General features: G+C 47.5%; 1 protein-coding gene across 1 annotated transcript; it reads right to left on the reverse strand.

Annotated features, from left to right (window-relative positions):
- Positions 1-20,066: 20,066 nt before the first annotated feature.
- LOC139014964 (cyclin-Y-like protein 1) lies at positions 20,067-60,071 on the reverse strand. Its single transcript, XM_070422028.1, has 8 exons — positions 60,060-60,071; positions 37,336-37,433; positions 34,366-34,401; positions 31,751-31,802; positions 28,948-29,067; positions 24,477-24,643; positions 21,322-21,487; positions 20,067-20,177 (listed from the first exon to the last, which is right to left on the reverse strand). Exons 1-8 carry the CDS (start codon positions 60,069-60,071, stop codon positions 20,067-20,069), a joined length of 762 nt encoding a protein of 253 aa, XP_070278129.1.
- Positions 60,072-60,948: the final 877 nt, after the last annotated feature.

Consider the following 60,948-nt stretch of genomic DNA (forward strand, 5'->3'; position numbering starts at 1 on the left):
CATTCCAATCAAGATCACGACCACAGGCCCAAGCAAGTCGGCCCATTTGTCCCGGGGTGCCACCGTGCCTGTGGTCCATCTTTCACATCACGATCATGGGCCACAGGCAGGGCGGCTCCAGGGACCCAGGGTTCTGCCTGACCTTCAGCTCAGCTTTCTGATCAAGATCATGATCAGGGGCCACAGGAAAGAAGGCTGATGGGTCCTGGGGTGCCACCGTACCTGTGGTCCTGCTTTCAGATCAAGATCAAGATCACCATCATGGCTGCAGGCCAGGCACCTCCTGGGTCCCAGGATGCCACCTTGCCTGTGGTCCGGCTTTCATATCACCATCATGGGCCACAGGCAAGGCGGCTGCCGGGACCCGGGGTGCCACCTTGCCTGTGGTCCTGTTTCCTATCTCAATCACGGGACGAATGCAAGGCGGCTCCTGGAACCCAGGGTGTTACCTTGCCTGAAGCCTTACATTCTGATCATGATCACAATCACTGGCCGCAGGCAAGGCGGCACCTTTGTCCCGGGGTGCCACCTTGCCTGTGGTCCTGCTTTCTGATCTCAGTCATGGGACACAGGCAGGGTGGCACCCTTATGCCAGGAGCTGACTTGCCTGCGGTCCTCCTTTCTGATCTTGATCTTAATCAAAAGCCACAGGCAAGGTGGCTCCTTGGTCTTTGGGGCACCCCTTGTCTGCGACCCAGCTTTCAAATCACTATCAGGGGCTGCAGGCAAGGCAGCTCCTGGGTCCCGGGGTTCCGCCTTGCCTCTGGTCATGCATTCCAATCTCAATCACTGGCTGGGGCACAGCGGCTCCTGGGTCCTGGGGTCCCCCCTTGGCAGATACCCGGCTTCTAAATCACAATCATGTGCCACAGGCAAGGCGGCTCCTGGGACCCGAGGTGCCCCCATGACTAAGGCCAGGCTTTCAGATCACGATCATGATCATGGGCCAGAGGCAAGGCAGCTCCTGGGTCTCGGTGTGGTGCAGTGCCTGAGGACGGCCCTCTGAGCATGATCACGATGACGGGGTCCCTTGTGTCCCTGGGTGCCCCCTAGCCTGTGGTCCTGCTTTTAAATCACGATCATGATCTCGATCACAGCTGCAGGCACAGCAGGTCCTGGGTCCCGGGGTACCGCCTTGTCTGTGGTCCGGCTTTCAAGTAACGATCAAGGGCCACAGGCAAGGCAGCTCCTGGTACCCCAGGTGCCAGCTTGCCTGTGTACCGGCTTTCCTATCTCAAACACGGGACGCAGATAAGGTGGCTCCTGGGAACCAGGGTTCTGCATGACCTTCAGCTCAGCTTTCTGATCATGATCATGATCATGGGCCACAGGCAAGTTGGCTGATGGGTCCTGGGGTGCCGAGATGCCTGTGGTCCTACTTTCAGATCATGATCATGATCACGATCATGGCAGAAGGCAAGGCACCTCCTGGGTGCCGGGTTGCCACCTTGCCTGTGGTCCGTCATTCAAATCACCATCATGGGCCACAGGCTAGAGGGCTCTCGGGACCCGGGGTTCCACCTTGCCTCCTCTCCTGCTTTCCTATCTGAATCATGGGCCGCAGTTAAGACGGCACCTTTGTCCCGGGGTGCCACCTACCCTATGGTCCAGCTTTCAAATAACGATCATAGGCCATAGGCAAGGCGGCTCCTGGAATCCGGATTGCCACCTTGCCGGTGGTCCGGCTTTCCGATCTCAATCACAGGCCACAGGCAGGGTGGTACCCTCGTGCCCAGGAGGTGACTTGCCTGTGGTCCTCCTTTCTGATCTCAATCTTAATCACAATCCACAGGCAAGGTGGCTCTTTGGTCTGGGGGCACACCTTGTCTGCAACCTGGCTTTCAAATTACTATCATGAGCTGCAGGCAAGGCATTACCTGGGTCCCGGGTTTCCGCCTTGCCTGTGCTCATGCATTCCAATCTCAATCACTGGCTACAGGCACAGCGGCTCCTTGGTCATGGCGTGCCGCCTTGCCTGAAGCCTTGCTTCTAAATCACAACCATGGGCCGCAGGCAAGGCGGCTCCTGGGACCCGGCGTGCCCCATGCCTGAGGCCAGGTTTTCAGATCACGGTCATGATAATGGGCTGGAGGCAAGGCGGCTCCTGGGTCCGGGTGTTGCGCAGTGCCTGAGGCCGGCCCTCTGAGCATGATCACGATGACGGGCTCCCTTGTGTCCCTGGGTGCCCCCTTGCCTGTGGTACTGCTTTTAAATCACGATCATGATCTCGAAAATGGCTGCAGGCAGGGCAGATCCTGGGTCCCGGGGTGCTGCCTTGCCTGTGGTCCGGCTTTGAAATAACCAACATGGGCCACAGACAAGGCGTCTCCTGGGACCCAGGGTGCCAGCATCCAGGCTTTCCGATTGCAATCATCATGTTGGGCCACAGGCAATCCTGCTCCTGTGGCCCTAGGTGCCACCTTGCCTGTGGTCCAGCTTTCCCATCTCAATCACTTGATTCAGGCAAGGAGGCTCCTTTGACCAGGGTATTGCCTTGCTGCGGCCTTAGATTCCAATACAGATCACGACCACAGGCCCAAGCAACGCGGCCCCTTTGTCCGGGGGTGCCACCTTGCCTGTGGTCCGGCTTTCAATCATCATCATGGGCCACAGGCAAGGTGGCTCCTGGGACCCAGGGTTCTGCCTGACCTTCAGCTCAGCTTTCTGATCATGATCATGATCAGGGGCCACAGGCAAGAAGGCTGATGGGTCCTGGGGTGCCGCCGTACCTGTGGTCCTGCTTTCAGATCAAGATCAAGATCACCATCATGGCTGCAGGCCAGGCACCTCCTGAGTCCCAGGATGCCACCTTGCCTGTGGTCCGGCTTTCATAACACCATCATGGGCCACAGGCAAGGCGGCTCCCGGGAACCGGGGTGCCACCTTGCCTGTGGTCCGGTTTTCCTATCTCAATCACAGGACGAATGCAAGGTGGCTCCTGGGACCCAGGATTTTACCTTGCCTGAGGCCTTACTTTCTGATCACGATCACAATCACTGGCCACAGGCAAGGCGGCACCTAGGTCCCAGGGTGCCACCTTGCCTGTGGTCCTGCTTTCTGATCTCAGTCATGGGCCACAGGCAGGGTGGCACCCTTGTGCCCAGGTGCTGACTTGCCTGCGGTCCTCCTTTCTGATCTCGATCTTAATCAAAAGCCACAGGCAAGGTGGCTCCTTGGTCTTTGGGGCACCCCTTGTCTGCGACCTGGCTTTCAAATCACTATCAGGGGCTGCAGGCAAGGCAGCTCCTGGGTCCCGGGGTTCCGCCTTGCCTGTGGTCATGCATTCCAATCTCAATCACTGGCTGGGGGCACAGCGGCTCCTGGGTCCTGGGGTGCCCCCTTGGCAGAAAACCGGCTTCTAAATCACAATCATGTGTCACAGGCGAGGCGGCTCCTGGGACACGGGGTGCCCCCATGCCTGAGCCCAGGCTTTCAGATCACGATCATGATCATGGGGCCGAGGCAAGGCAGCTCCTGGGTCTCCTTGTGGCGCAGTGCCTGAGGCCGGCCCTCTGAGCATGACCATGTTCACGGGCTCCATTGTGTCCCTGGGCGCTGCTTTGCCTGTGGTCCTGCTTTTAAATCACGACCATGATCTCAATCACGGCTGCAGGCACAGCATGTCCTGGGTCCCGGGGTGCCGCCTTGTCTGTGGTCCGGATTTCAAATATCCATCAAGGGCCACAGGAAAGGCGGCTCCTGAGACCCCGGTGGTCCGGCTTTCCTATCTCAAGCACAGGACACAGGCAAGGTGTCTCCTGTAACCCAGGGTGCTGCCTTGCCTGAGGCCTTACTTTCCAATCAGGATCACCATCACAGGCCACAGGCAAGGCGGCCCCTTTGTCCTGGTGTGCCACCTTGCCTGTGGTCCAGCTTTCAAATCACGATCATGGGCCACAGGCAGGGCGGCTCCAGGGACACAGGGTACTGCCTGACCTTCAGCTCAGCTTTCTGATCAAGATCATGATCAGGGGCCACAGGCAAGAAGGCTGATGGGTCCTGGGGTGCTGCCGTACCTGTGGTCCTGCTTTCAGATCAAAATCAAGATCACCATCATGGCTGCAGGCCAGGCACCTCCTGGGTCCCAGGATGCCACCTTGCCTGTGGTCCGGCTTTCATATCACCATCATGGGCCACAGGCAAGGCGGCTCCCAGGACCTGGGTTGCCACCTTGCCTGTGGTCCTGCTTTCCTATCTCAATCACGGGACGAATGCAAGGCGGCTCCTGGGACCCAGGGTGTTACCTTGCCTGAAGCCTTACATTCTGATCATGATCACAATCACTGGCCGCAGGCAAGGCGTCACCTTTGTCCCGGGGTGCCACCTTGCCTGTGGTCCTGCTTTCTGATCTCAGTCATGGGCCACAGGCAGGGTGGCACCCTTATGCCCAGGAGCTGACTTGCCTGTGGTCCTCCTTTCTGATCTTGATCTTAATCAAAAGCCACAGGCAAGGTGGCTCCTTGGTCTTTGGGGCACCCCTTGTCTGCGACCCAGCTTTCAAATCACTACCAGGGGCTGCAGGCAAGGCAGCTCCTGGGTCCCAGGGTTCCGTCTTGCCTCTGGTCATGCATTCCAATCTCAATCACTGGCTGGGGGCACAGCGGCTCCTGGGTACTGGGGTGCCCCCTTGGCAGATACCCGGCTTCTAAATCAAAATCATGTGCCAAAGGCAAGGCGGCTCCTGGGACCTGGGGTGCCCCCATGCCTGAGGCCAGGCTTTCAGATCACGATCATGATCATGGGCCAGAAGCAAGGCAGCTCCTGGGTCTCGGTGTGGCGCAGTGCCTGAGGACGGCCCTCTGAGCATGATCACGATCACGGGGTCCCTTGTGTCCCTGGGTGCCCCCTAGCCTGTGGTCCTGCTTTTAAATCAGGATCATGATCTCAATCACGGCTGCAGGCACAGCAGCTCCTGGATCCCAGGGTGCCGCCTTGTCTGTGGTCCGGCTTTCAAGTAACGATCAAGGGCCACAGGCAAGGCGGCTCCTGGTACCCCGGGTGCCACCTTGCCTGTGGTCCGGCTTTCCTATCTCTAACACTGGACGGAAGTAAGGCGGCTCCTGGGAACCAGGGTGTGGCCTTGCCTGATGCCTTACTTTCCAATCAAGATCAGGATCACAGGCCCAAGGCAAGGCGGCCCCTTTGTCCCGGGGTGCCACCTTGCCTGTGGTCCAGCTTTCAAATCATGATCATGGGCCGCCCGCAAGGCGGCTCCTGGGACCCAGTGTTCTGCCTGACCTTCAGCTCAGCTTTCTGATCATGATCATGATCAGGGGCCACAGGCAAGAAGGCTGATGGGTCCGGGGGTGCCGCCGCACCTGTGTTCCTGCTTTCAGATCAAGATCAAGATCACCATCATGGCTGCAGGCCAGGCACCTCGTGGGTCCCAAGATGCCACCTTGCCTGTGGTCTGGCTTTCATATCACCATCATGGGCCACAGGCAAGGCGGCACTTTTGTCCCGGGGTGCCACCTTGCCTGTGGTCCTGCTTTCCTATCTCAATCATGGGACGAATGCAAGGCGGCTCCTGGCACCCAGGGTGTTACCTTGCCTGAAGCCTTACATTCTGATCATGATCACAATCACTGGCCGCAGGCAAGGCGGCACCTTTGTCCTGGGGTGCCACATTGCCTGTGGTCCTGCTTTCTGATCTCAGTCATGGGCCACAGGCAGGGTGGCACCCTTATGCCCAGGAGCTGACTTGCCTGTGGTCCTTCTTTCTGATCTTGATCTTAATCAAAAGCCACAGGAAACGTGGCTCCTTGGTCTTTGGGGCAACCCTGTCTGTGATCCGGCTTTCAAATCACTGTCAGGGGCTGCAGGCAAGGCAGCTCCTGGGGCCCGGGTTCCGACTTGCCTGTGGTCATGCATTCCAATCTCAATCACTGGCTGGGGGCACAGCGGCTCCTGGGTCCTGGGGTGCCCCCATGCCTGAGGTCAGGCTTTCAGATCACGGTCATGATCATGGGCCAGAGGCAAGGCAGCTCCTGGGTTTCGGTGTGGCGCAGTGCCTGAGGACGGCCCTCTGAGCATGATCACGATCACGGGCTCCCTTGTGTCCCTGGGTTCCCTCTAGACTGTGGTCCTGCTTTTAAATCACGATCATGATCTCGATCACAGCTGCAGGCACAGCAGCTCCTGGGTCCCGGGATGCCGCCTTGTCTGTGGTCCGGCTTTCAAGTAACGATCAAGGGCCACAGACAAGGCGGCTCCTGGTACCCCGGGTGCCACCTTCCTGTGGTCTGGCTTTCCTATCTCAAACACGGGACGCAGGCAAGGCGGCTCCTGGGTACCAGGGTGTTGCCTTGCCTGAGGCCTTACTTTCCAATCAAGATCACGATCACAGGCCACAGGCAAGGCGGACCCTTTGTCCCGGGGTGATACCTTGCCTGTGGTCGGCTTTCAAATCATGATCATGGGCCGCAGGCAAGGCGGCTCCTGGCACGCAGGGTTCTGCCTGATCTTCAGCTCAGCTTTCTGATCATGATCATGATCATGCGCCACAGGCAAGTTGGCTGATGGGTCCTGGGGTGCCGCCATGCCTGTGGTCCTACTTTCAGATCATGATCAAGATCACAATCATGGCAGCAGGCAAGGCACCTCCTGGGTGCCGGGTTGCCACCTTGCCTGTGGTCCATCATTCAAATCACCATCATGGGCCACAGGCTAGAGGGCTCTCGGGACACGGGGTTCCACCTTGCCTCCTGTCCTGCTTTCCTATCTCAATCATGGGCCGCAGTTAAGGCGGCTCCTTTGTCCCGGGGTGCCACCTACCCTATGGTCCGGCTCTCAAATCACGATCATGGGCCATAGGCAAGGCGGCTCCTGGAACCCGGATTGCCACCTTGCCGGTGGTCCGGCTTTTTGATCTCAATCACAGGCCACAGGCAGGGTGGCACCCTAGTGCCCAGGAGCTGACTTGCCTGTGGTCCTCCTTTCTGATCTCGATCTTAATCACAATCCACAGGCAAGGTGGCTCTTTGGTCTGGTGGCACCCCTTGTCTGCAACCTGGCTTTCAAATCACTATCATGAGCTGCAGGCAAGGCATTTCGTGGGTCCCGGGTTTCGCCTTGCTTGTGCTCATGCATTCCAATCTCAATCACTGGCTGCAGGCACAGCGGCTCCTTGGTCGTGGCGTGCCCCCTTGCCTGAAGCCCGGCTTCTAAATCACAATCATGGGCCACAGGCGAGGCAGCTCTTGGGGCCCCGGGTGCCCCCATGCCTGAGGCCAGGCTTTCAGATCACGATCATGATAAAGGGCTAGAAGCAAGGCAGCTCCTGGGTCCGGGTGTTGCGCAGTGCCTGAGGCCGGCCCTCTGAGCATGATCACGATCACGGGCTCCCTTGTGTCCCTGGGTGCCCCCTTGCCTGTGGTACTGCTTTTAAATCACGATCATGATCTCGAAAATGGCTGCAGGCACTGCAGATCCTGGGTCCCGGGGTGCCGCCTTGTCGGTGGTCCGGCTTTGGAATAACCATCAAGGGCCACAGGCAAGGAGTCTCCTGGGACCCAGGGTGCCTGCATCCCGGCTTTCCTTTTGCAATCATCATCTTGGGCCACAGGCAAGCCAGCTCCTGTGGCCCTAGGTGTCACCTTGCCTGTGGTCCAGCTTTCCCATCTCAATCAATTGATCCAAGCAAGGAGGCTCCTTTGACCAGGGTATAGACTTGCTGCGGCCTTAGATTCCAATACGGATCACGACCACAGGCCCAAGCAAGGCGGCCCCTTTGTCCGGGGGTGCCACCTTGCCTGTGGTCCGGCTTTCAAATCACAATCCTGGGCCACAGGCAAGGTGGCTCCTGGGACCCAGGGTTCTGCGTGACCTTCAGCTCAGCTTTCTGATCATGATCATGATCAGGGGCCACAGGCAAGAGGGCTGATGGGTCCTGGGATGCCGCCGTACCTGTGGTCCTTCTTTCAGATCAAGATCAAGATCACCATCATGGCTGCAGGCCAGGCACCTCCTGGGTCCCAGGATGCCACCTTGCCTGTGGTCCGGCTTTCATATTACCATCATGGGCCACAGGCAAGGCGGCTCCCGGTACCCGGCGTGCCACCTTGCCTGTGGTCCGGTTTTCCTATCTCAATCACGGGGCGAATGCAAGGCGGCTCCTGGGACCCAGGATGTTACCTTGCCTGAGGCCTTACTTTCTGATCATGATCACAATCACTGGCCGCAGGCAAGGCGGCACCTTTGTCCCGGGGTGCCACCTTGCCTGTGGTCCTGCTTTCTGATTTCAGTCATGGGCCACAGGCAGGGTGGCACCCTTGTGCCCAGGAGCTGACTTGCCTGCGATCCTCCTTTCTGATCTCGATCTTAATCAAAAGCCACAGGCAAGGTGGCTCCTTGGTCTTTGGGGCACCCCTTGTCTGCAACCTGGCTTTCAAATCGCTATCAGGGGCTACAGGCAAGGCAGCTCCTGGGTCCCGGGGTTCCAACTTGCCTGTGGTCATGCATTCCAATCTCAATCACGGGCTGGGGGCACAGCGGCTCTTGACTCCTGGGGTGCCCCCTTGGCAGAAACCCGGCTTCTAAATCACAATCATGTGTCACAGTCAAGGCGGCTCCTGGGACCCAGGGTGCCCCCATGCCTGAGGCCAGGCTTTTAGATCACGATCATGATCATGGGCCAGAGGCAAGGCAGCTCCTGGGTCTCGGTGTGGGGCAGTGCCTGCGGACGGCCCTCTGAGCATGATCACGATCACGGGGTCCTTTTTGTCCCTGGGTGCCCCCTAGCCTGTGGTCCTGCTTTTAAATCAGGATCATGATCTCGATCACAGCTGCAGGCACAGCAGATCCTGGGTCCCGGGGTACCGCCTTGTCTGTTGTCCGGCTTTCAAGTAACGATCAAGGGCCACAGGCAAGGCAGCTCCTGGTACCCCGGGTGCCAGCTTGCCTGTGTACCGGCTTTCCTATCTCAAACACGGGACGCAGACAAGGCGGCTCCTGGGAACTAGGGTGTTGCCTTGCCTGAGGCCTTACTTTCCAATCAAGATCACGATCACAGGCCACAGGCAAGGGGGCCCCTTTGTCCGGGGGTGCCACCTTGCCTGTGGTCCGGCTTTCAAATCATGATCATGGGCCGCAGGCAAGGCGGCTCCTGGGACCCAGCGTTCTGCCTGACCTTCTGCTCAGCTTTCTGATCATGATCATGATCATGGGCCACAGGCAAGTTGGCTGATGGGTCCTGGGGTGCCGCCATGCCTATGGTCCTACTTTCAGATCATGAACAAGATCACGATCATGGCAGCAGGCAAGGCACCTCCTGGGTGCCAGGTTGTCACCTTGCCTGTGGTCCGTCATTCAAATCACCATCATGGGCCACAGGCTAGAGGGCTCTCAGGACCCAGGGTTCCACCTTGCCTCCTGTCCTGCTTTCCTATCTCAATCATGGGCCGCAGTTAAGGCGGCACCTTTGTCCCGGGGTGCCACCTACCCTATGGTCCGGCTTTCAAATCACGATAGGCAAGGCGGCTCCTGGAACCCGGATTGCCACCTTGCCGGTGGTCCGGCTTTCTGATCTCAATCACAGGCCACAGGCATGGTGGCACCCTAGTGCCCAGGAGCTGACTTGCCTGTGGTCCTCCTTTCTGATCTCGATCTTAATCACAATCCACAGGCAAGGTGACTCTTTGGTCTGCGGGCACCAATTGTCTGCAACCTGGCTTTCAAATCACTATCATGAGCTGCAGGCAAGGCATTTCCTGGGTCCCGGGGATGCGCCTTGCCTGTGCTCATGCTTTCCAATCTCAATCACTGGCTGCAGGCACAGCGGCTCCTTGGTCGTGGCATGCCCCCTTGCCTGAAGCCCGGCTTCTAAATTACAATCATGGGCCAAAGGCAAGACAGCTCCTGGGACCCGGAGTGCCCATGCCTGAGGCCAGGCAATCAGATCATGGTCATGATACTGGGCTAGAGGCAAGGCGGCTCCTGGGTCCGGGTGTTGCGCAGTGCCTGAGGCCGGCCCTCTGAGCATGATCACGATCACGGGCTCCCTTGTGTCCCTGGGTGCCCCCTTGCCTGTGGTACTGCTTTTAAATCACGATCATGATCTCGAAAATGGCTGCAGGCACGGCAGATCCTGGCTCCCGGGGTGCCGCCTTGTCTGTGGTCCGGCTTTGAAATAACCATCAAGGGCCACAGGCAAGGCGTCTCCTGGGACCCAGGGTGCCTGCATCCCGGCTTTCCAATTGCAATCATCATCTTGGGCCACAGGCAAACCTGCTCCTGTGGCCCTAGGTGCCACCTTGCCTGTGGTCCAGCTTTCCCATCTCAATCAATTGATCCAAGCAAGTAGGCTCCTTTGACCAGGGTATTGACTTGCTGCGGCCTTAGATTCCAATACGGATCACGACCACAGGCCCAAGCAAGGCGGCCCCATTGTCCGGGGGTGCCACCTAGCCTGTGGTCCGGCTTTCAAATCACGATCATGGGCCACAGGCAAGGTGGCTCCTGGGACCCAGGGTTCTGCCTGACCTTCAGCTCAGCTTTCTGATCAAGATCATGATCAGGAGCCACAGGCAAGAAGGCTGATGGGTCCTGGGGTGCCGCCGTACCTGTGGTCCTGCTTTCAGATCAAGATCAAGATCACCATCATGGCTGCAGGCCAGGCACCTCCTGGGTCCCAGGATGCGACCTTGCCTGTGGTCCGGCTTTCATATTACCATCATGGGCCACAGGCAAGGCGGCTGCCGGGACCCGGGGTGCCACCTTGCCTGTGGTCCGGTTTTCCTATCTCAATCACGGGGCGAATGCAAGGCGGCTCCTGGGACCCAGGATGTTACCTTGCCTGAGGCCTTACTTTCTGATCATGATCACAATCACTGGCCGCAGGTAAGGCTGCACCTTTGTCCCAGGGTGCCACCTTGCCTGTGGTCCTGCTTTCTGATCTCAGTCATGGGCCACAGGCAGGGTGGCACCCTTGTGCCCAGGAGCTGACTTGCCTGCGGTCCTCCTTTCTGATCTCGATCTTAATCAAAAGCCACAGGCAAGGTGGCTCCTTGGTCTTTGGGGCACCCCTTGTCTGCGACCTGGCCTTCAAATCACTATCAGGAGTTGCAGGCAAGGCAGCTCCTGGGTCCCAGGGTTCCGCCTTGCCTGTGGTCATGCATTCCAATCTCAATCACGTGCTGGGGACACAGGGGATCCTGGCTCCTGGGGTGCCCCCTTGGCAGAAACCCGGCTTCTAAATCACAATCATGTGCCACAGGCAAGGCGGCTCCTGGGACCCGGGGTGCCCCCATGCCTGAGGCCAGGCTTTCAGATCACGATCATGATCATGGGCCAGAGGCAAGGCAGCTCCTGGGTCTCGGTGTGGTGCAGTGCCTGAGGACGGCCCGCCGAGCATGATCACGATCACGGGGTCCCTTGTGTCCCTGGGTGCCCCTTAGCCTGTGGTCCTGCTTTTAAATCACGATCATGATCTCGATCACAGCTGCAGGCACAGCAGCTCCTGGGTCCCGGGGTGCCGCCTTGTCTGTGGTCCGGCTTTCAAGTAACGATCAAGGGCCACAGGCAAGGCAGCTCCTGGTACCCCGGGTGCCAGCGTTCCTATCTCAAACAGGGGCCGCAGACAAGGCGGCTCCTGGGAACCAGGGTGTTGCCATGCCTGAGGCCTTACTTTCCAATCAAGATCAGGATCACAGGCCACAGGCAAAGCGGCCCCTTTGTCCCGGGGTGACACCTTGCCTGTGGTCCGGCTTTCAAATCATGATCATGGGCCACAGGCAAGGCGGCTCCTGGGACCCAGGGTTCTGCATGACCTTCTGCTCAGCTTTCTGATCATGATCATGATCATGGGCCACAGGTAAGTTGGCTGATGGTCCCTGGGGTGGCGCCATGCCTGTGGTCCTACTTTCAGATCATGATCATGATCACGATCATGGCAGCAGGCAAGGCACCTCCTGGGTGCCGGGTTGCCACCTTGCCTATGGTCCGTCATTCAAATCACTATCATGGACCACAGGCTAGAGGGCTCTCGGGACACGGGGTGCCACCTTGCCTCCTGTCCTGCTTTCCTATCTCAATCACGGTCCGCAGTTAAGGCGGCACCTTTGTCCCGGGGTGCCACCTACCCTATGGTCCGGCTTTCAAATCACGATCATGGGCCACAGGCAAGGCAGCTCCCGGGACCCGGGGTGCCACCTTGCCTGTGGTCCGGTTTTCCTATCTCAATCACGGGACAAATGCAAGGCGGCTCCTGAGACCCAGGGTGTTACCTTTCCTGAGGCCTTACTTTCTGATCATGATCACAATCACTGGCCGCAGACAAGCCGCACCTTTGTCCCGGGGTGCCACCTTGCCTGTGGTCCTGCTTTCTGATCTCAGTCATGGGCCACAGGCAGGGTGGCACCCTTATGCCCAGGGGCTGACTTGCCTGCGGTCCTCCTTTCTGATCTTGATCTTAATCAAAAGCCTCAGGCTAGGTGGCTCCTTGGTCTTTGGGGCACCCCTTGTCTGCGACCCTGCTATCAAATCACTATCAGGGGCTACAGGCAAGGCAGCTCCTGGGTCCCGGGGTTCCGCCTTGCCTGTGGTCATGCATTCCAATCTCAATCACTGGCTGCAGGCACAGCGGCTCCTTGGTCGTGGCGTGCCCCCTTGCCTGAAGCCCGGCTTCTAAATCACAATCATGGGCCACAGGCAAGGCGGCTCCTGGGACCCGGGGTGCCCCATGCCTGAGACCAGGCTTTCAGATCTCGGTCATGATAATGGGCTAGAGGCAAGGCGGCTCCTGGGTCCGGGTGTTGGGCAGTGCCTGAGGCCGGCCCTCTGAGCATGATCACGATCACTGGCTCCCTTGTGTCCCTGGGTGCCCTCTTGCCTGTGGTACTGCTTTTAAATCACGATCATGATCTCGAAAATGGCTGCAGGCACGGCAGATCATGGGTTCCGGGGTGCCGCCTTGTCTGTGGTCCGGCTTTGAAATAACCATCAAGGGCCACATGCAAGGAGGCTCCTGGGACTCAGGGTGCCTGCATCCCCGCTTTCCGATTGCAATCATCATCTTGGGCCGCAGGCAAGGCGGCTCCTGGGACCCAGGTTTCTGCCTGACATTCAGCTCAGCTTTCTGATCATGATCATGATCAGGGGCCACAGGAAAGAAGGCTGATGGGTCCTGGGGTGCCGCAGTGCCTGTGGTCCTGCTTTCAGATCAAGATCAAGATCACCATCATGGCTGCAGGCCAGGCACCTCCTGGGTCCCAGGATGTCACCTTGCCTGTGGTCCGGCTTTCAAATCACCATCAATGGGCCACAGGCAAGGCGGCTTCTGGGACCCAGGGTGCCACCTTGCCTGTGGTCCGGCTTTCCTATCTCAATCATGGGACGAATGCAAGGTGGCTCCTGGGACCCAGGGTGTTACCTTGCCTGAAGCCTTACATTCTGATCATGATCACAATCACTGGCCGCAGGCAAGGTGGCACCTTTGTCCCGGGGTGCCACCTTGCCTGTGGTCCTGCTTTCTGATCTCAGTCATGGGCCACAGGCACAGTGGCACCCTTCTGCCCAGGGGCTGACTTGCCTCCGGTCCTCCTTTCTGATCTTTATCTTAATCAAAATCCACAGGCAAGGTGGCTCCTTGGTCTTTGAGGCACCCCTTGTCTGCGACCCGGCTTACAAATCACTATCAGGGGCTGCAGGCAAGGCAGCTCCTGGGTCCCGGGGTTCCGCCTTGCCTGTGGTCATGCATTCCAATCTCAATCTCGGGCTGCAGGCACAGCGGCTCCTGGGTCCTGGGGTGCCCCCTTGGCAGAAGCCCAGCTTCTAAATCACAATCATGGGCCACAGGCAAGGCGGCTCCTGGGACCCGGGGTGCCCCATGCCTGAAGCCAGGCTTTCAGATCACGATCATGATCATGGGCCAGAGGCAAGGCAGCTCCTTGGTCTCGGTGTGGCGCAGTGCCTGAGGCCGGCCCTCTGAGCATGATCACGATCAAGGGCTCCCTTGTGTCCCTGGGTGCCCCCTAGCCTGTTGTCCTCCTTTTAAATCACGATCATGATCTCGATCACGGCTGTAGGCACAGCCTCTCCTGGGTCCCGGGGTGCTGCCTTGTCTATGGTCTGGCTTTCAAATCAGGATCATGGGCCACAGGCAAGGCGGCTCCTGGGACCCAGGGTGCTGCCTTGCCTGATGCCTTACTTTCCAATCAAGATCAGGATCAAAGGCCGCAGGCAATGCAGCCCATTTGTCCCGGGGTGACACCTTGCCTGTGGTCTGGCTTTCAAATCATGATCATGGGCCACAGGCATGGCGTTCCTGGGACCCAGGATTCTGCCTTACCTTCGGTTCTGCTTTCTGATCATGATCATGATCACGGGCCACAGGCAAGGTGACTGATGTGTCCTGGGGTGCCGCTGTGCCTGTGGTCCTGCTTTCAGATGTAGCTCAAGATCATGATCATGGCTGCAGGGAAAGCGGCTTGTAAGTCTCGAGGTGCTGCGTTGCCTGTGGCCTGTCTTTCTAATCATGATCTCAGTCCTCAGGCAAGGCGGCTTCTTGGTCCCAGTGTGCCACTTTGGCTGTGGTCTGGCTTTCTGATCTCAATCACAGGCAGCTCTGGGACACATGGTGCTGCCTTACCTGTGGCCTTAATTTCCAATTAATATCACGATCATGGCTGCAAGTAAGGCACCTCCTTAGTCCCGGGTTTCCGCCTTGCCTTTGGCCCGGCTTTCAAATCACCATCATGGGCAATAGGCAAGGCGGCTCCTGGGACCCGGGATGCCACCTTGCCTATGGTCTTGCTTTCCTATCTCAATGATCGGAAGCAGGCAAGGGGGCTTCTGGGACCCAGGGTGTTGCCTTGCCTGAGGCCTTACTTTCTGATCAAGATCACAATCACAGGCCGCAGGCAAGTCGGCCCCTTTCCCTGGGTTGCCACCTTGCCTGTGGTCCCGCTTTCTGATCTCAATCACCTGATGCAGGCAAGGGGGCTCTGAGGACCCAGGGTAATTCCTTGCCTGGGGCAATACTTTCCAATCATGATCACAATAATGATCACAGGCCACCGGCAAGGCGGATCCAGGGTTCAATGGTTCCGCCTCGCTTGTGGTCCTGCTTTCAGATCAAAATCATGATCTGTATCACTGTTGCAGGCAAGGCAGTTTCTGGGTTCCCGGAGTGCTGCCTTGCCTGCAGTTATGCTTTTGGTTCATGATCACAATCACAATCATGATCGAGGTCACGATCAATATCTCAGGCCTCAGGCAATGTGGCTTCTAGGTCCTGGGTTGCTGACTAGCTTGTGGCCCTGCTTTCCAATCATGATCATAATCACAGGCCACAGGCACGATGGCTGATGGGTCCTTGGGTGCCACCTTGCCTGTGGTTCTGCTTTCAGATCACAATCAGTATCAGGATCACAATCATGATCACGGCTGCAGGCAGGCAGCTCCTTGGTCCCTGGGTGCCACCTTGCCTGTGGTCCTGCTTTCAGATTTCAATCACGGGCCACAGGCAGGGTGGCACCCTCATGCCCAGGAGCTGCCTTGCCTGAGGTCCCCCTTTCCAATCTTGATCTTAATCACAAGCCACAGGCAAGGTGGCTCTTTGGTCTGCAGGGCACCCCTTGTCTGCGACCTGGCTTTCAAATCACTATCAGGAGCTGCAGGCAAGGCAGCTCCTGGGTCCCTGGTTCCGCCTTGCCTGTGGTCGTGCATTCCAATCTCAATCACAGGCCGCAGGCATAGCGGCTCCTGGGTCGGGGGGTGCCCCCTTGCCTGAAGCCCGGCTTCTAAATCACAATCATGGGCCACAGGCAAGCCGGCTACTGCGTCCCAGGGTGCCACCTTGCCTGTGGTCCGGCTTTTCCATCCTAATTACGGGATGCAGGCAAAGCGGCTCCTGGGACCCTAGTGCCACATTGCCTGAGACCGGGCTTTCTGATCACGATCATGATCATGGGCCACAGGCACGGCGGCTCCTCGGACCCAGGGTGCTTCCTTGCCTGCGGCCTTTATTTCTGATCAGGATCAGGATAAATATCACGATCATGATCACGATCACAATCACGGGCCGCAGGCAAGTTGGCTTCTGGGTCCTGGGGTGCTGCCTTATCTGTGGTCCTTCTTTCAGATCACGATCACCATAACCATCACAATCACGCTACGCATGCAAGGCAGCCTCTGGGTCCGGGGTGCTACCTTGCCTATGGTCTGGCTTTCTGATCTCAATCATGGAATGCAGGCAAGGCGGGCCCTGGGACCCAGGGTGCTGCCTTGCCTGCGGCCTTGCTTTCCAATCACGGTCACGATCATGGGCTGCAGGCAAGGTGGCTTCTGCATCCTGGGTTGCTGCCTAACCTGCGTCCCAGCTTTCCAATCATGATCATGATGACCGGCCACAGGCAAGTTGGCTGATGGGTCCTGGGTTGCCCCCTTGCCTGTGGTCCTTTTTTCAGATCACGATCATGGCTGCAGACAAAGCAGCTCCTGGGTCCCGGGGTGCAGCTTGGCCTGTGGTCCGGCTTTCAAATCATGATCATGGGCCGCAGGCACAGTGGCTCCAGGGACCAGGGGTGCCCCCTTGCCTGCAGCCGCGCTTTCCAATTACAATCATGATCATGGGCTACAGGCAAGGCGGCTCCTGTGTCCTGGGTTTCTGCCTTGCCTGTATCCTTCCTTTCAGATCACGATTATGATCATGATCACGGGCTGCAGGCAAGGTGGCTTCTAGGTCTTGGGGTGCCGCCTTGCACTCAACCCAGCTTTATCTCATGATCATGGGCCGGCTTGTTTCCTGGGGTGCTGCCTTGCCTGCGGTCCAGCTTTCCAATCTCTATCTCGGGCCGCAGGCTCAGCAGCTCCTTGGTGCCCAGAGGCCGCCTTGCCTGCGGACCTTCTTTCCGATCTCAGTCATGATCACAAGCCACAGGCAAGGTGGCTCCTGGATCTCCGGGGGACCCCTTGCCTGCGGCCTGGCTTTCCAAAATTGATCACAGGACGCAGGGAAGGAGGATTATGGGTCCCGAGCCGCCGCTTTGCCGGAGGCCTAGCCTTTCTATCATGATCACAATCATGAGCCAAAGGCAAGGCGGCTCCTGGGTCCCGGGATGCCCCCTGGCCTGTGGTCCGGCTTTCAAATAACGATCATGGGCCACAGACTAGGCGGTTCCGGGGAGCTGGGGTGCCACCTTGCCTGAGACCGGGCTTTCTAATCACGATCATGATCATAGGCCACAGGCAACGTGGCTCCTGAGTCCCGGTGTGCTGCTGTGCCTTCGGCTGGCCCTCTGATCATGATCGTGATCACCGGGCCTCCTTGAGTCCTTTAGTGCTGCCTTGCCTGCAGTTCTGGCTTTTAAATCTCGATAATGGGCTACAGGCAAGACGGCTACTGGGTCCAGGTGTGCCACCTTGCCTGTGGTCCTGCTTTCCGATCTCAATCACAAACCACAGGCAAGGTGGCTCCTGGGTCTCCTGGGGACCCCTTGCCTGCGGCCCGGTTTTCACATCACGATCACCGTTCAGATTTAATGAGCCTCATGGGTCCCGGCAGTCGCCTTGCCTGAGACCTGGTTTTCCAATAACGATCACGATCATGATCACGAACATGAGCTGCATGCAAGGAAGGTCCTGGGTCCTGGTGTGCCACCTTACCTGTGGCCCGGCTTTCAAATCACAATCACGGGCCGCAGGCAAGGCAGCTCCTGGGTTCCGGGGTAACGCCTTGCTTGTGGTCCACCATCCTGATCTCAATCTCGGGCCAGAGGCACAGTGGCTCCTGGGTCCTGGTGTGCAGCCGTGCCTGAGGCCTGGCTTTCTGATCACGATCATGATCATGTGCCACAGGCAAGGAGGCTCTTGTGTCCCAGGGTGCCACCGTGCCTGTGGCCGGCCTTCTGATCATGATCTAGATCACGGGCCGCCTTGAGTCCTGGAGTGCTGCCTTGCCTGTGGTCCTGCTTTCAGATCGCGATCAGGATCAAGATCACGGCTGCAGGCAAGGCAGCTCCTCCGTCCTGGGATGCCACATTGCACTCGGCCCGGCTTTTAAATCATGATCACATGTTGACATGTAAGATAAATTCTCATATTTTCAGTTAACAAAACTTTTCAAATGTATACCACGAAATAAAAAATTTAAAATCTCATTTTATTCATGTTCACTTTAAAAATGAGGCAAAGTAAACTGAAAAAGTACGAAACTATATTTTTCAAATGGGAATTCAGTGTAGTATGCCCACCTAAATTAGTTACTGAAGTAGCAAACTTAATGTATTATGAAGCCTTTTAATCTATCACTGTGAAACTTACATAAATGTACACAGTAAGTATACAGTATATACTAAGACACTAATAAAAAAAGTTACAATAAAAGATCTTACTATTTCCTTACTTTTTCATATAGAGACTGGCTTTAAGCACCTAATCTTTACAAAAAATTTTAATTACTTCAACTATTCCTGCCAACATTCTGATAACTTTAATGAAATATTAAATATGCCTACATGCAACCCAGTAAAACCTGGAAAATATTTAAACTCAATCTTAATGACCCTTTTGACTCACATCCTAGCCTAGTGAATATTTTTTACTAACTTCTTTCAACTGTATTATCAACTCTAAACATGTTAAAATTTTTGAAAGGTTATGCTTGAAAAGACTCAAGAAGAAACATCATGGAAGTGTTCCAATTTTTAAAATTCTTCCTTGCTAATGTGTTTTTTGAATTCGCCATTGTAACTGCAGAGTTAGGAGAGAAAATGCTGACATCACAGACACATTTTAACTCAAAAAGGCAATAGTGCAACACAGACAGTCCTCTAGGGAAAGCAAGATGTAGATCACAAACAATGAAATTTTATTTTCTAGATACTGGTTGTCTAATTTCTTTAAAACCAATTTCTAGACATGATAGCTAATGGCATGCATTATAGGTAGAGTAAGTCACTTACTCAATGTAAGCCCTTGGAAATACCTGCTAGCAAGGCGGTCCTGGAAAGTAATGCAGAACAGCCACCCTTTGTATCCAGCGTCTGTACCACCAGAAATCGACACTTCACTAGTTCATTGTGGCAGTTTTAAGGCCAGTTACACAAGAATTTTCAAAGGCTAAAGAGCACAGAATATATGATTTTTATAATGAGCATAGTTGTTATTTAATTTCTTTGAAAGAGAAATCTTCACCCAGGCTAGATGGCTCAGTGGATTGGAGTGTCTTCCCAGGCACCAAAGGGTCCAGGATTCAGTGACCAGTCAGGGCACATACCCAGGTGCCAGGTTTGATCCCCAGTCTCAGACACTGGATGGGAGGCAACTGGTAGATATTTCTCACATATCCATGTTTCTCTCCCTTTCCCTTTCCTTCTCCCTTCCTTTCCCTCTGACATCAATTAAAAAGAAAGAGAAATCTTCAAAGTCAGAAAAACTAAAATGAAATCTCATAATTAAAATTATTTTTAAGTAATTCATATATGGTAACGATGTCCAAAAGGTTCTGGAGGAAAGGAAACAGCACATAATATATATATTAAAAAAGTAGCCATTTTGCTATAGGAAGCAATATAAATATTTAAGGAATTTTCTACTGTAAAATAATCCATTTTCCACATTATTAAAGTAAACATTAAAGCATTTGAAACTATACTAGTATACAGAAATAGGTACTTTAAACTTACTAAGTGAGAAGACCAAAGCTGAAAAGAAAATGTCAAGTGGCAGGTTAACTAGAAATTGTTAAAAGTTTAAGAGAGACATTTCCTTTGTATCCAAAAATGAAAACAAAATTAAACAAATGTAATATCATCTAGTAATAAAAATAATCAAAGGGAAATGAAAAATACTAAGGATCATAATGAAGCATAGGCTAAAAAAGATCCTCATCAGGTTAAAACCTTTCACTTATTTTTAAGAGGAAATACTAAACTTGCCAGAATAGGGAATATTATACTTCAACAGTCCTTGTTTTGGTAGGTGAGATACTCATTATGTCAACCCACCCCTCCCCGCCACCCCCGTCTCCCTTAAAAGAAAAGAACTTATCTGGGATTGGAGCAGAAGCAGTGATTCTTCTCCAGTCCTTGCAGATGAGGCGCTCATCATGTCACAGCCCTCATTCCTCCTTAAGATAAGATGGCATGGGCACGCTGCACATCACTAAGGTTAGCACAGCTGCCAGATTTTTTTATGGCCACCCTGCACAGGTTTTTGTTTTCACAATATCTGGAAATGGCCTAGGGGGAGACATGAGATAGAACACAGGCACATTCAAAATAAAGGAGCTGCAGCCTTCACAGAGAAAGCATCACTGATAGCCACACATTCCCACTTCTTTATATGGATTATAATTATTGCCTCTTCGGAGACCTGGCGTATACACTGCATGGTCCTTGGGATCCTATATTATGTTCATCCATGAAGTTAAGTAGTTTAGGGACTCTGATTAGATTGACAGAGCAAAGGGGAACTCAGAATTTTTTAAAGTTTGGGTTTTTTCAAGATGTCAAAGGTGTGACAGTCTGTCTCACAACAGTATCATCTGTTGTCTGTACACTTGGTTCCTTAAATATAATAAATATACAGTTGGGAAAAGTCATTGTTTACTCAGCTGTTTACATTCTATCCAATCTTCATTAGCTAGCATTTACTCTAAGCAAATTTTAATGAGGCAGGCATGTGCTGTATTTTACTGAAAGCTCGAAAGGGCTAGTGACTGATGCACCATCAAGGTACTATTTCACTTGCACATTAAGGCAGACGCACTCTAAAGGACTATTAAGTACCACAAAAACTGTCCATTTTTGTTGTAATTTTGTTGTATACTCCCCAGAATTCATAAGCCATAAATATTACTTTGTCGCACATACTTTACAAATGCCATTAAAAACCCATATACTTTCTACACCCAGTGCTTGAAGTACATATTCTACAATCTAAGTATCACTCTCTCAGGTTACTTCTGTCTAACAAACTGAAGGTACTGAACTGTGATCTATACAGAAAAGACATGAATTTGCAAACTGAGTTAAGAGTGATAAGTAGAATATGGTTGTAGAAATGATTAATGATACAATTGTAGTAAATTATTCATGTATGGTTATAAAATAGAATACAGTTTCAAAAAAACCCATCAAAGTTTAAAATGGATTTAAATTTTTCTGAATCGTGGTCACAGAAAAGGTAATTTTTATAATGTAGGATTCTTATATACACCATAAACATACTGCTAATATGATGTGAGAGAGTTAATAAGTCTTATTCAATGTGTTAGTTTAAAACAGCTTTTCATTTTCCTAGTCTCTACGTAATATGATTTATGCACAGATACTGGTTTTTGAGTCTGACAGAAAACCCCACTTTGTGATTCCACAGCCTTACCTCTAGGTTCAGTGCTCTTTCTTTTCGAAGAGGAGTCAATGCAATAGGCAACAATCCATGGTCACTTGCTAAGGACCGAAGGTCAAAATAGTATTGGGCATAGACACTGGTAGAAACATACAGACGAAACCGCAGTAGACATATGTATTGCCTTTCCAACTCATTTCTGGGGAAGAAGGAAAACACAAAACCACCACAGGGCAATTTTAGTCAACATGGTTCTCTTCAATATTGTCATTCTAAGCTACTAGGTTGGCTCTGAGTTTAGTTTTGAATTAAATAAAGGCTACCCAGCTGGGCTAATACACTAATGTTCAAACAGGCAAACAAGGCTCAACAATTTGTGGTCCCCTTTGAGTTTGGGACAAGGGGAAGGACTTTGAGTTTGGGACAAAGGGAAGGAGGTTATGTCTCTTGTGCACAACAGCTGTTGACTAGGGACTCAATTATCAGAGTTCCATTAGTGCAGCTGTAGGTTTATTCTTCTTGCTCACTCTCAGGGCTCCACTCTAGTGCTCAGATGTAAGGAATGATGTATGCTGTTTCTTAGCCCTGAAGAACTTGCAGACATTTTACCAGGCTGATAGCAGGAAGGGGATTAGTAAAATAAAGATGTGCCAACAAAAGGACTGGGCACATCACCACAGCAACAAATGGATCCATTCAGAACCACCACTCTTATCTTTGAGGGGAAAACTCTTGGAAAATTATCAGACACCAAAAAACAAACTGAGGAAGAGACAAATCAATGGAAGCATGTACAATGCTCATGGACAGGAAGCATTAACACCTTTAAAATGTCCATACCACCTCAAATAATCTCTTTCAACCAAATTCCTATCAAGATGCCAATGCCATCTTTTACAGAAGTAGAACAACTAATCCAGAGTTTTATACGGTCCCACAAAAGACCCTGGACAATTCGTCACAGCAGTTGAGAGAAAAACAAAAGAGGCTGGAGGTATCACACTACCTGATATCAAACTCCACTACAGGGTTAGAGTCATCAAAACAGCATGGTACTAGCATGAAAACAAACATAGATCAATGAAACAAAATTGAAAGCCCAGAAATAACCCCACACCTATATGTTTAATTACTATTTGACAAAAGAGGAGACTTCATTCAACGGTATGAAGACAGTCTATTCAATAAATGATGTTGGGTAAATTGAACAGATACATTCAAACATTGAAGCTAGACCACTTCTTACACCATATACAAGAATAAACTCAAAATGGATTGTTAACCTAAATGTAAGTGTCAAAACCATAAAACTCCTAGAAGAAAACATAGGCACTAAAATCTGGAATATTTCTCTTAGTGCTTTGCTGATAGATTACCCTGAGCAAGCGAAATAAAAGAAAAAATAAAGGATTGGGACTATATCAAACTAATAGTTTTAGTATAGCAAAAGAAAACATCAACAAAATAAAAAGACAACCCACTGATGGGAAAACATATGTGACATTGATATATCTAATAGGGGGTTTAATATTCAAAATTTATAAAAAACATATATAACGCAACACCTTATAAAAAACATATACAGCTCAATACCAAAAATACGAACAATCTAATTAAAAAATGGACAGAGGACCTGAAAAGACACTTATCCAAAGAGAGCATACAGATGGTTGATAGATAGGAAAAGATGCTTAACATCACTGATCATCAGTGATATGCAAATTAAAACCACAATGAGATATCCTCACACCTGTCAGAATGGCTATCATCAACAAACAGCAAGTGCTGACAAGGATGTGGTGGCAAGGTATATTGGTGCAGACACTGTGGGAAATAGTATGGAAGTTCCTCAAAAATTAAAAATTGAACTGCCTATGACTCAGTGATTCTACCCCTGGTATATATCTGAAGAAAACCAGGGCACTAATTGAGAGGATATATGCACCCTATATTCACTGCAGTATTATTCATAATCCTTAAGCTGTAGAAGCAACTCAAGTGCCCATTAACTGATGAGTGGATAAAAAAGCAGTGGAATATCATGACTCATCCATAAAAAAGAATGAATTCCTGCCATTTGTGAGAGAATAGTTGGACCTAGAGGGTATAATGTTAGTGAAATAAATCAGTCAGAGAAATACAAATAACATATGATTTCACTCAAAAGCAATATAAATGAACAAACAAAACAGAAGCAGACTCAGAGGTAAAGGGAACATTTTGATGGTTGCCAGAGGAGAAGAGGTTTGGGGGCGCTGGGTGAAGAAGGTGAAGAAATTGAGAAGTACAGACTGGCAATTACAATGCAGTTATGGGGATATAAATTACACCATGGGAAAGAGAGTCAATAATACTGCAATAACTATGCATGGTGTCAGGTCAGTACTAAAAATACTGTGGAAAACACTTCGCAAAGCACATGATTTTCTAACCATTATGCTGTACACCTGAGACTAATATGAAATAACGAGAAGCCCGGTGCACAGATTTGTGTTCTTACACAACCCAGGACCCCTCGGGGGATGTCAGAGAGCCAGTTTCGGCCTGATCCCTGCAGGCCAGGCCAAGGGACCCCACTGGTGCACGAATCTGTGCACTGGGCCTCTAGTATGCATATAAGATCTTTGGTTAATCTCTTCCCGCACTTCCCACTCCCCCATTCTCTCTGAGATTCATCAGTCTGTTCCATGTTCCCATTCCTATGGTTTCAATCCTGCGTTAAGCATCTGCCCAGGTCACGAGTGCACATCATAACTACTGGCTGGGCAGCCGGTCGCTTAGGTTTTTCTTTATATATAGATATTGAATGTAAAGTCTTATTGAAAATAAATGAAATTTTGAAAACGGGGGAATAAAAGACCTGAACTGGTAGAAAGCGTTAAGAAAGGCATGAAGGTATTTACATTACTGTTGTTTTTGAATCTGAGCTTCTACAAACTTTGCTACCAGAGAAATATACCAAATTATCACACAGATTATTACAATAATAACACATGAAGACATACTAATTAATGAGGAGTATGAAATGTCAAAGCAAATATGGATAGAAAAATGTTTGTAATTTTATGCCTAGTTCAGTCCTCTGCACACTGTAACCTTTCAAAATATTTCTTATTTTGTAAACTTTATGGGGGCAAATAAGGTATTCGAAAATGGTTTGAAACTTCATCAAAATCTTGCCAACTCACAAGTTCTTGATTGTAATGCCCCTTAGCAATGAGAAGAAGTGAAAATTCCACATAGCCTCATCGTGCAGATACTTGTAGGTCAGAATAATCGCTCCCAAAACAATGCGTTTCCAGTTAGATGGGCAAATGTCGATTTCAGCATAAGATAAAAGTCTTTCTATGTAAACCTGCAAAGTAGAACACTGGTTTTTGATTCTAGTTCAGTTTAAGTGCTGTGATAAGAACTTTCAGGAATTACAGATTTCATCAGTTTTTGACATGCCTTTTATTCATAGCTTCTAGAGAGACTGCTTGGCCAGCCAAAGCCAGAGGCCAAGAAACAGTTGCAAATCAGACACTTCTACTGCCTACTTTCCCATGTGAATTTCCAGCCTGCTCACCAAAGAGTCGCTGGTTCCACTCTTGGCCCCTGTCAGGACTCATGCGGGAGGCAATCAATAGATGTCTCTCTCTCATACTGATGATTCTCTCTCTCTTTCTCCTCTCCTCCACTTTCTTTTCTACTTTCTCTGATAATCAATGGATAAAATATCCTCTGGTGAGGATTAAACATTTTTTTAAAGAGAGTCCCCCCAGTGGCTGCTGTGTGGTGCAGCAGGACAGGCAGTGCAAACAGGTTTGTCTGAGGCAGGTCTCTACAACTGTCAGGTATTCCTGGACTTAGTGCCTTTGTAAGAAACACACACGCACACCAAGGATAGACATTTCATATCCCCTAAGCCTCACATCTCCATCACGATTCTGTGAAATACATCTCTGTCTTACACAACCTGAAGCTTGGTCAGTTCTGTTGGTTTCAGTTGGTAGCAGAGCTGCCAGTCTCTATCTCCCTGGTTCTCCTCTAAACCTGCCAGATAGCTGGTGAGATCTCATGATTTCTTCACATGTATTACATGTCTATTCTACAAAGAATTGGGTGAAGTTAACAGCTAAGCAAAGATTATAGATGCAAGCTGTGATTTGCTGTTTCGTCAAAGGGTTCTTTGAAGGAGAATATGTTTACTGTCTGAGGTTATCAGATTGACAGCCCACATTAGCCAAAGGTGTTAAAACCCAACTGTATTATAGAAAGCAAAAGGTTATTGAACATTATGTGCTATTAGTGAAAGTTTGCACCAATCTTCCAAAGCTAAATGCTCCCAGATATCCTATGAATGAACCTCCTTACAAGGTTTAACTGTCAACTTCCTGGGAATAATTAGAGACATACACAACATTGGAAATCACTCAACTTTCCTTCATCACTTCTACAGATTTAGAATGTGCCATTTCTCATTCATTTATACCACTTGCCCTCCTGTGTCAGTGGAATTGAGATTTCTCTTTTCACTGAAACTCTTCTAGCAGTGAAGTCAATCCCATCCCACTTCTGAAGAACACCTCCCAGAATTACCTCTTCTTGAACACTTTCCTGTGCCAGAGATTCTCCCCAATATGAATGTATTTATGTGATACCCATCCCACTCCCCACAATCCCTAGACTGCCTCCTCTCTGTTTGCTCACAGTGAATGCCCTGAAGTTGCTTCTCATCTCTCACTCTCTCCTTCGCCCACTGTAGTCTGCCCCTGGCACTGTCACTCGACCGAAACTACTACTGCTAAGGTCATCGGTGCATGTGCACATACAAGCTAGAGCTCTTCACCCTAGCTCCCCACTCCCCACGCATTCCCTAATGTCATGTGGGGCACTGCCATTTGCCTAAGTGCTTGGCCAAAGACATCCAATTGAGTTGACCTGTTGCAAACTGTTGGCAACTCTTGTTATCGCTGCCTGTCACTGATAGTGAGGCTGCTTCCTAGTCTATTTGTCACTTCTCACCCATGTCACTGTTATTGCCCCTGACTTCTCGGCCTCCACTCAGACTCCCAGCTACCATCATTCTCCCCAAAGCAGCCTGGATAGCTTTTGTAATCAAGAGCACTTCCCCACCCTGCTCAACTCTGCCAAAGTGTTTCCACCAAACAAATAAAAATGTCACTTTCTCCCATGACCTGCAAGCTGCAAGGCCCAATCAGGTAGCACTTGCCCTTCTGGTCCACATGACCTACATTCTCTCCCTCATTCCACACTCTGACCACACTGGCCATACATCACTCTTACTCAAATACCAAGTATAAGTTCCCATCTCAGAGGCTGGCACTTATTCCCTCTGCACATAACGCCAGAGCTCCTCATCTTCCTCAGTTCAGTCAGGCCAGGGTCAGATGTCATCTCTTACAGAGGCTCTTCCTGATCACCTCTCTCAAGTAGCAAGCCCCTCTCAGCATGATATCACGTCACCCTGCTGTACCTTCGTGATATTTACTACTACCTGAGATATTCACCTTTTAACAACACTCAGTTAAAGAAATATTTATCTCTTCCTCACTAGGACAGAAGCTCCATAAAAGCAAACACTTTATTCAACCATGGCTCTCCTCTATCCTCTGCACTTAGATCTGTAAGGACTCAGCTCTGAAGGAGAAATCATCAGGCATAGCTTAGGATGCTATCGAAAACAGGGAGAAACAATAAAATAGAAGGAAGATAAGCGAGGTTCCAGAAAGAGAGTGAGGTCAAAGTGCTCAATGCTGACAAGAAGTTGCTCATTCCATAAATATCCACTAAATACCTGCTCCTGTTACTCTTCCTGCTTCCATGCACTTTTTATTCACACATTTTCTCGGTATTGGAATAGCTAATACTAATTCCCTACCAGTAGCTCAGATTCATGCTCGAATTCCACATATTCAAACGCGTGGCCTGGTGCATCAAAAGCGTGCATGGAGGGGGGTGTTCCCTCAGCCTAGCCTACACCCTCTCCAATCGGGAACCCCTTGGGGGATGTCCAACTGCCAGATTAGGCCCAATCCCATGGGCCTAAACTGGCAGTCGGACATCTCCCTCACAATCTGGAACTGCTGGCTCCTAACTGCTCACTTGCCTACCTGCCTGATTGCCCCTAACTGCCTCTGCCTGCCTTCCTGCCTGCCTGCCTGCCTGCCTGCCTAATTGCCCGTAACTGCCTCTGCCTGACTGCCTGATCACCCCTAACTGCCCTCCTCTGCTGGCCAATTTGGTTCTGACTAGTCTCTTTCTATGCCAATCAGCATCAAAAGCTCTGCTTCCTAGGCAGCCATTGCCTCCTCACATTTCACCCAGATTTGGTTCTGACTGGTCAGTTTCTATGCCAGTCAGCGTCTCTGGGTCTATCAACAGAGCCTGCTCAGAAGTGCAGCACTGATGATCAGCCCCGGTGGAGGCCTGGAGAGAAATAGAGGTGCTGCTGCTGGCCCGGCTTGGAGACAAAGAGAGAGGCAAGTGTTGATCAACAGCTGCCACACAGGCTATGGATCAGACCCTGCTTTTCTCTTCAGGCCTCTCTCTGGGCCTGGTTTGCAGTCCCCTCAGCAGTCAGTGCTGGGTCATAGTGCCTGCGCCGCAGCAGTCAGTGCTGGGTCAACACGGCAACCAAGTGCTGACTGCAGGACTGACTTTCGGTTGGCTGAATCTCTGATTATGACGAACTCAGGGTTTTTATATAGTAGGATGATCTCTAGAGATGCCCCTCTGTCTCACAGGTGCATCATCTTAATGTGTTTGAAAAGCACTCATCCTCTTCTACCCCAGATGCTCTCCTTGCTGAGTTCCCTAGCTCTTCAAGTGGGAGCACCACTCCCGCCTTTGATCAGCTGTGCTCAGCACTCCAGAGGGCTGGCAGCTCTGTGGAAAGGCCTGTGTCTAATCCAGTGCCCACTGAGGGGTCTCTATTCAGAAGCACAGGCTGCCTCTCCAAAATTCTGACTGAACACTGACGGAGGAGGCACTGCACTAAGTACTCTTCCCTCAGACCAAGCAGGAGACTTTCCCCTTTAGGATTGTCCCAGGGAGGAGTGATACAATCCCCATTCCTTCTCACTAGAATGGACCACTCATTCCAAATGACACACTCTTTCCACAGGAATCCTGGATGAATGACACAGAGCCCCTTACACAGCTGTAGCTGAGCAGACAACCAGCAAAGCCCTTTCAGGTCCTACTGGCACTAGAATCCTGGAAACATCACAGGCAGGCACAAGAGGACAGCAAGGATGGATGAACACCCATCATCCAAGGAACAGAAAACATTGGGCTCTAGTTCTCAGTCAGGACACACATTACAACTGCCTGGGGAATGCAGCCTGCGACTCAGCTTAGACCTACACTGAACCTGACACTGCCTGGGGCCCAGAAGGTTCTGTTATTGCCCCCATCCTGCCCCATCAGCACACCTTGTATGTATGCCTGTGTGCACTGCATGTGCCTATGTCTCCTGAGGTCTGGAGGGAGAAATTGGAAACCTCTCCCTCCTGCTGCCTTTTATAACAGTCGCTTTGTGGTGAAAAAAGCAAGGACATTTTAAATCATAGTGATTATTAAGCTCAAGTGTGTGAACTTTACATCCTTTGATAGGTTTCCCTTAATAAAGTTCTGAAGGAAGAACTATCTTACCAATGTTGTTATGGCATATCCTCCTGTTGCCTTAAAGGCAATGAAGAAAGGTCGAATAAATCTGTAAATTGATTCGGGATCAGGATTATGATGAAAGAATTCCTCAGGAACCTTTTCTTCCTGAAAGAAAGTACCCATTGAAGAAAAATATTAAGTAATTTTGTAACAACCATGTTCCACTTGTGCCCATGTGCCGCTTAAAATAATTTTGATTGGGTGACATGTATTTTAGCCTTTTATTTATTTTTTTTCTTTTTTTTAATATATTTTATTGACTTTCCACAGAGAGGAAGGGAGAGAGACAGAGAGCCAGAAACATCGATGAGAGAGAAACATCGATCAGCCGCCTCCTGCACATCCCCCACTGGGAATGTGCCTGCAACCCAGGCACATGCCCTTGACCGGAATCGAACCTGGGACCCCTCATCCGCAGGCTGACGCTCCATCCACTGAGCCAAACCGGTTTCGGCTATTTTAGCCTTTTAAATATAAATAATGGGACCTTAAAAAACAGCGACTAAATATTGACACTCAATAAAGATAAATACAGGCACAACCTCAGAATATGTATATATTCCTTTCGAACTTCCCCTACAATATTCTGTCTAAATGTGACCTATTTTTAGGCTCCAAAGACTTGTTGGTTATCATGTCATACTTCTCTGCAATCAACTTTGAGAATGTAACCATCAGGCTCTAAGGCTGTGCTGTGCATACAGTGCTCACCAGCCACATATTGTTATAGAGCATATCTGAAGACATATGAAAATTTTTGTCATTCTAATTAATTCAATATTTAAATAGCTGTTTAATTGTCTTCTAGAGATCCTGACATATCTATTAGGTTTATGTACAAATATTAATATTGCTTGATGCTATTGAAAATTTTCTTTTAAAAATATACATTTTTGTTTTTCAGGCATGTTGTCCACTGTAGCTCACTAATTATACAAAGCTGAAACTCAGTTCTTACTGACCTATCCTATATAATAAAAGGGTAATAAGCAAATTGACTGAATGGCGGAACAATTGGTCGCTGTGATGCGCACTGACCACCAAGGGGCAGAGCCTCAACACAGGAGCTGACCCCTGGTGGTTAGTGTGCTCCCACAAGCAGAGTGCTGCTCAGCCAGAAGCCAGGCTGATGGCTGGTGAGCACAGTGGCTGTGGCAGGAGCCTCTCTCGCCTCCGCGGCAGTGCTAAGGATGTAAGCCATCAGTCAGACATCCCCTAAGGGCTCCTAGACTGAAAAGTGGCACAGACTGGGCTGAGGGATCCCCCACCGCCAGTACATGAATGTCGTGCACCGGGCCTCTAGTTTCTTATATAACATGAGAGGCTCAGTGCACAAAATCCGTGCATGGGTGGGTGGCCCTCAGCCTGTGCCCTCTCACAATCTGGGACCCCTCGCGTAGGGTCCCTAGGCTTGGCTTGTGATGAGGCCCTATTGGGGCTTTCCTTCTCCTGGCTACTGGCAGCTGGCCATGCCCCCGTTGCTGCCACTGCTTGCCATTGGTGTGGCACTGCCAACCCCTACCCCATCACTTGGCATCTCCCTCTGCGGGCAACAGGCGTGGGGTGTGATCATTGGCTGGCCTGGGTTTTCCCTCTGCGGGGTGATCACTGGCTGGCCCTGCACACCCACCACCACATTGCTAGCCAGTGGGCTGGGCCTCCCTCTGTGGGTTGATTGATTGCGGGGGCCCCCAGATCAATCACCCTGCAGAGGGTGGCCCTGCCCACACACGACAGTGCTGTCTGTAGGGGTAGCCTGGGTCTTCCTCTTTAGGACAATTAGTCGTGGGGCTCTGCCCACCCAGCTGGGGCTCCACAAATGGTCACCGCCCAGAGGATGGCCTGGGCCTCCCTCATTGGGGCGATCACGGAGTGCCACCCCACCCCGATCGATCGCCCCACCAGCCAGAGGCATGTGTCTCCCTCTTTGGGGCCTTGGCCTCCCTCTGTAGGGCGATCGTGGGGCGATGGCCGGGCCCCCTGACCAATCACATTGCACCCACCTTGGCAGGCCTGGCACCAGTGTGTGTCATAGCATGGTCATCCAAAGTTCATCTGGAAGGTCGTTCTGCTGTTTGGTTGTTTGGTCGGTTTGCATAGTACACTTTTATTATTATAAACTAGAGGCCTGGTGCACGGATTTGAGCACAGGTGGGGTCCCGTGGCCTGGCCTACGGGGATCAGGCCAAAACCAGCTCTCCAACATCCCTCAAGGGCTCCCGGACTGTGAAAGGGTGCAGGTCAGGCTGAGGCACCCCTCACCCCAGTACACAAATGTTGTGCACCGGACCTCTAGTTTCTTATATAACACTAGAGGTCTGATGCACAGATTTGTGCACAGGTGGGCTCCCGTGGTCTGGCTTGCAGGGATCAGGCTGAAACCGCTCTCCGACATCCCCCAAAGGGTCTGGGATTGCAAGAGGGCAGTTCTCGGGTTACACACCCCAGAATCGGGTCCCTCCTCTCTGGTTCCAGGTTCATCACCTGAGAACCACAGCTGCCAAGTCACAGCAACTCAGTAGCATCTGCATTGAGTGTCAGCCCCCTGTTGGTCAGTGCGCGCCATAGCTACCAGTTAGACAGTCGCTTATGCTTATATATATAGAGATTTCTTTTGTAAAATAATTAGATACAACATGTGGTGGGGAAGAAAACTTAAAGGAAGGTAATGTGAACTCCAAGCTGGAGAAACTAATTTTTTACTAGTGATTCATTTTGAAGCAAATCAGCATGGAATAAGCACAACTGTCTGAGAGAAAAGGACAACCTCAATACAACTGGCACTTACTGTGACAGGATGGAGTCTCTCATCAAAAATGTCCTTGGATCTATTTGCATCTCTAGAAAACAAGAACGTGATTGAAAAAAAACTAATCCAGGAATTGTCGTGTTAGCAACACATCTGCTGGGAGTAGAGGGGGGCGGAGGGAGCTTAACTTTCAACAAAGAAAGTCCTTCTACAAATTCTTCTCTTAGATACCGTAGGAATTTTCTGACCTCTTTTTATTCAGCACAACAATTTCTGTGAAATTTTTTCTACAATGACCTGCCAGAGCTGCCTTTATAAGCATTGACCCTCCCCAATAGGCAACACTAGGCAACCAAATCGATGGCCAGTCCTCTAACCTCTCATTGGCAGACACAGGAACATTTTACAACGCAGTAGTAGTGGCAATTCTTCATGTGAGAATGAGATTCCTGTTTTTTTTTTTTCCACTGTTTTTTCTCTCACTAGTTTCCTATATTATATTCTTCTTGATTCTTTACAATAATCTGAGGTTAAAATTTGCCTTTGTATTTTAAAAGTGACCACTCTATTGATTTGAGGGGGAAAAAATGGATTGGCTGCCTCCTATACATGGAACTGGAAAAGTAGCTATGTGGCCTTACAGTATTGAACCTACAACCTAGGTATGTGCTGCCCTAACTTGGAATCAAACCTGCCAGCTTTTGGTGTACAAGACAATGCTCCAACCAACTGAGTGAGGGAAACCAGTCTTCTGGGGGTTTTTAGGTTTAATATTCCACCCTACTACACTCTGCTCATTTACACAGTGGTTCTCCAAGTGTGTTTTGCAGGCTTCAGTGGATCCACTAGACCATTTCCAGGAGACCCATGAGGCCAAAACTGTTTCTATAGAAATATTAAGGCACTGCCTGCATTTATACTGACATTTGCAATGACTGGATAAAAGCCAAAGTCAGTAAAACTGGTTTCTGAGCAAGAATCAAGGCAGGGGTCCCAATCTGTGCTAGTAGTTATTCTATTCTTCACTGCCACTTGTTGACAAGAAATATGCTTTACTTAAGCACATCTTTGATAAAGCAGTGACAATGAATAATGTAATTAGAAGTTGAATCTTCTTTTTATACTCTACAGTGGTTCTCAACCTTCTGGCCCTTTAAATACAGTTCCTCATGTTGTGACCCAACCATAAAATTATTTTCGTTGCTACTTCATAACTGTAATGTTGTTACTGTTATGAGTTGTACTGTAAATATCTGATATGCAGGATGGTCTTAAGTGACCCTTGTGAAAGGATCATTCGACCGCCAAAGGGGTCGTGACCCACAGGTTGAGAAATGCTGCAAGGGGAAGTATGCATTAAGCATTTCTGCATACTGAAATGTGGTTGTTAAGGAAAAGCACTTGGAATTAGTTGTGAGATGAATGCCCTACTGTTCTCAGAGAATAATATTTTTATTTGATAATACAAGTGTCGTGCACTCAAGACTGAAAAGTGAGTCTGTCATTTCCAGGAAAATAACTTATACATTTCTTGCCATATGCACAGTTCCAGCTATCAAGCTCAAAATCAAGATTGGGGAAAACTTGTATCCTTTTTGTAACCTAACAGTTTTTCAATACCTAAAGGTTTTTCTGGGAAGACTGGTGGTTATGTGATGCTACCTAACAAAAGTGAGTTTTGATACTGTAAAAAGAAATGTGAGCTGATACTTTCCAAATGACCAATGCACAATGTTATTAGAAAATTACTTACAATTTAAGAGATTCATTTAGCATAGAAGATGTATGCATGGGTACTAATTTAACAGAGACCTTAGTACAAGTTCAAGGATAGGATTTAAAATTCCATTGTAACTAATTTCAGAAGACAGCTTCTGTGGACTTCTGGTATAGTATCAAAGAATATCCAAAATTACCTGAAGGCTTTGAAAATACAAACTTTTCTAGCCATAAAGATACATGAGGCTGGGTCTGCATATTGTTTATTCAAAACAAATTATTGAAATGACTGAGTAATCACTAAGGATTGAAGACAGGGTGTAAGTGAGAATCAGCTGTCTTCTGTGGAACCAGACATAAAGAGATTTGCAAAATGTAAATAAGTGACACAATTTCCATTTGACCAATTTATTGTGGAAAATGATTCTCTTTTATAAAGAATTTTGTTACCACTATGACTTGCTATCAGGGGTGTTTCTGCCCCCCAGGAAACATTCGGCCATGGTGGATACAGCTTTTGTTGTCAAAACGGGGCCTGGGAAGATTATGCTACTGGCATCTAGTGAGGAGAGGCCAGGGAAGCTGTAAACACCCTGTAACGCACAAGGCAATCCGCCACAACAAAGCAGTATCCTGCTCAAAAGTTCAACAGTGCTATAAAAACCATGTTTCAACATACAAGGAATTCATTTTTAAATTCTCAATTTTAATTTCTAATACAGTAAATATCAATATAACCCACATAAACAAATTTTCTTCAGGATCCTCAATAACTTAAGCATTAGGAGTCCTAAGACGAAAACAAATGGTTCGCTTCAACAATGTAATAAGAGCACTATAGCTTACTCCAATAATATCCATAGTTAAAATCTAACACTAACTTTATATCTTGTAAGTTTATTAGCTAGAATAACAAGACTGGTTTTAAAACTCACCTCTTCTTTATGTGGTAATATATTGCTAGTGCCAGGCTGTGGAGAAAAGAAAAAGTAACAATTGACTTTATGTCAGGTCTGAAGACAGGTTTTAAAAGGGTTGTGGTGGGGGAAGACCATCCCAGCTGCCCAGTGGCCATGAGATCCTCATTCAGAAAGTATCGCCCAAGCACTTTCTGCCTTGTGGTAGTTCTTTGTCAGTTACTAAAATTAGGAAAACCAAAATGCTAAGGAATATGCTGTTAGAAGACATGTTTTGGGTGATCATTATAACATATAAGTTATTACACTCTTGCCCTATCTTTTGCCTTTCTACTCAGAGAACCTTTCATCGTGTACAAGTTAGATCTACTTGTACACATGCTTAAATTTAAGCCACAGTAGTTTTTCCACCTGCCCACCTATTTTCCTTCTTCCCCTAAAGTTAAATAAAATCCTCTATACTGAAGACAATCATTTAAGGTCACTTTTACATAATTGTTAAGAAAATATAATGGCAAATATAAGAATGCAATGAAGTAAAATTATACACCGTGTAGTATTAAAAACATTTATTTCCAAATTAGTTTAAATAAAATTTTAATGAGCAGATGTAAGTCCTCACATACTGCGTAAGTTCCTATATCCCTATGTTATTCCCAGATGCTGTGTAACATGAAACAAAGGATTGCTCTAGATCAAGTTATATGCTTTTTCTCTTTGCCCCAAATGTCAGAAATGAAGCTCCAAATAATTGAGGAAAAGCAAACCTGAATTTTATAACTAGGTTATAGAATATTAGCAGTTGTACAAAGGCCTGTAGCATTGTTAGCATCAAAGATGGGCACTTCTATAGTGCTTCATACAGTTTCATCTTCAAAATAATTTTAAAATCATAGAATTTGAAGCATATAAGCTGAAAGGAACCAATGAACTTGTGATGATATTTAACTCAGCAACCCATTTTACAGAGAAAGTAACCAAGGCTTAAAACTGACTTGTTCAAGGTCCCACCAAGAGTGAGAAGCAGTTCTCCTTCTTCTACCCTCTAACCAGGCAGTGTGTTTCCCAAGCTTGGCTGTGCATTGGGATCATCAGAGGAGTTTTACAAACTGCCTCCTTCCACCTTGAGATGCTCTGATTTAACGGGCATTGGTTAACTTTGGAAGCTTCTCAGGGGATGACAAAGTGCAGCAAAGTTTGAGAACACATGAAGTAGAGTTAAAATCAAAATCATCCCAGATGCTTTTCTCCACATAAAAATGCCTTCCATCCCTCCTCAGCTTATCAGAAGGCTTGTGAGAGTGACAGAGTGTGTTAGGGAAGGAGCAATGGAATGCATGTGTTTAGAGACACATTTAGACAAAAATTGCGTAAGTGATTCTAATAAGGCTCACCCATCCCATTGAGAACAATGCACTCTTACCCCAGAATAAACATTTTTTCAAAACCATTCCTAAAAGCTAATGAGCTCTATTAATATTCTCACTAAACCTTTAATTTACCAATAGTAAATGTACTGAATGATCATTTTCAAAACTTGATAAGAGCAAATGAAAATTTGCTGTACTTCCAAAAATTAGACGAATTTGGAGGGAAAAGGCGTAACACCCACTTGTCTAAGTAAGGCTAATCTTCAAAACAACTCTTGAATTATATATTGTAACACCAGAATCATCTAATTCAAAAGAAGCTATGAAATGCAGCCAGAAAGGACTGGTTTTTACTCCCTGATTTAGTGGCCAGACTGAAGAAAAAGACTCAGTGATTGTGAGTTGGGTGGCAAAGCTCAGGACTTTAGAGAGAGACGGGCTCCAGTTTTGCTGAAATTCAATTTGATCTCAAGTGTTGTTATGAGAGAAGAAACTTACATTATTATGATTGTGAACTGGCTGTTATAATTAAAGTAGAAGTTACTGAGAATTTAATTAGCCAAAAAAGCTGATACAATATAAACAAAATTAAGTTTATAAATAAATTATGTCTTAGGACTGAAAAATAAAATCAGGAATGAGGATTTTAATATTTTCAGGTAGAATTTCCCAAACTGTGTTCTGGAAAGTCAACCCTCTCATCTTGTAGAGACACCAATAATGATCCTTGGACAGCACCAATGGGGTTCAGGAAGCTCCACATCCTAGTTTGGTTTTATTTTGCTCTTAAGTAAGCTTGAAAGTTTCCTATTAGGGTGTTTTTAAAGTGCATCTCCAATTGTGGACTATGAACTCACAGAATTTAATGAATAGTTTTCAGCATCATGACACTGTTATGTTTGCTGAAGCGTAAACTTGACTGTGACTATGTTTCCCAAACTTCACCTCTCTCATGATTTTTTGCTTTGATTTTGTTATATATGGATCGATAAAATGTAGTGTCTTGAAGATGTGTAAATATATATCTATACATACATATATATAACTAAATTTAATTCATCTATGAAATTAAAACCTCAGTTGAACAAATTTAATCCTCAAAGAAATTATCCTGAAAAGTTGTTCCTTTAGACTGCTTTGATGCATTTTTCCTGGAAGGAGAGTGCATTTCAATATAGAAATAGTGCAAAAAAAAAGAAAGTAGGATGGGGGAAACCTGACACAATCCAATGGGCTGTAATTGCAGATACATGCTGGTGAAAGTAGGGGACAAGCTGTCCCTTCTTCCAAGAGCAGCTTCCAGGGTAGTACACATGGTTTTAGGCCTGTATCTCATGAAGAAATACTCTATTCCAGAAACATTCAGTAAAACGCACCTCTCCTTTCATTGGTTCAACAATGTGTCAGGAACAGTAATGCCTCAAGTAAAGATAAACACTTTTGGGGGGATTTTTTAATTGTTAAGTGGGTTTCCCTTCTTCCATCCACTCTAAGATTAAAATGGAAGTGGAAATCAATATATAATTGATACCAGTGTTTTAACCTGAGCACTGAAAAGGACAATCAAATGAAAGTACATATGGGCAGGATAAGGGTTCTGTCCTCTATTTGTACTCACCACTGCAAGGTGATTTTCAAATCAGACTGAGAAATAGTGCTGTCTACAAATACTGTAGCACACGAGCTGTACTTTTCCCTAAGGTGACCAGGAGACACCTGAATGGGAAGGGGAGCAGAAGAAAATATCACAGTAACTTAAACCTACAAAAGTGTGTATTTCCTTGGTTAAAATGTCAGACAATTAAGCATTACAATTGTTCTCATACCCTATGAACTGCTTCAGTGCAATACCATGTGCAGCTCTGCAGTAAACACACTGCATGCTCTCACTTCCAACGATGAGAATTGACGAAGGGGTCATAAAATGGTGCCCTGGACATACTACCTATAATCCAACTTGGCAAACACCTATGATTAATTCCCTTTATAACAATGTAAAACATTTAAAATAAGATTTTAGTGTTTTTTCCTTGAGAAATGAATCCTGCCAAGATTTCTATTTCTACTATTTATTTTCTACATTAAGACATACTGCCTTCTATAATATTGAAGCAAGAGCTTTTACTGAAGTACATAAAAGCCAATAATAAATGTTAGTTCAGGAGACAGTGTGACAAAATACATGTATCTGAGGCAGAGGTGTGTGTGTGCTGGGGCTGGCCTGCGGCTCACAAGTTAGGGACCAGAGTTCTCTCTGGGCCTCAGTTTCCTTACCTTGAGAATTAAAAAGTATTGTTTTAAGATTCTCTCACATCCAAAAATAGATCAAACAACTCTGAGAATTTAACTCTCTCCTCATGTTGAAATAAGACTATTATTACATTACTCAAAAGAGAACCTCAGATAATACGGTACTTAACATGATATTACAAATTCTACTAGAGGCCTGGTGCACACATTTATGCACAGGTAAGGGGTCCCTTGGCCTGGCCCGCCAATCAGGGCTGATTGGGGCCGTCTTGCCCAGTCCTGATCCGGGCTGATCAGGGCCAACCAGCCAGGGGGAGGGACTATGGGAGGTTGGCTGGCCACAGGAGGTTGGCTTATGAGCACAATTAACACCAGGGGCAGTTTCTGCATTGAGTGTCTGCCCTCTGGTGGTCAGTGGGCATCATAGCGACTGGTTGACTGGTTGTAACGGTCTCCTAGGCTTTTATATATATATATAAACTAGATCCAATGCATGAGTTCATGTACGAGTAGGGTACCTCAATCAGGGCTGATTGGGGCTGTGGGAGGTTGGCAGGCGGAACAGGCCATGAAAGATTGGCCAGGCAGCCTAATCGGGGCGATTGGGGCCAGCTGACCAGGGGAGGGGTCATTGGAGGTTCCAATCAGGGCCACTGGGGCCAGCTGGAGGGAGGAAACGTGGGAAGTTGGTTGACTAGCCTTGGGTTACGGCCATGGGAAGTTGGTTGGTCAGCGGGAGGTGCTGCAAAGGGTTGGCCAGTCACCTGGGGGGAGGGGCTATGGGAGTTTGCCCGGCCCAAGGGAGAGACTGCGGGAGATTGGCCAGGCCATCGGGGCCATCAGGCTGGCTGGCCAGTGGGGGGAAGGTTTGTGGAACGTTGGCTGTGGAAGTACACTGACCACCAGGGGGCAGCTCCTGCATTGAGTGTCTGTCCCCTGGTGGTCAGTATGCATCATAGCTACTGGTTGTTCGGTTGCTTAGGCTTATATATATATATATAGATTCCCTAAGCTACATGATACTAATCAGGACTCTGCCTCACTCAGATGCTCTCTCTGACTACAAGGCCTTTTTCTTCCACTTTTTCTCAGCAAGGTTAACCCCACTTCCCAGCTACCTCCAGGAGATTTCTGCCAATAGTTACACGACACAACTGCTCCCTTTCTCTACTCTCACACATCTGAGTTACTACTTGTTACACGGTATCAACTGCTTCCAGGGCATCCCTCTCATAAAAAGTGAGCTTCTCTAGGGAAGACAGGACTTTCACTCCTGTTATACATCCAACCTTCTCAGCACAGAATCTGGGGCAAGTTGGGCGTGCGACAAGTATTTGACCAATTGTCTAAAATCAATTGCAACTGGAAGGCAAATCCTACTACTGAGACAAATTAGAATTTACCTGCAGTGGTGTCAGACATATGACAATGATTTTTTGAGATATGCTAGAGAATAAATTATCTTTAAAACACTAGAAATATTCATGTCTTTTAGAAGTATCCATTGATTTAAGAGCCCAACAATACAGCAAATACTGAAAGAGCCCAAATACGGAAAGAGCCCAAACGATGTTACAAAAATCCTCTTAGAGTAAAACCAAAACCCAATTCTAGTCACTGTAAGTAGTTGAAAGTAATAGTAGTAGTCTTTAATATGACAGAATACCAACATTCTAATAAGCTTCATTTTGTTAGTGGCAAAATGGCACCAGATGTTTGACTTTTATCGTTGAGTTTGGCTGAGGAAGAATTTAGAGCCAAGAACTTAAATTATAAGAGAAAGTATATTTAGAAAGTCACAGAGGTAGAAGTGAGCCAGTGTTGCTGCGTGGGCTCCACACACAAGTTACAGAGGCAGAAGAAGGGCCCCTGGAACTTAGAAGAACGAAAGGAAGAATATACACGCCCAGGGAAACAAGAGGGGGAAGGCATGGGCATGCTCCAGAGTGAGAGCACCTGAGAAGAGGGCAGGGAAAACTACAGGCATGCTCAAGGGAGAGAGAGCACAGGTGCTGGGTCCTTCATCTTAAGGGCTTTTACCTAAAGGCAGAAATTTTAGGGACGGTCTTAGGGGACCTAAGCTGGGCCTGAAGCTGAAACCAACTGAGGCCTAGATATTACTTCTACTTTGACCAAAACTCTGTCTCTAAGCTCAGCAGACCTGAGGCTTTGTTACTAAGGTTGTTAGAATCAGGCCAGAACCTCTTTTGTCCTCAGGGCTTAATGCTATGGGAGTCAGGATGCAAGGGCATGCATGCAAGTTGTATGAGACTATTCACTGGGACCCTTGTTTCTCTTTAAGGGTGTCCATTTGCTGGGGGAGGAAAGATGAGGGGACCAGAGATATGAAAGTTCAGGGGTTGTAAACAGCATGACCGGTGATGTGCTAAGGGAGGAAAGGTCACCCTTGGGTGAGGTCCCACCCTACAATACTTGGTTTCCCAGTTTTGCCCATTGCTAGGCACCAACAGCTTTCTACTTTGGTGACATACTTGGCCTATCATTCCTACTCTGTTCGTGTCTGCCTCACTGCCTACTGTATCAGTTTCCTTGTGTTATTATAAACTAATTCAGATAAGCCTTCTTTCCTCATATTCCTATAAAATAGCTTTCATCATGCTGTCACACTTTCCCACCAGGGTATCCCTCATATACACAAAAGGCAGGAAGGGAGATTGTCCGGTTGATATCTTTTAAAATGCAGAGCATTTTAAAACTTCCAGTATCCAATAATCAGAAATATCTTTATATTATACTAGAAGCCAGATACAGAAAATTCATGCAGGAGTAGGCCTTCCTTTCCCTGGCTGCCAGCACCAGCTTCCCTCTGGCACCCGGGACCCAGGCTTCCCTCGCAGCCCTGTCTCCATCTGGAAGTTGGTTGTCCGGGAGGATGTGGGGTCAAATTAGTATATTATACTTTTATTGTTATAGATAAAATATCATTTTGCCTGTTTCAGATGCTTCCCTTTAAAGCCACTGACTCATCAGTAACCAGAAGCACCAGATGGCATAATTTGAAAACAATCATTATTTAGAGGAATAAATTCTCCTTCAAGCTAGAAATATTTTAACGATAGCTAAAACTCTGATATGTTTCTTAAGCCATGCAGTTAACATATACTTTACTATTGGGATCTCATCAGACGAATACAGCTTAAAATATGAAAACTCAATCAAATACTTTTTTTCTAAATGGAAGGTTTACTACTATACAGCTGCAATATGGCATATAATACACCATAATAAAGTCAATTATGACCAGAAACCTATATAGAGGGGAGTAAAAAGAATAGGAAAAAATGCACCAAAATATAGACTAATTAGTAAAACTTTGGGTGATATTTGCTCCCATTTCCTCTATTTAAATTTTTTCCATTATAAACGTACATTGTGTTCTATTTGAAAATAGTGCTAAAACACTGAAAATTTTTAATCAGACATGGGCTCACAGGTCTATGGGGGTTCATTTAGTAAAACAACACTTTACAGTATAGTACTGTTAGGTCCAATCAAAACAACACTGAGTACTTCCCCATCAGTCCAGGTCTACTCCCAATTTTTCAAAATTTCAAGTACCAAGTATCTAGTACCCACTATGGTGGCAGAATTAAACCTCATAGCAAATCCTGGATATACTGGCTGCCAGATGATTATGTTTCTCTCATCTTGCTTGAATATGTAAAACAATTGTTCTTTATGGTTAAAACTTTACTGTTGCTAGCGTACAACCTCAATAAACTCCACAGAAAAACATAGAGATAAAAATGCAAATACTAAAAAAGAATCAAAGAGCCTAAATGCTAATGACAAGGTAGTCTTTGTATGTATTTCAGTAGGTCACTAGAATACACTAGGCAAAAAAATCCTACTGTATGTTCACTCATTCAGAACAAATGGTAGAATAGATTGACTTTTACAATCTTTTCAAGAAAGGGAAGGGGTTTGTTAGATTTACTTAGTTATTATTATCATTGTTTTTTATTGTCTAAAGTTTTACATGTCTACTTTTTCCCCAATTGACTCCCCATGTCATTCCCACCCCTGGTGGGCAAGCCCCCACCGCCCCAGTGTCTGTGTCCATCGGTTATGCTAATATGTATGCATATAAGTCCTTTGGTTTCTCTTCTTACCCCCTCTCCCTCCTCCCCACTGCTATTTGTCTCTGGATCTATTCCTGTTTATCAAATTATGTTCATCATTATATCATACATATGAGTGAGATCATGTGATATTTATCTTTCTCTGACTGCCTTATTTCACTTAGCATAATGCTCTCCAGTTCCATCTGTGCTGTTGCAAATGGTAAAAGTTCCTTCTTTTTCATAGCAGCACTAGAGGCATGGTGCATGAAATTTGTGCACTGGGGGCGGTGTCCCTCGGCCCAGATGCACATTCTCCAATCTGGAACACCTCGCGGATGTCTGACTGCTCGTTTAAGCCCAATCCATACACTGGCAGTTGGACATCCCTTTCACAATCTGGGACTGCTGGCTCCTAACCACTCGCCTGCTTGCCTGCCTGATTGCCCCTTACTGCTTCTGCCTGCTGGCCTGATCGCCCCCAACTGCCCTCCCCTGCCAGCCTGATTGCCCCCAACTGCCCTCCCCTGAAGGGCTGATCTTGCCCTCAATGGCCCTCCCCTGCTGGCCTGGTTGCCTCCAACTGCTCTCCCCTGCCAGCCTGATCTTATCCTCAACTGACCTCCCCTACTGACCTGATTACCCCTAACTGCATCTGCCTTGGCCCCCACCACCATTGCTTGGTCCAGAAGAAAGTTGGACGTCCAGAAGATGGTGGGTCAACCCAGTCTAATTAACATATTACCCTCTCATTAGATTATATAGGATAGGATTGCTTTAAGGGGGCGGGGAGGGAAGCCTTTTTCAGCAGGAGGAGATGCACTTGGCAGACAAAAATACATAATCACTATATCTTGATTGAGAGGCAGCCGTATGCACTGTACAGCCAAACTGGTCATTAAAAAATTGAACCACTTTCTTACACCTTACACCAAACAACCTTTGCCTTAAAACCTCTCCTCAGCCCCCACCTTAACTTCTGCCTTCACAGTTCATCCAGATTAGGTTTTGATTGGTCAGTTTCTATGCCAGTCAGAATCAAAATCTTTGCCTCCTAGGCAGCCATTGGCTCTTCTCAGTTCACCCAGATTTGGTTGATTGGTCAGTTTCTATGCCAGTCAGCATCTCTGGGCCTATCTACGGGCCTGATCAGACAGGTGTGGCTGACCAGCAGCCACCCCAGGCTTCTGGCAAGCAGGCTGAACTGCTGACCTCTCAGAGAGAGCGAGCTGCGGCTGCTGGTGAGGCCCAGAGAGAGAGGCAAGGGCTGATCAGCAGCTGCCACGGAGGCTGTGTATCAGACCCTGCTTCTCTTTCCAGGCCACACCAGCACCAACAGCAGCTGATCAGCTCTGTCTCTCTCATTTTCTGAGAGGTCAGCATTTCAGCCCGCTCGCCAGTCCCTGCTCACCCGAGCCTGCTCCATGTGAAGTGTGGTGTTCGGTCATCCCTTCAGTTGTTTTGTACATTATGGTCCCTGGCTCTTTATATATATAGACTAGTAGCCCGGTGGAGAAATTCATGCATGGGGGTGGGAGGGAAAGGGGGACCCTCATCCTGATTGGCTGGTGAGCGTAGTGGAGAGGACGGTACCAGAGTTGGTGAAAGTCCTGAGAGCCCCTGGGTGTGGCTTGGCGTGCCTCCTGGGGCTGGTGAAGGTCACAAGAGCCCATGGCCATGGCCACCGTCGCCTCCTGGGGCACTTGACACAGGCATATGCAAATTAACCTCCATCCTTGTGGGATACTTTGTATAGTCACTCAGATTGGCTTGTGGATGTGGCTTGTGGGCATGGCTTGGGCATAGCAGAGAGATGGTTAATTTGCATGTTTCTCTCTTATTATATAGGATAATGAACTCACAGAAAGAGAAATGAAAAAAAAATCCCATTTATCCGTGCACCAAAAAAATTAAGATCACTGGGAATAAATGTAATTAAGGAGGTAAAAGACCTCAACACAGAAAACAATAGGACATTGAAAAAAGAGATAAAGGAAGATCTAAACAAATAGAAGAACCTAATATGTGCATGGATTGGTAGAACCAACATTATTAAAATGTCCATACTACCCAAAGCAATCTACAGAATCAATGCAATCCCCATTAAAACACCAATTGCACATTTCAAAGATTGATAACAAACTTTCCTAAAATTTATATGGAATACAAAAATACCCTGAATAACCACAGCAATGCTGAGAAAGAAGAACAAAGTTGGAGGGATCACAATACCAGAAATGAAGCTATATGAGCAAGACATGGTTCTCACAACTGCCTGGTACTGGGACAAGAAAAGACATATAGACTAATGGAATAGAACAGAAAACCCAGGGTTCCTTAGATTTAAGTTCAATAGCAAAGGCTAGAAAAATTATCATGCCTGGGAGTCTAAGTGACAACGCAAACCTTACTATCAAGTACCTGTTGAAATCCTGCCTACTGCCTCATCTTAACATATCCTATATAATAAAAGCCTAGGTAGTGTCACGTGATGTTGTCACAAGATGGCTGTCACAAGATGGAAGTCACAAGATGGCTGGCAGGGGAGGGCAGTTGAAGGTGATGAGGCCGGCAGGGTGGGCATTTGGGGGCGAACAGGCCAGCAGGAGAGGGCAGTTAGGGGTGACCAAACCTGCAGGGGAGGGTGTTAGGGGTGACCAGGCCTTCAGGGGAGGGCAATTGGAGCTGACCAGGCCTGTAGGGCAGTTTGGGGTGATTGGGCCTTTAGGGGAGTGCAGTTTGGGGTGATAGGGCTGTAAGGGGAGCAGTTAGGTATCAATCAGGTTGGCAGGGGAGCGGTTAGGGTGCAATCAGGCTGGCAGGTAGAAGCAGTTAGGGGCAACTAGGAAGGCAGGCAGACAGGCGGTTAGTATCCAGCAGTTCCGGACTGTGAGAGGGATGTCTGACTGCCAGTTTACCTATATTGGAGAGGGTGCAGGCTGGGCTGAGGGAGCACCCCACCCCTCCATGCATGAATTTCAAGGACCGAGCATCTAGTTAATAAATAAAATGGAACTTTACTGTTTTCTCTCTACTTTTTCACAAGTTGTGGATATTAAGAATTAATAATGACTTCTGAATCACTTAAAATTTCTAACACTTATATGCATTAATGGGAACTGCTCCATCTATGTGGCACAGAAATGGGACAATCTGATGAAATGCAGTTTGAATAGAACTCTTCACCAAGCCTTTAGTAGAAAAATGGAGTATTCTAACTATAGAAGTAACCAAAAATATTCTCTGAATTAATATTTTTAACTTCATTGAATTAAAAATTTAAACTTTGATTTACACTTTAAATATAAGTTCTAAGTTCTAATTTTGAGTTAGAACGTGTAAGTTTGAGATTTCTGAATTGACCTCAATTCCATTTCCTTTCCCCTTTCTTTCAGAGATATGTCATTAGAATTAAAGGCATAAAAAAGCTACCGAAAGTATAAGAACAAAACAGAGGAAGCACACTTTAGTGTCTAAAGAGAGTGACTGGAATAGGGGTAAGAAAGCCAGTTTGTCTTACAGAACCCAAGGCAGGCTCAGAATGCAGACCCCAAATTCTTGCAGTGTAGCCCTGAGAGTTAAAAGTTCCTGCTCAGGGGAGAACCAAGATGGCGGCATATGTAAACGCCTGTATTTGCTGCCTCCCACAACTACATCAAAGTTACAATTAAAAGACAAAATGGATATCATCCAGAACCACTGGAAGGCTGGTTGAGCGGAAGTCCGACAACTAGAGGGAAAGAGAAAAGCACATCTAGACTGGTAGGAGATGCAAAGGAGCAGAAGAGCAGAGGTACAGAGGCACGTGAAATGCACTGGCAACTGGGTATGCTGTTGTCTTTTTCAAGTGGGAGGGAGATACAAACTCCCGAATGCTCTGAAATCCAGTACTGGGCCAGAATCTGGGGACCCACACTCATATGAGGAGAACCTGGATTGTCTGGCATCAGGCCGGAACATGAGGGCGGGTTTCTTACAGAGGTGCTTGCAGTGATCATTCTTCCTGCATGAAGCCGTGGGACACAGAGACCCAGGAACCTAATGGGGCAGGGCTGATGGGCAACCATTGCTGTTTGCACCACCCTGTGATTCCATGAGACTACACTCCACCCAATTTATAACCTCACCAAAGCTGTGCACAGAGGCTTTTGCATATGAATGGCCTGACCTTTTGCAACCTAATCTAACAAACTGCAACTGGGTCTAAGAACCCCAGAGCTTCCAAAAGAAGGCTTAAGTCTCCTTAGCAACCTGCACTGCTTCACAGCTGCACTCCATGTGGGAACCTCCAAACCCCAAACAAAGAGGAGGAATCTGCAGATCTCATTGTAGCTCCTGCTGGTTGGCCTCAGGCAGTGGCTAACTTTGCACCTCCTTGGAAATCCAAGAGCCAGTGTACGCAGTGGTCAAAGTGAGATCACACCAGATTAAAACCCCACAGATTCATAAGAGACACACTCAGGGAGCAGACTCAGTGAGCATCAAAGACTCACTGAAGCAAGTCCTGCCTCATAAGGTTGTCTCCAGCACAGCAGTTCTCCTATTGTTAACCCAAGTGGTCATCACAGCCGACTGGCCTGGAGGTCAATTCCTTCCAGTGATACCAACAACAGTCAAGGCTTCACTACAACAAAACTGTACACAAAGCCCACAAAGGGGTGCACCAAGAGCGTTGACCTCAGGTGAGTGGGGTTCTGAGCCACTGGGCCCTATAGGATACCTGGCACACAAAACCACTCTATCAACACAGGGAAGGAGCCAAAATGCAAAGACAAAGAAACATGTCACAATCAAATAAATGGAGGAGGGAAAACTACTGGATACAGAGTTCAAAACCATGGTTATAACGTTACCCAAGAATTATCTAGAAACCCCCGAGAAATTTAGTGAGACCATTAAGGATATGAAACAGGACCAATTAGAAATTAAGCATACACTGACTGAAATAAAGAATAATATAGAGAGATCCAACAGCACACTAGAAGATCACAAGAGTCAAGTCAAAGATTTGAAATATGAAGAAGCTAAAAACACCCAACCCATAAAGTAAAAAGCAAAAAGAATAAAAAATATGAAGATAGTGTAAGGAGCCTCTGGGACAACGTCAGATATACCAACATCTGAATTATGGGGTTGCCAGAAGAAGAGAGAGAGCAAGATATTGAAAACCTATTTGAAGAAATAATGACAGAAAACTTCCCCTACCTGGTGAAAGAAATACACTTACAAGTCCAGGATGCTCAGAAAACCCCAAACAAGAGGAATCCAAAGAGGACCACATCAAGACACATCATAATTAAAATTCCAAGATCAAAAGGCAAAGAGAGAATCTTAAAAGCAACAAGAGAAAAATAGCTGGTTACCTACAAGAGAGTACCCATACAACTGTCAGCTTATTTCTCAACAGAAACTATACAGACACGAAGGGAGTGGCAAGAAATATTCAAAGTGATGACTAGCAAGAACCTACAACCAAGATTACTCTACCCAGCAAAGCTATCATTTTGCATTGAAGGTCAGATAAAGAGCGTCACAGATAAGAAAAAGCTAAAGGAGTTCATCACCCCCAAACCAGTATTATACAAAATGCTGAAGGGAATTCTTTAAGAAGAGGAGGGAGAAGAAAAAGGTAAAGATAAAAATTATGAACAACAAAGTGACAACAAATACATATCTATCAACAAGTTAATCTAAAAATCAAGTCAATAAAAAATATAATGAATAGAATAAACTGGTAAATATAATGGAAGCAGGGACATAGAAAAGGAGTGGACTGACAATTCTAAGGGGCAAAGGGGGTGGTGGTGCAGAAAGAGACTGGACAAAAATCTTACACCTATGGATGAGGGCTGTGTGTGTGGGAGGGTAAGGACAGAGGGTGGGTACTGGGTGGAAGGTAGCTATGCGAGAAAAAGAGGAACAACTGTAATAATCTGAACAATAAATTTTTATTTTTAAAAAGGTAAATAGTACCTTTACTGTGGACAAATCTGGCAGACAGAATCAGGGGCATAGAAAGGGAGTGGACTGACAATTCTTGGGGGGAAGGGGGTGGGTGGTGCAGAAAGAGACTGGAAAAAATTGAACAGCTATGGAGGAAGACAATGGGGGAGTAAGGGCATGGGGTGGGGTGGAAACCATGTAGAGGGGAGCTAACGGGGGAAACAAGACGAACAACTGTAATAACCTGAACAATAAAGACTTATTTAAACAAGAAAAGAAATAATGAAATTCTGGAGTAAATATGAAAAAAGATTATGCTCACACCTTGTGTTTCCAATAGAAAACTATCTTTAGGTCAGGATTAAATTTTTCTCTATATAAAAGCCTAACAACTGGAACAACTGGACGACTGGCCGGTAACTATGATGCACACTGACCCACACCTTGCACCTGGGGCCCTGACATCCTCAAATCTGGTTCACCTGCACACCGGACCCAGATAGGAGGGAGGAGGGAGCCCGATTCCTCATGGAATTGGCCGTGCCTTAACCGTGCCTTGCTTGCTGCTGGCAATAAGGGGGGGCTGGCTGGACAACTTCCCAAGGTCCCTCCCTCCTGCAAGCACCGCCCCCCCGTCGGTCCCAATCACCGAGGGACCCCACCTGAGTACGACTCTGTACACCAGGCCTCTAGTAAACAAACAAACAAATAAATAAATAAACTTCAGAAAAGCAAAACATTGCATTGGTAAAAGAATGAAATGCTACAAAAAATGACAGGATATAAGAGAACACTATCAATTAAAAACTAGATAAACAAAACAGAATTATAAAGTATTGGTGGCCCTAGCCAATTTGGTTCAGTGGATAGAGCATTGGCCTGCGGACTGAAGGGTCCCGGGCTTGATTCTGGTTAAGGGCACATGCCCAGGTTGCGGGCTCAATCCCCAGTAGGGGTCATGCAGAAAGCAGCCAATCAATGATTATCTTTTATCATTGATGTTTCTATTTTTCCATTCCTTTCTGGTATCAATAAAAATGTTTAAAAAAGGAGGTTGGTAAACAAAGTGAAGGAAATCTCCAGGAAGCAGAAAAAGACAAAATGGGAAATAAGAGGGGGGAATATTTAGAGATTTATACAGGAATACTGGTCTAAGAGTTCCAATGTCTGAGTAATGGGAATGTTAGGAAAAAGAAGGAAAAAAGAATGTACAAAAGAAACAAAAATATTCCCGGAAAGTAGATAAGACCTGGAGTCTTGATGGCCACAATTAAATGAAGAGGTGCATACCAACACATACCATCAAATTTTAGAATCCCAGGAATAGATAAGCTTCTAAATATTTCCAGAGAAGAAAGGGTGGAGGAAATTACTGAAATTGCAAATATACAATGTATCATACGTTGCCAATATATTTGAGAGCAACATTATAATGAGAAAACAGTAGAAATGTCTTTAGAACTGCAAAAATTAATTTCAACCTAGAATTCTCTGCTTTGTTAAGTAGGAGGCATTTCAGAGGGGCTAGATCTTCAAACAACTTTTGCCCATGTATCCTTTCCCAGCAAGAAGTGCTTCAGTGAAACAAAGGAGAATAACAATACGGAGGAAAACATAAACACGGGACAAAGATTTTCAACCAGTGTACCACCCAGCACACTGGTGTGTGGCAAGAATGTTTACAAAATGCAATACCTGACTGTTTGGGCAGGGGCACTGACCTTTTCCCTTACATTGTCAAATAACAAAAAGACAACAACCAACACCACAATAGATGCCAAAAGTGAATGAATCACAATTATACTTTTTTTTTAGATTGGTAAGACACATATTTTTTTAGTGTGTCACAGAATTTTAGTCATTAGTTTATGCATGCCATGAGATGAAAAAGGTTGAAAATCGCTGATCTAAGAAATCGGGGATCCAACATAAGAGAGCAGTATGTGAGATCCCAGATGACTTTAAAGAAATATGCTTAAAAGCAGACACAGAGCAGGCCTTCAGAGAACAAGTGCATAGTAGAGGAGGATAACAAAAGGCTAGGGAGATGGCTTCCAATGACAAATGGAACAAATGTGGTCAGTACGTGGAAAATATTTTTGACAGGCCTGTGACAAAAGTCACAGCATGTTCCGGAAAAAAAAAAAAAAGAAAATAAGATGTGAATACACTAAAAAAATTAATTCCACTACATAAAAAGGAAAACTTACTAGGTATTATGTTAATGTAGCATAAATGTAGAGTTTTTGCCAACAGTCATCTTTCTCTGCCAAGTTACTAGATTGTTAGATATAAAGCAGTTATTTCTGAAACCAGAGAGACCAGCCTACATGCTGCCTTTGACTACGTGAGATCATGTTGACGAGGGAGAGGGGTTTGGATTATTCTGATGAAGTGTAGCAGTGCTCAAATTTCAGTAATCCAGGGGGTCCCAAAAATGAATACACATTTTAACAGATGATAACTCAATTTTCACTCCTTTTCAGGTTTAATTGATTCAAAATAATAGGTAAAGTCAGACTATGCTTTGAATAAAGGAAACTTATTCTAAACTCTGACTAGCCTTTTTTTTAAATGGGGAGATAGAAAACCGGCAATAGGTGACAAATTGAGGGCATACAAATATCGACTAAAATATTAATTCTTGACATTTGCAATTCCACTGTTTAGTTTTGTTAGCAGTGCCTGGACCAGAATGGTCATCAGTTTGATAACAGGTATTCACAAAATTATTCACTTCTGTAGATTCTTTCAAAATTTTATAATGAACTATCCTATATAATAAAAGCCTAATGTTCAAAACGACCAAACGGTGGAATGACCAGTCGCTATGATGTGCACTGACCAGTGGGGGGCAGGCGCTCAATGCAGGAGCTGCCCCCTGGTGGCCAGTGCACTCCCACAATGGGAGTGCCGCTGGGCGGCTCCCACAGCGGGCCAATCCCCACAGGCCTCACCCCCCACCAGGGCCTGAATCACTGGCATGGGGCCTCAAGTAAGTTACTAAACACCAACATAATCATGCAGAGTGCATATACATTTTTTGATCAAAAGAATGAAGGGTATACAAGAAAAACGCACAGCCAGAGAACTAGAGGGCTCAACAGTAACAAACATTTGCATAGTCATGATAACAGAAACACTGATTCAGATTTACTAACAACCATGATACATGTTGGGAGAACAGAAGGAGGGAAAGAAGACCACACTGGAGGGAGAAAGCTAAGCTTTCAGCTGCTAAAACAACAAATCAATAGATAACACAAAAATTGCCGTAGCTATTATATGGTTGTTACTTTTGTTAAAAAACAAAATTAAAAGATAAGGCACAAAATTAAGGTAGATCTTTATATCACAACCATGTTACTGACATTTAACTTAAAGGTCAGAACACCTTAAAAAATGACCATTACTAAACCACAACTTTCCTGCATATGTAAACCTGTTAATTAAGGTAACAGAAGTGATTAAGAAAGTCTTCCACAACAGGTTCTTGCTAATGATACTGGACTCATAACAGATTTTTAACAATTATGGCAGACAATTTTTAATTCAAATTATTAATTTCTTACATAACTTTTCAAGTATTTACTTACATGGTAGAAATAGTTGTTCTTCCTCTTTCCTCCCACTAGGAATAAAAAGAATGAACTGATCAATACTGATACAAATGCCACAGAAAAACAGAAGTTACTTATTCCCTGAAAGATTACTAATTTACAATTCCCAGTGAAGGAATTTGTGCACTGGTGGAGTTTGGCTGGCCAGGCCCCAGTTAGGATGGATGTGGGCAGGCCTGTTGAGAGGAGGAAATGACAGACGGTTGGCTGGCCAGCCTGCCCTGACTGGGGCCTGATCAAGGCCTGGCTGGCTGTGGGGAGGGGCCATGGGTGATTGGCCAGAAGGCCCCGCCCCCAAGTGAGAGTAATAAGGGGCAGGGCCAGCCTGGAGGAGGGGCTGCAGGCCAATCAGAGTAGTAGGGGCCCAGCAGGGGTGGGGCCAGCCTGGGGTAGGGGCTGCAGGAGGTTCGCCAGGCAGCCCCCCCCCCCACAATCTGGTCAGTTCGCTGGCCACAGTGGGCGTCAAAACGACTGGCCAGACCCCACCCGTTACGGTGTTCTAGTCGCTGGCTTTTTATATATATAGATAAAAACAAATTTTATTCCATTTCTTTTATAACTTCCAACAAAATTTAAAATTTAAAGCACCTGGCAAGATGAGTCCCATAAGCAGTATCTTAAAACTAAGTTTTACACTTTTGACCTAATGGATATTCTGTTTTAGGTACAAATAAAAGTCTCTCATGTCCAGAAGGAAAGGGCAAAAGGCAAAGCCAGGGGAGAAACTTAGCTAATAAAAAAGCTTATCTGTTGTGCCTCTGAGCCACTACTCAGTCATAGTTTCCAATTCTACATGGATACCCTCTGTACTTGAACCACCAGGATCTAACAGTTGAGGGCTCTAAGAACCAGTTTCTGGCCAGGCACCTGCAAGCATCCCGAACCTTTAGGTAACCACCTAGAATATCTTACTAAGAAATTAAATGTGTCTCTACTCAACTGCAAAGTAACCTATCCAATTTAAACTTTAAAATGATGTGGCTAACCTAAGTAAACAAGTGTACAACACACAAAATCATTTTGCTCTAATAAAGATCTGAAGAAAAATAAAAGCTCCAAAGAGGGTCTTGGGCTGAACTCTGTTTCCCACTCTGCCTCCTTTAACGTGGGAGGGGCATCATAGGCACACATTCCTCAGGACTGAGGAGAGGGGCATGGGATAGCACTTCCTTTACTCTCTCACCCTCTCTCTACAGCTGAGCAGCCCCTGGCTCTGGAAGAAACTGAGAAATGCAGAAATCCTAACCAAAATGATCAGCTCCAGGCAGTCATGCACACATGCCATGAAACGCATGTTAAAACCCCCACTTTGTATTGAGCTGCATGGATGCAAATAAAATGGACCCTTCCCTGCCTGTACTTCTGCTTTCACAATCAACGGAAAGCCTCGATCCTTGTGCCTTTTTAAGCAAGTAAACTCAATTGAAAATAACATTAAGGAAATAAGCAGGCAAGCAGAAGCATTAAAGTGCTACAGTTCTGGTTCTTATCCTAAAACAAACAGGACACAGGACATTGACATAGTTGCACGTGCTCCTGCTAGGCTTCTGGGAACCCCATAGGGCTCTGTTCCTCTGAGGTACTCTGGCAGCATTACATAGGGGAGAGAGTTTGAATAGCTTCAAATTCTAATGTGGGACAGGATTCTGTGCTTGAGCACTATGTAAGATCACAAATTCAATCCTCATATGTAAACAACTGAAATGTTTTTTATTTGTTCAAACAAAAACCTGTGACCTCAATCCTATCTTGACTTACCAATCATTTGACATTTCTTCCGGAAAATTGTGCCAGCCCCAGGATGGCCAGAAGGGATTAAACCTGAAGGAAGAAGAGAAAAGGCATACAATTTTGTTGAGTAGAAAAATTCGTAATTTAAAAAACAGCTACACATCAACTTATATCATTTACTTTTGGGAAGAATATTTTTAATAATTTTATTGATTTTTTACAGAGAGGAAGGGAGAGGGAAATAGAGTTAGAAACATTGTTGAGAGAGATACATTGACCAGCTGCCTCCTGCACACCCCCTACTGGGGATGTGCCTGCAACCAAGGTACATGCCCTTGACCGGAATTGAACCTGGGACCCTTGAGTCCGCAGGCCAACGCTCTATCCACTGAGCCAAACCAGTTAGGGCATGGGAAGACATTTTAAGTAATGGTAATCAGCCAATTTTAGTAAAGGCGACAATATAAAAATTCTACACAGTAAATTCAAAATTGCAGAATCTTGCTATACATGTGCAGTAAAACCCGGCTATGTCTTAGACTTTTTTTTAACTTGCACCTAAATAATGTATGGATTATTTATGTGTTTCCCCATTTCAACTTATCAATTAGAAATACTGTCACTATCTTTCACACTGATATTACCAGCACATTTCAAATTAAACTGTGGCCAATTATTGTCAGGTACCTGCTAATATATCAAATATGCCCAAATCATGAGCTATATTTGGCAAATGTTCTTTGCCATTTGGCTAATTCTAACTCCATTCACAAAATGAACTTATTTAGTTAGCTGTGGCTTACTCGGGGCTATTCATCGTGGCACCTTTAAAAGGATAGTATAAAAGCTCAATGCTTTAATCTACGGGGAAACTTTCACGACAGTGACTTTTTATACTTTCATCAAAGTGATTTTTTTCAATCTTTATTGTTCAAAGTATTACAGATGTCCCCTATTTTCCACAATTGTCCCCTTCTAGCCTACCCTCAGGCGGTCACCCCCCTATTGTCTGTGTCCATGGGTTACGCATATATGTGAAAGTTTTCACTTGCATTCTTTGCTTGATCTAGTCCCACCCACCCACCCACTCCAGCCTTCTCTCTGAGATTCATCAGCTGTTTCATATTTCTATGTCTCTGGATCTATTTTGGAGTGGTAATTGTTGTTCTGAGTTGTATACAATAATTTCAAATGGAAATAATCAAGACTGGAGCAAGTTAAATAGGCTCACTTTGTGGAGAGTTTATAGCATATAGGCTGCATTCTAAGGAGCGCTGTGTGCATCAACATATTGAATTTGGCACATCTATCACCTGCATGTCAGCCTGTCCTGTTCAGCAGCTGGTTACACATCCATTCACATCTCTAAGTCTCAGTTTCTTCATCAGCAATAGAAGAATATACACGGGACTTGTTTGCAGTTAGAAGGACCAAATGGGCTATACATGGGAGTGAGCTGTAAATCTTAAATATATAAAGGTCCTATTTTGGTCTCTCATCCAATACTACCCATCTACTAACTGGTTTATAAAACCACTCAGACAGAGGCTTACCTTATAGCACCAAACAGAGTGAACAGAAAATTTCACAGGTTCTCACTTGTTTTGTGTTTAAAGGTACAATTCATTAATTCAAGTAAGTTGCTCATTTTTTCATACTATTTTAATATACTGAACAGGGAGTACTTTTCAGTTATAAAGACATAGCGACCATCCAGGTGAACCCCTAGGCTTAATTATTCTAACTTTTAAAGAAATGAAAAGCTAAACTAGAGTTTAAATAGAATAAGAGCTATGATATGTTTTCTCTATGAAATAATCTCTACCATTTAAATGAAAAAAAAAGGGCCAAAGAGGCTTTAACATCTTTGTAAATGTATGTTTCCTACTTCACAAATCACAGTCTTCATTAGCTATATTTGTTACCCAGAATTATTTTAAACCAAGTACCATATTTCCTCTCTTCTCCCTCTCTCCTCCCACTTCTCCACTCCCCAAACCCCTCTTCAGGCATCTGGTCTTCAGAACTTTGACCTCAACATTCTTACAGTTAAACAGGAACCTACTGGCAGTACGGGAGACGATGAGGACAAACATTCTTGCACACAATTTTACATCTTAACTGCCAAGACTTTATGTTACAAACTAAAGTCTACATATGTGTGTTCTCTTTAGAAACTTTTGACCAACACTCTTGTGAACCATCCCCGCTCCTTTAGGACAAACAATGTGACAGGGAAGTCTGTTAGGTCACTGAAGGAAGACTGAGGAAATTTTGTGTCAATGTTGACATATCAAAGTAATCAGAACTCCCTGGGTTCTGCTATAAGTAAAAAAACAAACAAGCAACTATTCTCTGTAGGACTGGCAGTAACATTTCACATGATTCGAGAAATTTTGAGTTCCCTCTCCCACCATTTCCTTCTGTGTTCAAATTATAAGTTGGAAGGAAGAAATAGCTTCTATCCAGGCAACTGAAAACAGCCAATGTAATAACACTATATATGTTCTATGTCGGTTATCGATTTCGAGTTTACCTAACAACCCCTAAAATCTTTGCAGCAGAACTGTTCAGAGTATCAACTGTCTTAACAGGTGGAAACAAGGGTATCACTGGGCCCTACCTGATTCCTTCACTAAGAACCAAAAGGCTAGGTAAGGACAGGGAGATGGGATGGAACCTTGGAAGTTGGGATGTTAAAGTTTTCACTGAGAAAAAGGAGAGAATATACCCACAATTCTTCCTGGAGTCCCAGGAGACACTACAGAGAGCCAGGAACAGGAAGGGCCAACTGGAGTGTCTCAGGCTGAATGGGGATGGAAGAAAGAACTGGGTAGTTGGGTACTGAACAGGGAAAGAAACTGGCCAGACATGACGGGGGTGAGGCAATAAAGGTTCGGGATGCCCGAAAGAAGGCAAGGAGGAGTCTGAGGTGGTGCCCATCTAGGGGGTCCTGGGGTCAGCAGAGCCCAGAGGTGTGACTGAGATCAGCGAACCCCTGCCACTCCTTACCTTTGGGCGTTTGCCGGTTACTGAGGCGCAGCACAGGGTGGCATTTGCAGAACAGGAGACCCAAGTCCTCATGTGCCCAGGCAGCTTGAGTCACCTCACAGGCATCAGACTCAGGGTGCGGATTCACCCACTCCAAGCTCTGGCCCACCTTGGGGCTGGCATTAGGCTTCAGGCAGCAGCTGAATTTGTTTCCCATGAGGAACCTCTACTGGCGCTGCTGTCACTGCCTTCACTCAACAGTCCCCCTAACCACCCCCCGCCCCGCCCAACCCCCAATAGGGCAAACCCAGGGGCCCCCGCCGCCCCCGCCCAGCTGTGAGCTGCTGCTGCCTCCACAGAGTTGACTAGTCTGTGAGGACAGCCAGCAGTCTCACGTATTTAAAAGGTGTGCTGATCAGGCAACTGCTGAGAATCACAACCACTGCAAGAAGAGAGCACAGCCGAAGCTCCACCGCCTGCCACAGCTGCTTCTCAACTGAAGGCAGGGCTCCTGGCGGGCCCCAGCCAACCAGAACACATTCTGTGGTCACCTGGTTACGAGGGACCAATCACAGCAGCGTTCCCTCCACGTGCCCTCCTGGCAGGGAAGGCAGTGGGTCAGAATGCTGGTCCTCCCTGTCCTGCAGCCCCTCTATCCCCTCTCCCAGCGCATTCATGTGGCCCAGACTCCGGCTCCAAACAGCATTTCCTGAACACACTCAAATGTTGTCAGGAGGGCAGGAAACATGCAAATGCCCTTGGCGATGGCAAAGAAGTGAATACATTTTTCAGTTACTGTACACGTTTTGGAGAAAAAATAGAAAAAAACATCAAGAAGAAAAAGACGTGTACAGTAATTGCAAGATGTACAGACATTTAGAAACCGTTCAATCAAATAGTTGCCCCCCCAAAGGACCAGAGGGAGGGTTTTCCTTTATTAAAAGAATAGGAGAGAAAGGTCACCTAAAAAAATCAGGGAAGCAGAGATTATTAATATTCAACAGTATAAAAGATATGTCTGGTGACAAGAATGAGCAAGATATTAACATGTGGAGACCACAGTGGAATGGGAAATGACCTGATGAACTTCAGTTTCTTTTAAATAGCATCTAGTTACATCCTCAGAACCTGCATGTAACTGGATGCTATTAATAATATTATTGTCTAAAGTCCTAGGAATGTCATTAGATAGCATTTTGGATGGCTCTTGGAAGCTTGAGACAACACTGAAGATTATGTTGTAAACAGTGCCTGCACTTAAGGACAGAGACGCACACAACAAAACTCAGACTTCAATTGCCAGACATTTAAGGTTTTCCCTCCAGGCCCCAGAAACCTAAGAACAGGTGCTCTTTCTGAGGACTGCGCCCCTCCTCCCGCCTTCCCTTCCCAGGATCAGCAAGGAGAAAGCCTGTGACAGAGGGCATAAGCCTGTCCCTACAGCACCTGGAGCCCACTCTCCCCACCCCCTTCTACTTTTCTGACAGTGCCCCAAACACTGCTGCTAGATCCAAGGGAGCCAGGGCCTGGCGCTCAGGGTAAGGCGTCCTGTTGCCATAGTGTCTGAGGCTTCTCCTGGACAGGCAGGCTCCATGGATCCAGGTGGACACAGACCTGGGAAGGAAGGTCTCCGCACCTCCATCCAGGAGAGGGGGTATCCATAGAATCTGCTTGTGGGCTGGAGAAAGGGGCACATCCCTGCCACATCCACATCTGCCAGACTCCTCCCATTGTGCATAGCACCCCGAAGAGCCTAGCCCAGCAGCAAAGCACCCAGCCAGGAGTCAGCAGCTTGGACCCTGCCACCCCCCAGAGACCACGCCCGGCCTCCAGGGCCAGGGTCTGCAGCCTTCCCTGAATTCTGAATCCACAAGGACCAGACGCCCTGAGCCTAGGACCCCCTTCCCCAGGGAGGACTCATTGTAACCCTCGCTGGTCTTCCCACAGCACAAGGCAGACTGGGCAGGGGCCCAGCACCCCAGGAAGGCAGGCATGTGATGGCTGGGGGACTGGGCAGCCGCGGGGAGCCTGGCTGGCAGGTAGGGACACAGCTGTGCCTGAGCTGGAAGGCAGGTGAGTGCACACCTGGTGGGCAGGCCCAGCCCCCATAGGGCCCCTGTGCTCTCTGGAGGCTGGAGCTGACCATCCCATCTCCTCAGTAAGAACCACGTTCCCATTTCCCGCGGACGGGACTGGAAATCTCCACGTGAGACCTGGACGACCTGGTTCTCCCTCCGTGTGGGGTTTGACCAGCTTTCCAGCTGACTTTGGCAGACATAATCCTCAAAATTCGCGTTTTCTAGACGTGAATCTTTAGCCAGGAAAATTTGCTGCATGCTGCATAGCCCTTTCCACTGTTTCTCTTCCCTAACCCCTGACCTGTCCACCAGGTGGCTCAAGCCCGCCACACCGCTCAAGCCTTTCCCACCCTCGCCGCCTGCCCCCAGAGAGGGCCCAGCGCCTGGACTGCAGTGCTCTAAGTGGCGCCTCCGCCCTGGGAGCTCCCCCGGCTCAACAGCTTTCTATACTCTCTCTGGTATGTTGTCCTGAAAGGGGTCCTGCGGAAGCGACCTCTGTTCTGCTCTAGATGCCTGGTGGTGTGGGGAAGCCACATGCGCTCTTGACATCAGGGGCACACGCTGTCCATGCTGGGGTCAGGCACTTTGACACTGGGAACACGCGCTCTGATGCACAGGGCACGCGTATTGACGCACAGAGCATGTGGTCTGATGCCCTGGGCACTTGCTCTGGACCTCCTGGGCAGGAGCTGCGGGAGTGGAGCGCTTGGGTCAGGGAGGCCTGTGCACGTGGTGACACCCTGAGGTCCCTGTGCTCCTTTTAATCCAGGCGGAAGGCTCCTGGGGGTGGCTGTGACCACCCTGCCCTGCGGGGACCTGCAGGTAAGCAGAACCCCAGGGGAGCTACCACCACCAGTGTGGGTGAAAGGATGAAGGTCTCACTCCAGGCGTCCCTCTGGGTCTCTTTCTCCCATTTGTCAGAAGCCATGGCTCCGTTGCCCCGCAGGAGTGAAGCTGTCTGTCCACAGGAGTGATGTCTGTGCTGGTTGGGTATGCTGGGGAGGGGAGGCTGGTCCTGCACCACTTGTCTTGGGTGCTGAGGTGGACCTGCTACCGAGTCTGGGGGAGGCCATGGGACCTGCAGCAGCGGGTGCACCAGCTTGGTGGACTTGGGCAAGCAAGGCACCTGGACAGGGGTGTATCCTCTTCTCTCAGAGGCCGCCTGTCCTTTCCAGCCCCCTGTGTGCAGTCCTGTTCCCTGGAGGAAACTGGATTCCTGCTGCAGGGGATGGGGTGGGGGATAGGAGGGTGGGGGTGGTCGCTCCGGCCTCCCTCCTGCTCCAGCTTCTCACTCCTGCCCTAGCTTCTCCCACCTGCCCCAGCTTCTCCCTCCTGCCCACAGACCCACCTCTCAGCCTGTTCCCAGCTTCACAGTGCCTCCAGAGGCCCACACAGATACACAGTAGGTCTGTAACTGGGTTAGACCTTCCACCCAGAAACATCAAGACAAATTAGCATTAGAACATCCTCACTGCTAGGATAGGCACTGCCCATAACCTGCATATGGCTATTTGCCCTCCTCTTTATCCTGCTGCACTGGGAACTGCAGTGTCACACCCACCCGGGTCCTCACAGGGCCCAGGGTATCACTGTGCTCACTGAGCATGCCTTCACCACACCTGGCCTGGGCCCAGTCAGGGTCCTTACCTGCATGGCCATATCCCCTCTTCCCATCCTGTGTCTGTTTTGAGAAGGTGATTACTTCACTCAAGAGGTCCATTGAAATAATGAGACCACTTAGTCATTCCCATGGAAGAACATAGCATCTGGCCACCTCACAATCCTCGGTGGGTCAGAGACGGGGTAAATCACAGAACCCTAAATACAGGTGCCAGCGCTGCAAAATGATTGCCTTACTGGTGCATTCAGAGAGCAGGGTCTACAGCGACAGTCCTTCTCTGAATCTCATACTTGTTAAAAAGGATAAAGATCCAGATGACACAATTCAGAATCCATGAACAGCCCGGATAAATCCTCCACTGCACGCTGTTTCTATGGTCACTTCTTTGGGGAAGACCCTACCTTTAACAGCTGCCCAGCTTCTCTTCCCGACCTGGAAAAGTCACATGTCCACCTGCCAGAGATGGGAAGCGCTTGGGAGCCATCAAAGGTATTGAAAGCATTGTAGTTCCTGCTTTTCTCCTGCTGGCTGTGTGACCACAGAGGAGTGCCCAACCTCTCTGAGATGGTTTCTTCCTGCCTACACCAAGCGATTAAACAAAACTTTGTCCTGCCAGTGTCGCTCAGTGGTTGAGCATAGTCCCAGGAACCAGAAGGTTGTCTGTTTGATTCTGGTTGAGGCACATGCCTCAGTTGTGGACACAATCCCCAGTGTGGGGCATGTAGGAGGCAGCTGACCAGTGATGTTCCTCTCTCCTCAATGTTTCTATCTCTCTCCCCTCTTCTATCTCTAAAAATCAAGAAAAACAAAACAAAAACTTATCCCTGGAATCCTGCACATCTCTTTGCTGTTGCCGATTGAGAACAGCCAGCATGTCTCTGGCACTCAGGTTTCAAATCTCAAAGATAGGCATGC

The sequence above is a fragment of the Myotis yumanensis genome, unplaced genomic scaffold (assembly GCF_028538775.1).
Source record: "Myotis yumanensis isolate MYYU_CA2020_CCGP unplaced genomic scaffold, mMyoYum1.0.hap1 SCAF_1, whole genome shotgun sequence".
NCBI classification, from domain to species: Eukaryota; Metazoa; Chordata; class Mammalia; order Chiroptera; family Vespertilionidae; genus Myotis; species Myotis yumanensis.

Coding starts and splice junctions, on each gene's coding strand:
- LOC139014964 (XM_070422028.1), bottom strand. Junction 24,644..28,947: donor GATATGCCATAACAACATTG/GTAAGATAGTTC, acceptor TCTACTTTGCAG/GTTTACATAGAAAGACTTTT. Junction 20,178..21,321: donor AAAGAGCACTGAACCTAGAG/GTAAGGCTGTGG, acceptor GTCTCCCCCTAG/GCCATTTCCAGATATTGTGA.